This window comes from Somniosus microcephalus, chromosome 13, assembly GCF_052327205.1.
Source record: "Somniosus microcephalus isolate GS21.2 chromosome 13, FLI_Smic_1.0, whole genome shotgun sequence".
In the NCBI taxonomy this organism is placed as follows: domain Eukaryota; kingdom Metazoa; phylum Chordata; class Chondrichthyes; order Squaliformes; family Somniosidae; genus Somniosus; species Somniosus microcephalus.
Genome location: NC_140999.1, coordinates 152,922,033 through 152,994,121, shown reverse-complemented (window position 1 = coordinate 152,994,121; position 72,089 = coordinate 152,922,033). Strand labels below are relative to the sequence as shown.

The 72,089-nt window shown below is 48.0% G+C and overlaps 1 protein-coding gene across 1 annotated transcript; it reads left to right on the top strand.

Moving 5' to 3' along the window:
• Nucleotides 1-26,161: 26,161 nt before the first annotated feature.
• Nucleotides 26,162-43,229, top strand: LOC147108675 (thyrotropin-releasing hormone receptor-like). Its single transcript, XM_086006052.1, has 3 exons — nucleotides 26,162-26,271; nucleotides 26,960-27,811; nucleotides 41,160-43,229. Exons 2-3 carry the CDS (start codon nucleotides 27,020-27,022, stop codon nucleotides 41,571-41,573), a joined length of 1,206 nt encoding a protein of 401 aa, XP_085862178.1. The 5' UTR covers nucleotides 26,162-26,271; nucleotides 26,960-27,019; the 3' UTR covers nucleotides 41,574-43,229.
• Nucleotides 43,230-72,089: the final 28,860 nt, after the last annotated feature.

Below are 72,089 nucleotides of genomic sequence, written 5' to 3'. Positions count from 1 at the left end.
GACGGTTCGGCCGCCGGTGGCGACCCCCCGGAGGAGGACGGGGACTCGGTGGTGGGGGCGGAGGTAGATTTAGAATCCATCGCCGATGAGGCGATGGATGACCTCGCGCCCCTCGCCGGGACCCCCCTCGCTCTTATTCCCATCAGGGAGCTCCGGGAATTTGTGGCCACGAGCCAGGGTCGCCGCAGGACCCAGCAGGCCCTCGACAGATGGTCGGGGCTGGCGCTGCTCATCGGGTCGGCCCGCGTCGCCTATAAGACCATGGGTGCGGACGCGGGCGTGAGCCCGTCCGAGCTGTGTCGGTTCCGAGCATTCTTCACCGGGCTGCTAAGGGAGTGGCGGTCGGCTAGCGGCCGCCCTCCCTTCCCCCGTTAGGTTTAAGTAGGGGTTGGTTGTGCTTCTGAAATGAAGATAACCATAGCCAGCCTCAACGTCAACGGCAGCAGGGAAGCTAGCCGCAGATTTAATAACTTTTCGGTCCTTCGGGACGGGAAGTATGCGGTGTGCTTCCTGCAAGAAACCCACACCGTTCCGGGAGACGAGGCCACGTGGCTCCTGGAGTGGCAAGGAGGGGTCAACATGAGTCACCTCTCCAATGTTTCCAGTGGGGTGGCTATCTTGTTGGCCCCGCATTTTCAGCCGGAGATCTTGGGGGTCAAGGAGCTCGTGCCGGGCCGTTTGCTCCAGGTCACTGTTCGCCTGGGGGGCGTGCCGTTCCATCTAGTGAACGTGTACGCCCCTCGGGCCGGTGCGCAGCAAGCGCGCTTCTTTGAAGAAGTGTCCACTCTTTTGGGCTCCATCGACGCGGGCGAGTGCGTCATCCTCGGGGGGGATTTTAATTGTACCCTCGAGGCGAGGGACCGCACGGGTGCCCAGCCGTGCCCGGCGTCGGTGGGGAAGTTGAGGGACCTGGTCGGGTCCCTCGACTTGGTGGACGTCTGGCGTAATCTCCATCCCGACTCCAGCGCCTTCACCTTTGTGAGGTCTGGGGGAGGAGCGTCCAGGATCGACCGCCTCTACATTTCCCGGGCATACGTCTCCTGCGTTCCGACGGCTTCCGTGCGGCCGGTGCCGTGCACGGACCACCACCTGGTGTGGGCGGAGCTTGTGCCGCCGCGCGCCGGGGGGGGTCCGCGTACTGGCACTTTAACAACCTGCTGCTGGAGGACGCGCGGTTCCGGGATTCGTTCGGTCGGTTCTGGGCCGGCTGGAGAAGGAAGCAGGGGGGCTTCCCCTCCTTGAGGCTATGGTGGGATGTGGGCAAGGCTCACATCCGTCTCTTCTGTCAGGAGTACGCAAAGGGGTCGACCAAGAGGCGGGAGGCCCGGGTCGGGCAGTTGGAGAAGGAGGTGCTCGACCTGGAGTCCCGTGTCGGTCAAGTCACCGAGGACCCGGCCCTGCGGCTGGCGTACGAAGAGAAGAAGGGTGCGCTGGAGGACCTGCAGCTCGTCGGGTCCCGAGGCGCGTACGTGAGGTCGCGGATCCAGTTCCTGCGGGACCTGGACCGCGGCTCCCCCTTCTTCTACTCGCTGGAAAAAAGACGGGGGGTCCGTAAGCAGCTTTTGGAGCTGCTGGCCGACGACGGATCTCTGGTCTCGGATCCGGAGGGAATCCGCGCGGAGACCCGCGCCTATTACGGGGCTCTGTTCTCTCCGGATCCGTCCAGCGAGGACGCGCGCAGAGTTTTGTGGGAGCACCTGGAGGGCGCCGAAAAATTGGACGCTCCTCTGAGTTTGGAGGAGCTGTCCGGTGCCCTCCGCCAGCTCTCTAGGGGGAAGTCCCCGGGGCTGGACGGGCTGACCGTGGAGTTCCACAGGGCGTTCTGGGGCGTCCTGGGGGGCGACTACGTGCGGGTCCTGGGGGAATGTTTGGCGACCGGGGAGATGCCCCTCTCGTGGCGCAGGGCGGTGATCGTCCTGCTGCCGAAGAGGGGTGATCTCCGCCTTCTTAAGAACTGGCGACCAGTCTCCCTCCTCAGCACGGATTCCAAAATCTTTGCCAGGGCCATGTCCGTTCGCCTTGGCACCGTGCTGGCCCACATGATCCATCCCGACCAGTCCTACACGGTCCCGGGCCGGACCATTCACGATAACATCCATCTGGTCCGGGACCTGGTCCACCATTCCCAGAGGGCTGGTCTGTCAGTCGCCTTCCTTTCCCTGGATCAGGAGAAGGCGTTCGACAGGGTGGATCACGAGTATCTTTTCGGGACTCTGCGCGCTTTCGGGTTCGGGACGCATTTCGTCGCCCGGATCCGACTTCTGTACGCTGCCGCGGAGTGTCTGATTAAAGTTAACGGGTCCTTGGCGGCGCCCCTTCGCTTCGGGAGGGGGGTGCGTCAGGGATGCCCCATGTCCGGCCAGTTATATGCCATTTGCGTGGAGCCTTTCCTGCGCCTCTTGCGGAAGAGGTTGGCGGGATTGGCTCTGCAAGGGCCGGGCGTGGAGGTGGTCCTCTCGGCTTACGCCGATGACGTGCTCCTCATGGTCACGGATCCCGTTGACTTGCGGAGGATGCGGGAATGCCAGCAGATTTACTCGGACGCATCCTCCGCCAGGATCAACTGGGGGAAATGTTCTGGACTCCTGGTGGGTCAGTGGCAGGTGGACTCTCTGCCGAAGGAGTTCAGGCCCTTCGCCTGGAGTACAACACACCTCCGCTACTTGGGAGTCTACCTCAGCCCGGCCGAGGACGCCTGGCCGGCGAACTGGCACGAGCTGGAGGCCAAAGTCACCGCTCGCTTAGGACGCTGGACAGGATTGCTCCGAGTGTTGTCCTACAGGGGTCGGGCGTTGGTCATAAACCAACTGGTGGCCGCCATGGTGTGGTACCGGTTGGTTACTCTGATCCCCCCCCCTGCGTTTGTCGCCAAGATACAGAAGAAGCTCATCGACTTCTTCTGGAACAACAGGATACACTGGGTCGCTGCCGCGGTTCTGAGTCTCCCGCTTAGGGAGGGCGGTCAGGCGTTGGTGTGCCTCCGCACCCAGGCTGCGACTTTCCGTCTTCAGACGCTGCAGAGATACCTGTACGTCGAGAATCCTCCAAGATGGTGTGCGCTGGCGACGTATTTTTTCCGCCAGCTGCACGGCCTCAATTACGACACGCAGCTCCTGTTTTTGGAGGCGAGCGGCAGGCGTGAGAGCCTGCGGGAGCTGCCTGTCTTTTACCAGGAACTACTATGGGTTTGGAATTACGTCGCCTCCAGGCGGAGCTCCCCCCCGTCAGGAGCGGCGGCTGTCCTCCGGGAGCCGCTGTTCAGGAATCCGCACCTCCACGTCCGCGAGTTCGGGTGGCTGGCGGAGCGCAGGGCTGTGCCTGGCAGGGTGACTAGAGTCGGGGACCTACTCGATGGCGGAGGAGCGGGCTGGATGGCGCCAGAGGAGCTGGCGCGACGCATGTCATGGGACGACGTCCGGCTCGCGGTCAATGCCATCGGGGCGGTGAAAGCGATGTTGCCCCCCGACGCCACAAGGTGTGTCGAGGCGGCTCGGGCACGTGGGGAGATCCCGTCCGAGCTTACTCCCGTTCGGGCTGAATTCCTTATCGGTGCCTTGCCCCGAAACTCCCCTCGGGGATCGGTGCTTCACAACTTGAGCCGTCTCGAGGAAATACCCTCCGTGCTTTTTCATTCTGCGTGGAGGGGTTTCTTGTACGGGCTGCTCTTGCACACCTTCCACTTTGCCATCTTCGCCTGCCGTCCGGACACGCCGTGGCGTGCCGTTTTACCTCAGGACGGAGACGGAGGTCCCCAATGGGGGGCTCTCTATGCGGGAGTCCTCCCTTGTTCTATCGGGGACTTGGCCTGGAGGGTGTTGCACAGAGCAGTTCCGTGCAATAGATTTTTAAATAGGTTTACGGACTCCCAGACCGCCTGTTTGTTTTGCGGTCTGGAGGAGTCCGTAATTCATGTTTATGTTGAATGCGAGAGGTTGCAGCCCCTCTTCCATTATTTAAGGGGGCTGCTCCTCAAGTTTTGGTTGCACTTCAGTCCCACGCTCCTGATCTACGGTCACCCGGTGCGGAGGGGAGCGGGCAGGTCGGAGGACCTCCTCGTGGGTCTGCTCCTGGGCCTGGCAAAGGTAACCATCAATTGGTCCAGGCAGCGGGCGGTTGAGGGGGTCGTCCGGCCAGATTGCCTCCCGCGCTTCCGCGGCCATGTTCGCGCCCGGGTGGCCCTGGAGATGGAGCACGCGGTCTCCGCCGGCACGCTCGAGCAATTTCGTGACCGGTGGGCGCCGCGGGGACTGGAGTGCATAATCGGTCCAAATGACCAAATTTTAATTTGATTTCTGAATTGGTTTATTTAAAAAGTTACTAGATTTTTAGTTGCACTTGTTTGTTTTTGATTTAACACAAGAGGAACCAGTGAAGGTGCCATCTAGGGGTTACTGAAGGAACTGACCAGCACCCTCACACTCATTACAGACCTTGCTCTCTGTGGAGCAGGTTGTGCTGCAGCAGCAGAGTGGAGAGTGGTGGTCGCCTTGACCAGGGAGTGGAGGGGAAGGAGAGACCCCAGGCCACCACTACCATCAACCATCTACCAACATCATCTACTGAGGTGCCTGGGGAGAGAGGAGGAGAGGAAAAAAGGAGGCCAGCATTTACAACAGGAGAGGCCTTTCCATCACTGCCTCCCCAAATTGGCCTCCATTCCAGGAGAGGGAGAGAGGGGAGAGGAGCGGCACTCAACATCAACTGCTTGGAAGGAGGGTAGGAGCAACTTCTTTTCTATTTGAACTTCTGCAGGGGGGTGTCATTCGGTGCATTCCCCAAAGACTTTGTATTGTGGGTGGGGGGAGGAAAGAAGACCAGGCCGGAAGACCAAGGTGCCTGGCCTGGGTTAGCTGGAGCTGCCCAGGTGAAGCCTTTTCAGTACATCGCGAAGACCTGGTGTGGGGCTGAGCCTGGGCTTTTCTCCAGCTTTCCCAGGCAAAGACATCTTCTCCCCCTGCCTGAAGACCACCCGCAGAGACTTTATTTATTTTTCCATCGGGGAGTGCACCCCCTGCCGACACCCACCCACCCACCTACCATCCTGAGTGGCGCCCCTGCCTTTGCGGCCTCCCTCCTTCCCACCCCCCCTCCCTCTCTTTGTCTCTCTCTCTGTCTCTCAGGAGGCACCTCTGTTTCAAAACTTCTTACTAATTGCCACTTGAGCAGAGGGGTGAAGGCCCCTCTCCCAATTCCAATTAACAAGCGGAGGGGCGGGCCTTTAGTTTAACAGCTACCTCTGCTCAAGGGAAGACTTTAATTTTCCGGAGGCCTTTTAACGCCTTCAGGCCTGTGACTTGGGGTGAGTGTAGCTTTTTCTTAAAAAAAAAGAACCACCCCATAATGGCGAGTACATCTTCGCCGGTGGCGGGGTCAGCCAGGTCGTATGCGAGAGTGGCAGCCACAGCCACAGCCGCTCCCGCTTCTTCTGCTGCCCCGTCACCTTTTAAACTTATTACCAAAAAGCTTGGGGTGAAGAGCTACACCCACCCCAACATGACAATTGAGGCGTGCGTTAAGGCCATGGCTGGGGTTGTCGGCCCTTCAGCCAACCTCGCCACCTCAAAAATGTACGGGAAGGCTGTGTTCTTCCTGGGGTCGGAGCGTGCGGTGTCCCTGGCCATCGCCGAGGGGCTCGCCGTGGGCGGGACCTTCCTGTCGGTGGATCCTCTTGAGGCCACCACGCGGAGGATCGTGATCTCCAACGTTCCACCCTACATTTCTGGCGAGCTCCTCCTCCCCCACCTGCACCAACTTGGGGAGGTGAGGTCGGGGATTGCGCCTATCCCGCTCGGCTGCCGGGAAGCCAGCCTTCGGCATGTTTTCTCCTTCCGGCGCCAGGTCTACATCCAGCTGGCGCGGGAGGAGGACACCGACGGGGCATTTGTCGTCCTCCATGAGGGGACCGCTTACCGCGCCTTTTGGACATTGGACGGTGTGCGGTGCCATGCCTGCAAGGAGGTGGGGCACATTAGAAAGAACTGCCTCACCTCCAAGGCCGCCAGATCGTCTGGCGTGGCCGAGGCTGGCGCCGCCACCGCTCCTCTCCCCGGGTCTGGCTGCGCCCCCCAAACAACTGATGCGCGGTTGTCGTCGGAGGCCGATGCCATCAAGGCCTCCGGCGGGGGGGAGGGAGTGCGCCCGGCCGGAAAGAAGGCGCGGTGCAAATCCAAACATCTCAGGGTGGGTCCCCCCGTGGAGGGCGAGCCCCTGGACTTAGAGCCCCTGACACCCGCGCTCATTGTGGAGTTGGTCGGGGCAGGCGAGGGTGGGAGGGGCCTCGTGCCCAAGCCTGTGGCCGCCGCCGCCGAGGCGGAAACGTTAATACCTGCGGCCGGGCTCGGGCCCGAGGGACCTGACGAACCTGCCCCGCTGGAGGGAGCAGAGGAGGGGGCCTCTCCAGGCATGGAGGTCTCCCTCGCTCCCTCCGTGTTAAAATGAAGGCGCGACCCCCTGGATGAGGAGGAGGACCGGGAGGAGGAAGGTCCCTCCGAACAGGGGGAGTCGTCGCCCGCTGTCACCATCTCCGGCGTTCGGCAGGGGTCGCCTGTCCCTCGGGAGGCTGAGGCAGATGTGTCTGTCCAGCACGCGCCTCCCGGGGATGGGGACGAGGCCCTGCCCGTGGGGGGGGTCGCGGTACAACCCGCGGTGGAAGTAGATTATCTCTCGGTGCCGTTACCCCTCGACGGGTCGGGCGGCCTGGGGTCTGGGTCGGGCGAGTTTGATGAAAGTGAGCTCGACCAAAGCGACCCGGACATTTCCCAGGGGCTGCTCGACCTGGTCGAGGTTTTAGCCGAGGTCACCCCATCTGCTGGGTCGGAGGCCGGTGGCAGGGAAGGGGAGGGCCCTCTGACTGTGTCTCCAGCGCCGGACGTCTTGGAGGAGTTGGGTTTTGTTTTTTCCCCGATTCCTCTGGCGTCTGAGGCGTCTGAGGCGGAGGGGGGCTTCGAACCGCCGCCGTCTTCTGGCCCGGCGCCCCCAGAGGAGCCCAGGGAGGATTCCTCTGCCACCGATCCTGAGGGTGGGGTCCGGGCAGAGGCGGGGCCGGCTGTTGCGGCCGAGCCGTTTGCTGCGCACTGCGCGACGGACGGGTCGGCCGCCGGCGACGACCCCCCGGAGGAGGATGGGGACTCGGTGATGGGCATGGAGGACGAGTTGGATTCCATCGCCGACGGGGCGATGGATGACCTCGTGCCCCTCGCCGAGTCCCCCCTCATTCCCGTCAGGGAACTCCGGGATTTTGTGGCCGTGTGCCAGGGTCGTCCCAACAAAACCCAGCTGGCCCTCGCCAGGTGGTCGGAGCTGGCGCTGCTCATCGGGTCGGTCCGCGCCGCCGTCAAGGCCTTGGGCGCGGACGCGGACGTGGGCCCGTTCGAGCTGCGTTGGCTCAGGTCGTTCCTCACTGGGCTGCTGAGGGAGTGGCGGTCGACTAGCGGCTGCGCTCCCTCCCCCCGTTAGTTGTAGGTAGAGGTTGCACTATGCTTCTGAGATGAAGATAACCATAGCCAGCCTCAACATCAACGGCAGCAGGGAGGCTCGCCGCAGATTTAATAACCTTTCGGTCCTTCGGGACGGGAAGTATGCGGTGTGCTTCCTGCAAGAAACCCACACCGTTCCGGGAGACGAGGCCACGTGGCTCCTGGAGTGGCAAGGAGACGTCAGCATGAGTCACCTCTCCAGCGTTTCCAGCGGGGTGGCTATCTTGCTGGCCCCGCATTTTCAGCCGGAGATCTTGGGGGTCAAGGAGCTCGTGCCGGGCCGCTTGCTCCAGGTCACTGTTCGCCTGGGGGGCGTGCCGCTCCATCTAGTGAACGTGTACGCCCCTCAGGCCGGTGCGCAGCAGGCGCGCTTCTTTGAAGAAGTGTCCACTCTTTTGGGCTCCATCGACGCGGGCGAGTGCGTTATCCTCGGGGGGGATTTTAATTGTACCTTGCCCGGCAGCGACGGAGAAGTTGAGGGACCTGGTCGGGTCCCTCGACTTGGTGGACGTCTGGCGAAATCTCCATCCCGACTCCAGCGCCTTCACTTGCGTGAGGTCTGGGAGAGGAGCGTCCAGGATCGACTGCCTCTACATTTCTCGGGCATACGTCTCCTGCGTTCCGGCGGCTTCCATGCGGCCGGTGCCGTGCACGGACCACCACCTGGTGTGGGCGGAGCTCGTTCCGCCGCGCGCACGGGGGGGGTCCGCGTATTGGCACTTTAACAACCTGCTGCTGGAGGACGCATGGTTCCGGGATTCGTTCGGTCGGTTCTGGGCCGGCTGGAGAAGGAAGCAGGGGGGCTTCCCCTCCTTGAGGCTATGGTGGGATGTGGGCAAGGCTCACATCCGTCTCTTCTGCCAGGAGTACGCGAAGGGGTCGGCCAAGAGGCGGGAGGCCCGGGTCGGGCAGTTGGAGAAGGAGGTGCTCGACCTGGAGTCCCGTCTCGGTCAAGTCGTCGAGGACCCGGCCCTGTGGCTGGTGTACGAAGAGAAGAAGGGCGCGCTGAAGGACCTGCAGCTCGTCGGGTCCCAAGGCGCGTACGTGAGGTCGCGGATCCAGTTCCTGCGGGACCTGGACCGCGGCTCCCCCTTCTTCTACTCGCTGGAAAAAAGACGGGGGGTCCGTAAGCAGCTCTTGGGGCTGCTGGCCGACGACGGATCTCTGGTCTTGGATCCGGAGGGAATCAGCGCGGAGGCCCGCGCCTATTACAGGGCTCTGTTCTCTCCGGATCCGTCCAGCGAGACTGCGCGCAGAGTTTTGTGGGAGGCCCTGCCGAAGGTCGGCCTGGAGGGCGCCGAAAAATTGGACGCTCCTCTGAGTCTGGAGGAGCTGACCGGCGCCCTCCGCCAGCTCTCCGGGGGAAAGTCCCCGGGGCTGGACGGGCTGACCGTGGAGTTCCACAGGGCATTCTGGGATGTCTTGGGGGGGCGACTACGCGCGGGTCCTGGGGGAAAGTTTGGCGACCGGGGAGATGCCCCTCTCTTGGTGCAGGGCGGTTATTGTCCTGCTGCCTAAGAAGGGCGATCTCCGCCTTCTTAAGAACTGGCGCCCGGTCTCCCTCCTCAGCACGGACTATAAAATTTTTGCCAGGGCTATGTCTGCTCGCCTAGGCGCCGTGCTGGCCCACATGATCCACCCCGACCAGTCCTACACGGTCCTGGGCCGGACCATCCACGATAACATCCATCTGGTCCGGGACCTGGTCCACCATTCCCAGAGGGCTGGTCTATCGGTCGCCTTCCTTTCCCTGGATCAGGAGAAGGCGTTCGACAGGGTGGATCACGAGTATCTCTTCGGGACTCTGCGCGCATTCGGGTTCGGGACGCATTTTGTCGCCCGGATCCGACTTCTGTACGCTGCCGCAGAGTGTCTGATGAAAGTTAACGAGTCCTTGATGGCGCCCCTTCGCTTCGGGAGGGGGGTGCGTCAGGGATGCCCCATGTCCGGCCAGTTATACGCCGTTTGCATAGAGCCTTTCCTGCACCTCTTGCGGAAGAGGTTGACGGGACTGGCTCTGCAAGGGCCGGGCGTGGGGGTGGTCCTCTCGGCTTACGCCGATGACGTGCTCCTCACGGTCACGGATCCCGCTGACTTGCGGAGGATGCGGGAATGCCAGCAGATTTACTCGGACGCATCCTCCGCCAAGATCAACTGGGAGAAATGTTCTGGACTCCTGGTGGGTCAGTGGCAGGTGGACTCCCTGCCGGAGGTGTTCAGGCCCTTCGCCTGGAGCACCACGCACCTCCTCTACTTGGGAGTCTACCTCAGCCCTGCCGAGGACGCCTGGCCGGCGAACTGGCAAGAGTTGGAGGCCAAAGTCACCACTCGCTTAGGACGCTGGACAGGATTGCTCCGAGTGTTGTCCTACAGGGGTCGAGCGATGGTCATAAACCAACTGGTGGCCGCCATGTTGTGGTACCGGTTCGTCACTTTGATCCCTCCCCCTGCGTTTGTCGCCAAGATACAGAGGAAGCTCGTCGACTTCTTCTGGGACAAAAGGAAGCACTGGGTCTCTGCCGCGGTTTTGAGTCTCCCGCTTAGGGAGGGCGGTCAGGCGTTGGTGTGCCTCCGCACCCAGGCTGCGACTTTCCGTCTTCGGACGCTGCAGAGATACCTGTACGTCGAGAATCCTCCGAGATGGTGTGCGCTGGCGACGTACTTTTTCCGCCAGCTGCACGGCCTCAATTGCGACATGCAGCTCCTGTTTTTGGAAGTGGGCGGCAGGCGTGTCAGCCTGCGGGAGCTGCCTGCCTTCTACCAGGAACTGCTATGGGTTTGGAACTACGTCGCCTCCAGGCGGAGCTCTCCCCCGTCAGGAATGGCGGCTGTCCTTCGGGAGCCGCTGTTCAGGAATCCGCACCTCCACGTCCACGAGTTCGGGTGGCTGGCGGAATGCAGGGCTGTGCCTGCAAGGTGACTAGAGTCGGGGACCTGCTCGATGGCGGAGGAGCGGGCTGGATGGCGCCGGAGGAGTTGGCGCGGCGCATGTCTTGGGACAACGTCCGGCTCGCGGTCGATGCCATAGAGTCGGTGAAAGCGACGCTGCACCCCGGCGCCACGAGGTGTATCGAGGTGGCTCAAGCGCATGGGGCGATCCCGTCCGAGCTTTCCCCCGTTCGGACGGAATTCCTTATCGGCGCCCTGCCCCGAAAACCCCCTCGGGAACCGGCGCCTCACAACTTGAGCCGTCTCGAGGAGATGCCCTCCTTGCCTTTTCATTCCGCACAGAGGGCTTTCCTGTACGGGCTGCTCCTGCACACTTTCCACTTTGTCATCTTTGCCTGCCGTCCGGACACGCCGTGGCGTGCCGTTTTGCCTTCCGGCGGAGGCGGAGGTCCCCAATGGAGGGCTCTCTATGTGGGAGTCCTCCCTTGTTCTATTGGGGACTTGGCCTGGAGGGTGTTGCACGGAGCAGTCCCGTGCAATATATTGTTAAATAGGTTCACGGACTCCCAGACCGCCTGTTTGTTCTGCAGTCTGGAGGAGTCCGTTTTTCATGTTTATGTTGAATGTGAGAGGTTGCAGCCCCACTTCCATTATTTGAAGGTGCTGCTACTCGATTTTTGGTTGCACTTCAGTCCCACGCTCTTGATCTACGGTCACCCGGTGCAGAGGGGAGCGGGCAGGTTGGAGGACCTCCTCGTGGGTCTGCTCCTGGGCCTGGCGAAAAAAGCCATCAATTGGTCCAGGCAGCGGGCGGTCGAGGGGGTCATCCAGCCAGATTGCCTCCCTCTCTTCCGCGGCCATGTTCGCGCCCGGGTGGCCCTGGAGATGGAGCACGCGGTGACCGCCGGCGCGCTCGAGCACTTCCGTGACTGGTGGTCGCCGCAGGGACTGGAGTGCACAATTGGATTGGACAACCAAATTTTAATTTGATTTGTTAAGGTTTATTTAAAGATTTTTTAGAGGTTTAGTTACAGTTTACTTGTTCAATTTATTTGGCCCTACCAAAAGAGGAGAAACAAGTAACAATTAACAAAGGGAAACCAACCAGTGAAGGTGCCATCTAGGGGTTACTGAAGGAACTGACCGGCACCCTCACAAATCAATGGAATTTTTTGAGGATGTAACTGGTAGAATAGATAAGGGAGAACCAGTGGATGTGGTGTATTTGGACTTTCAGAAGGCTTTCGATAAGGTCCCGCATAAGAGATTAGCGTGCAAAGTTAAAGCACATGGGATTGGGGGTAAGGTACTGACTTGGATAGAGAACTGGTTGGCAGAGAGGAAGCAAAGAGTTGGAATAAACGGGTCTTTTTCCGAGTGGCAGGCAGTGACTAGTGGGGTACCGCAGGGATTGGTGCTAGGACCCCAGCTGTTCACAATATATATTAATGATGTAGACGAGGGAACTAGATGTAATATCTCCAATTTTGCAGACGACACAAAGCTGGGTGGGTGTGTGTACTGTGAGGAGGATGCAGAGAAACTCCAGTGTGATTTGGACAGGTTGGGTGATTGGGCAGATGCATGGCAGATGCAGTATAATGTGAATAAATGTGAGGTTATCCACTTGGTGGCAAAAACAGGAAGACAGATTATTATCTGAATGGCAATAGATTGGGAAAAGGGAAAGTGCAACAAGACCTGGGTATCCTTGTGCACCAGTCACTGAAGGTAAGCATGCAGGTGCAGCAGGCGGTTAAGAAGGCAAATGGTATGTTGGCCTTCATAGCGAGAGGATTCGAGTACAGAAGCAAGGATATCTTGCTGCAGTTGTACAGGGCCTTGGTGAGACCACACCTTGAGTATTGTGTGCAGTTTTGGTCACCTTGTCTGAGGAAGGATATTCTTGCCATGGAGGGAGTGCAGCGAAGATTCACCAGACTGATACCTGGGATGGCAGGAATGACGTATGAAGAGAGATTGGTATTATGTCCGTGTGTAATTGAGACATGGACTGCAGGAGTTGGTTACAACAGGTGTTTACTGAGTGGAGACAAAACTGGAACTACTATGCAAAGTTACTACACAGGCTTATATACAGGGGTGGTCACTACTGGTACAGCAGTATACAGGGGCTGCAGAATATAGTTATTTCTGCAAAGTACATACACTACAATTCCTCCCCTTTTAGCTAAACAGTACATAACATTCGATTAATAATTAAATAACATATTTACAATTACGGTTGCTAGATACATTAGCTGAAGTTAAGCAATTATAAGTTCAGTCTTTGAGGAGGCTTCCTGATTCTGTCTGAATAACGCCTCTTTGGGGTATCAGGTTCTTCTGGCAAAGTTGATTCGGGATCAACGTCGTTGTTTGGTTCGTCTGCTTCCAATATCACCGATTCTGAGGTAGATGCAATTGGTACTTCGGTTTCATCACCAGGTGTATCGGATCATGGTGTGGAATTGACGTTTTCCAGTGACTCTAGAATCTGGTCAACATGGCATCTTACAATGCTCTCTCCAACATCCACGGTATACATTAGAGGTCCTTGCCATGTGCAGATCGTTCCTGGCTGCCATTTCTCTGTGCGATAGTCCCGGGCCAAAACTGGTTGACCTATCTTAAAACTCCTGGTCGGCCTTTCATTCATATTCTGAAACTGACTGTTCTCCACATCTCTTCTGATGTTTGGCTTAACCAAATCCAAGTGGCATCGTAGTCTTCGATTGAAGAACATCATGGCTGGAGTTTGGTTGGTAACCGCATGTGTCGCATTCCGGTAGGCAAACAAGAAGTTATCCACCTTGTGTTGTAGGGGTATGTCTTCATTACACATTGCCTTGATAGCCTTCTTGAATGTTTGAACGAACCTCTCAGCCAATCCATTGGTGGCTGGATGATATGGGGCGGATGTGTAATGCTTAACACCATTGTTCTTTAAGAACCTCTGGAACTCTTCAGACACAAACTGTGGTCCATTGTCGGAGCAAATCTGTTCAGGCAGCCCATTTCTGGCGAATATGGTTTGTAAGAGTGTGATAGTTTTTTCTGTGGTGGTTGAGGACATTTTTATTACCTCTGGCCACTTTGAATGTGCATCCACTGCAATTAAAAACATCGAGTCCATAAATGGACCAGCAAAATCAATGTGCACCCTTTGCCATGGAGATGAGGACCACTCCCATGGATGTAGAGGGGCTTGTGGTGGGGCGTTTTGGATCTTCTGGCATTCGGTACAGCTCTTGGTCATCTCTTCGATTTCTCTATCAATTCCTGGCCACCACACAAACGCTCTGGCTAAGTTCTTCATTTTTACCCCTCCCAGATGACCCTCATGAAGCTCATTGAGCACTCTATCCTTCAATTTGGGTGGAATTACTACTCTGGATCCACACATCAAGGTTCCTCTGCACCCTGACAGCTGTTCTCTTCTCGGCGAGAATGCTGGCAACAGTGGTTCGCCATGTGCTGGCCATCCCTTCACCGTTAAATCATAGACCCTGGAGAGTGTTGGGTCATTTCGTGTTTCCTTTTCTATGTTTGCATTTGTCACAGGTAGACATTCGACTATGGTCGAGTGGAATATCTCCACAGGATCCACTGCAGGTGCTTCTTCCACCGTCGGCAACGGTAGGCACGATAATCCATCAGCATTCCCATGCTGTTTAGTTCCTTTGTACTCGATGTCATATTGGTGTGCCCCTAGGAAAAGGGACCACCTCTGTAGCCGTTGTGCTGTCATTATCGGGACGCCCTTCTGAGGGTTGAAAATGGAGACAAGAGGTTGATGATCAGTTAGTAAATTAAATTTCTGACCATGCAGGTAGTGATTGAACTTCTTCACCCCCCACACCAGGCTGAGGGCCTCTCTGTCAATCTGGGCGTAGTTACGCTCGGCTGAAGTTAACGAGCGTGACGCAAAAGCTATCGGCCTCTCTGAACCATCAAGGAGTTTATGTGACAGAACCGCTCCAATGCCGTAGGGAGACGCATCACACGCCAGTCTTATCGGTAGTGATGGGTTGTAGTGAGCCAATACTTCTCTTGAAGTGATTAGGTCTTTTCTCTTCTGAAAAGCCCGCTTACATTCATCGCTCCATTTCCATGCTACTCCAGTTTGTAGTAGGGCGTTCAGTGGGTGCAGAATTGTGGACAAATTCGGCAAAAACATATGGTAGTAATTCACCAATCCTAGGAAAGACCTCAGTTGCGACACATTTTCAGGCGCTGGAGCCTTAACTACCGCTTCAATTTTGTCAGGGGACTTATGTAACCCCTCTTCATCAATCATGTGGCAACAATACGATATCTGTTTCTTAAAAAACTCGCACTTGGGGCGATTGGCTCGTAGCCCGTGTTCTCTTAGTCTAGCGAGCCCCTGCTCTAGGTTGGCAAGGTGTTCACTGTCATTTTCACCTGTCACTAGGATGTCGTCTAAGTAACACTGAGTCACCGGAACCCCTTGCAGGACTTGTTCCATCGCTCTTTGCCATATCGCCGGAGCTGATGCTACTCCGAATACCAGTCGATTATACTGGTAAAGACCTTTGTGAGTGTTTATCGTGAGATACTTCCTAGAGGATTCTTCAACCTCCATCTGCAAATATGCTTGTGCTAGGTCAATTTTTGTAAAACGCTTCCCTCCAGATGGTGAGGCGAAAATATCTTCTATCCTCGGAAGAGGATACTGTACTGTGTGAAGGACTGGGTTCACCGTCACCTTGAAGTCCCCACAGATGCGAACCTTCCTTGGCTCCTCAGACTTATTGTTTAATGTTTTTTTCATGACAGGGACGATGGGTGTTGCCCACTCGCTCCAGTCTACCTTAGATAACATGCCTGCATTCTCCAGATTCTCCAGCTCTGCCTCGACGGCTGGGCGAATTGCATACGGTACCGGTCTTGCTTTGAAAAACTTGGGAATTGCATTCTCTTCTATTTTTATCGAGGTGGTTATGCCTTTAAGAGTTCCCAGTTGTTGTTGAAATACCTCTTTAGCGTTAGCTAAGATTTTTGACAATCGTCCAGGTGTGACGTCATCATCCTTTTTACCAGCCACAGTCAGTGCCTGAATGGAGTGCCAGTCTAAACTTATCTTTCTGATCCATTCACGTCCCAATAACGGTGGTCCACCATCTTGCAGTATGTACAGATACAATTTCTGTATTTCTTTGCCGTTGTATTTGACAGGCACCCTTATTTTCCCTCTGGGGTATACTTTGTGCCCCATATACATCTTCAAGACAATGGATGTCTCTTTCAAGGGTATGTGTGAGAATAGCCACTCGTAGTCTCGTCGATTCATGATGGTCAGGGCTGATCCTGTATCCAATTCCATTTTGACTTGGGACCCTGCTATCGTGAGGGTGACCCAAATGGTTCGGTGATCCTCTTTTGCGATTACGTTGTGAAGTTTGAGACAGCTTAGGCTCTTGTTCCCGGATTCACTATCGCTCTTCTGGTCTTCGGAACTACTGTCCGTCATCTTTTGTACTTTCCTGTACTGTTCCTTAGTAGCCTTTTTGTTGTCGTTAGTCTTCTTTCCAGACCTGCAAACTCGTGCAATGTGTCCCATCTTTCCGCATTGCCTGCATATTTTGTCCTTGGACCAGCAGTCCTTCTGGTCATGGGTTGTTCTGCCGCAGCGATAACATTTTTCAAATCCCCGTGTCATTTCATGGGTGCCGTATTCCTGTGGCTTTTGCTGTATTTCCGCAGCTCCCCTTGCTGCTGCTTCGTACGATACTGCCAAGCTGAAAGCCTTATCCAGCGTCAGCTCTTTCTCTGCGAGTAACCTCTTCTGGGTTCCTTCACTCAGGAGTCCACAGACAAATTTGTCCTGTAGAGTATCTGTCAGTCCTGCTCCGAACTGGCAGTGCTTTGATAGCTTGCGTAGTTCCGTAAGGTACTCAGCATTGCTCTCATCTTTATGCTGATTTCTCCTGTGGAATTTAAATCTTTCTGCTATCAGCAGCGGTGTAGGATTTAGGTGTTCCTGTAGGATATCAACAATTTCGTTAAAACTCTTCACCATCGGTTTGGCTGGAGTGATCAGGTTCCGCAATAGGCCGTACGTTCTTGCGCCCATTAAGTTTAGTAGTACCGATGCCTTTTTCTCATCGGCTACTTCGTTTGCCTTGCAATATACTTCGACTCTTTCCACATACGTGGTCCAGCCTTCTATTGCATTATCGAAGGCAGTGATATTGCCAGTCTCCGGCATCTTGGAAATCTAAGATGGCGCCTCCCGCGTTTTGCCTTCTTCCCCGATTGAACAAAATGGCGCCTCCCGTGCTTTCTGTCGTCTCCGCTGCTGCTAGCGCTGTTGCTGGCATTTTTATGCCTTGATGGCGACGCCCTATGGTCTTCGCGCACTTCCCCCCCGCGCTGCTGCTAACGCCGCTCTCCGCGGTCCCCATGGCAAACTGCAGCTCCTCGCGACTTTCTGCGCTTCTAATTTCTTTTATTTTCCCGTCGTCAGAGCAAACCCTATGGGACACTTTCCTCCCTCTTCTCGGGTCTGTACGCTGCCTGGCTTCGTAGCACCGGCCGCGCCCTGTGTGCTCCACCCTCTCTCTCTCTCTCCTCTTCCCGACAACGCTGCTCGGCCCCATTGAAAAGCCACCCGATCGAGCTGTAGCCCGCCGCAGCCCAGGAAGGATCAGTGTACTACCTGCCACCAGCCCGATTAGCTGGAACACCATAGACAGGATAACCAAGCCCCGCTCTTGACAGCCTCTCCTGCAAATCTTCTACTCCGATGAATCAGAGGCGGTTGCCCATGGTTGATGCCCGTTTCTTCTGTTTGTTTTTTTTTCTTTCTTCCTTCTGGCCTCGACCTCTAACAACTTCGCTTCAGGGATGGATCCCCATGAGGTGGTGCAGAACTGAAGGTAAGTTCGGATCTGCTCGTCGCCAGTATTATGTCCGTGTGTAATTGAGACACGGACTGCAGGAGTTGGTTACAACAGGTGTTTACTGAGTGGAGACAAAACTGGAACTACTATGCAAAATTACTACACAGGCTTATATACAGGGTTGGTCACTACTGGTACTGCAGTATACAGGGGCTGCAGAATATAGTTCCTTCTGCAAAGTACATACACTACAATTGGGTCGATTAGACTTATATTCGCTAGAGTTTAGAAGAATGAGAGGGGATCTCATTGAAACTTATAAAATTCTAACATGACTAGACAGACTAGATGTAGGATGGATGTTCCCGATGGCGGGTGTATCCAGAACCAGGAGTCACAGTCTGAGGATAAGGGGTAAGCCATTTAGGACTGAGATGAGAAGGAATTTCTTCACCCAGAGAGTGGTGAACCTGTGGAATTCTCTACCACAGAAGGCAGTTGAGGCCAACTTATTAAATATATTCAAGATGGAGTTAGATATATTTCTTAAGGCTAAAGGGATCAAGGGATATGGGGAGATAGCAGGGACAGGGTACTGAATTTGGATGATCAGCCATGATCTCATTAAATGGCAGAGCAGGCATGAGGGGCCGAATGGCCTACTCCTGCTCCTATCTTCTATGTTTCTATGTTTCTTTGTTCTCCACCTTGGTGGGACTGCTTTCATCTGGTTCCACTCTTAACTAAGCAATCTTTGAACATGGTTATTATTAATATTGCATAGTGTGATTTCAAAGTATTTGTCTACATAATTGTAATTGCACTTTAAAAGTAACCCCTATGCTGTGAAGTTATTCGGGACATCTTGAGAATGTGAAAGGTGCTATATAAATGTACGTTCTTTCTTCTTTATTTACATGTCTTTGGGTGCTGTTTAGGTCTGGAGTCATATCTTCTCTTGTAGACCTAACATTATGCTAATGCTATGTGTTATATGTAACATGTACTGTATCTCCAGAGTAATGTGTGATGTATTCTATATGAAAAGTGAATTAATTGATCAATAGCTATGTGTTTATATTGAAAAGTAGTGAAGTTATGCTAAACCTGTATCGAAACTTGGTTGGACCACAGTTAGAGTACTGCGTACAGTTCTGGTCGCCATATTATAAAAATGATAGCGACGCACTGGAGAGGGTGCAAAGAAGATTTACAAGGATGATACCAGAAATGCGAGGGTATACATATCAGGAAAGGATGAACAGGCTGGGTCTCTTTTCTCTTGAAAGAAGAAGGCTGAGGGGTGACCTAATAGAGGTCTTTAAAATTATGAAAGGTTTTGATAGAGTGGATACAGAGAGAGTGTTTCCACTTGTGGGGACGAGCATAACTGGAGGCCATCAATATAAGATAGTCACCAAGAAACCCAATAGGGAATTCAGAAGAAAATTCTTTACCCAGAGAGTGGTGAGAATGTGGAACTCGCTACCACAGGGAGTGGTTAAAGTGAATAGTATAGATGCATTTAAGGGGAGGCTAGACAAGCATATGAGGGAGAAGGGAATAGAGGGTTATGCTGATAGATTTAGATGATGAAAGACGGGAGGATGCTCGTGTGGAGCATAAACGCCGGCATGGAGTGGTTAGGCTGAATGGCCTGTTTCTGTGCCGTATATCCTGTGTAATCCTATGTATATTAATAAACTGCTCTTAGTCCTTACCACAAATGTGCCCTGCACTCTGTCTGAACACTGAAAAATATTAAAGTGAGCATGAATATTATCTGTGTGATGCAGGCTTGCCCTGCCACACACATTCTGTTAAAATGTAAAGTAAGAACACTCCAAGTTGTCAGGTGCCTCAGCACTGAGACAGCCTGCTGCCATTAACACTCTGAACGTCCTGCACTGTTACGATATTTAAAACAAATGATATATTATCAGCATTAAATTAGTTCTGAATAAAACCTAATGATCAGGATGAATCGGTCTGCAAGAAATGTCTTTATTCAGCCCTTCAGACTATTGACCAGAGTCTTAAGAGTCTATGGAAATGAAAAACATGAGGTGATATCCACTGTAATTTGATGAGTATTTACTGTTTTTTGTTGCTAGAAGTACCAGCTAGCTGAAAAGTTTCAGGAAATGGAATAGCAAAAAAGGATTGATTAAAGACTCAAAGTAGAATTGCAGCTTTTGGTAAATTAATTTATGATAGAAACCCAGATGAAGAAGCATTTCTATCCAATGCTTCTAGTATGTATCAAAGGAATACAGATGCAGTAACATTATAGTTAGTAACAATGTGATCCTTTTTCCATAATGTGACCCTTGTCAGAGAGAGAAAGCTGTGTTCCCTCCAGGTAGGCATCAATATCCATTAGCAAATTAGATTCTGCCATGTAAAGGCATGAATATGTGCAGTGAAAAGCCCAATTGCTGATTTCAAAAATATCATTCTCCAAATACCTTTTTATACATTTCTAAATATATTTTTAATCTTTGGATTGGATTTCTCCAAAGATATACTCATCCATAAACAGCACTTTATATGTCAGTTTGTGGATCTGTCCTTCTAAAGTTGAATATATTCAATACAAATTAATACTACAATGATTTCTTTTAATATTTCCAGATGGATCATTAGTTCTTACAGTGCTATTTTGACACATTTGAATCAGGTTTAATCAGAGCTGCACGCTCCCAATTACTTAATTTAAATGATACAAACAAGAATTAATCTATGTGTTGGCATCAGTTCAGATTTGTATTCTAGTTCAACTTGATTTACTTCATGCAATGTGTGACTTAATAAGGTAACAAGAAAACAGCTGAGTTTCACAATCAATCACAACAGGCTGTAATAATTAACACACAACAGTGGAACATTGAACCCTTTTACTAAACAAAACAATCCATTACCTTTCAAGATCCTGTTGTAGCGTTACGTAGATCTTCTTGCTTGCCTTTACTTGAACAGTTATTTTTGATTTTCGTCTCTCATTTACTTACATGGGTCTCTTCTGATCCTTTATATTAAATTCTCATTGCCTATGTCCTGTCATGTCGACAAATAGTCTGCTCTAAAACTTCGCATTAATGTTCATTGTTAAAATTAATGCTTTTCTTAAAGGAGGAGGCCGAGCCCACCTCTATACCCTATCCCCCGTCGGAGAAAGTGTGCTGGTCATCACAGGCAGGGGGAGAGTTATGGCCATGGTGACTGGCAAGTCTGGAGGAGATACCGTGTGTGGTTTCTTCACACCATATTCTCTTTTTCCCTTCATACTTCTATCTCACGCTACACATTCTGAATCACAAATTGCAAATGCTTTCACCAGCCACTCATCTCTCTTTGCTCTCCCTTCACACTAAAAGCTAAACGCTGTCCCTCTCTTTCATTTCAAGTGCTGAGGATGTGGAGATACTTCTGCCACTTCAGGAAGAAGAGGCCAATCTTCCTGAAGATGCACCATCACTTCATCTCACCCTCGCAAGCACCAGCACAGAAACTGGCACGACACATATTTTAGAGGCTAGGCTATAGGACGGGTCTTCAAGTGGTAATCACTGGCCACAACTGTGCATGAGCTAGGACAGGGGGATCGGACGCTACATGGTTCTGCTCGCCGGAGGGTGAGATCCCATACTAGCTCTGCTGTAGAGGACGCAAATGCTGATTTCGAGGGCCCAGGTAACCAAAGAAGGCTGATGGGCATGCACCAGGAAATGTTAGGTGCACTGAGCAGCCTGCCAGCAAGCTTGTGCACAATGGCTCAGAGCAAAGAGCAGTCCAGCTCCAACTTGTGTCAAGGCTTTGCACAGAGCATGGAGACCAACATGGAGAATCCATGAACATGACGGTGGCACCAATTGTGATGGAGCCTTTGCTGACAGCTGCCATGGAAGCTCAGACAGCTTCCATCTTGGTTTTGGGGGCTAGTGTTGGCAGAGGCTTCCATGGCATCACATCACCCCTGCACTCTGTTCTCGCACAGAACTGTAGGAGTGCTAAGGCGCCGTCTTAGGGATGTGGCCTTGGATCCATGAGAGAAGCACCTGCTACCTTCTCTCAGGACAACAGAATGCCTGCTCCACCGCTACCCCATCCTCCAGTGCCCTTGTTAGTGCGACACAGCCAGCTGGGCCAGACTGCTCCGGCCCATGCCAGGATGCTGCAATTTGGACTTGGGCCATCAAGGACCAGAGCTGCTTGATGTCACCCACAATGGCTATCTGAAGCTAAGCAGCCTTCCACCTCCCAAGCTGTAGTCACTGGGCAAACACTTGGTAGGAGCACTAGGATAGGTAAATGAGCACAGAAGACAAGCACTAAGGGCTTGCACAAGGGTGATTCATAAGTATTTCTGTTAACTATTAGATACGGATGGAATTGAGTTGTTCCATCCATTTGTTTTTTCTTCTGAATATGGTGTTGGTGCTTATATTTGTAGTGAAGTGAGGGCAAGACCCATAAGGCTGGACTGAAGGAAGGCAATTAGATGGCAGTGATACGAATTATGGGACTGTTGGTGTATTGGGTGTGGGTGAGATGGTTCCTGCTACTGCTCCTTGTGCACTTCTTGTTGCCCAGATGGTGGTAAGGGCTGGCCTTTCATAATGGCAAAGTTATGGAGCATGCAGCAGATTACTGCAAATCTGGATCCCGGCTCAGAGTTGTACTACAAAGCTCCTGGTAAATGGTCCAGGCAGTGGAAGTGATGCTCGAGCATGCCAATTGTCTGTTCGATTATATTTCTGGTGTCGGCATGGCTCCTGTTGTAGGCCAGGCCTGCAACTGTGCCCAGGTTCCTGACAGGAGTCATGAGCAAAGTCTGAAGGAGATACCCCTTGTTGCCCAGTAACCAGCCTGTAACCTAATGGCCTGGTTAGAACAAAGGCAGCACAGAGGACTGGCAAAGGATGAATGAGTTACGACTGATGCCAGGGAACCAGGCACTGGGCATGATGTGCTGCCCATGGTTGCAAACCAGCTGGATGTTGAGGGAGTGGAATCCCTTTCAATTGATAAAGATGCCAGGCTGGTGATGGGGAGCACGCAAGGCAATGTGAGTGCAATCTGTGACACCTTGGACACTGTGGAAGCCTGCAATGTGGGCGCAACCTAGTGATCTCTCGTCCTGCTTTGCCCTGTCTATGGGGAAAGTAGTGTAGCTGTTCCTCCTGGCATAGATAGCCTCGATGACCTCCCTGATACAGCGGTGGACTGCATACTGTAAGATGTCTCTGATGTCATCTGCTGCAGCCTGATAGGAGCCTGGTAAAAAAAATTATATTGTGTAGTAAATTTTATTATCAATGACACTTAATTTTGAAACAAATATTTTCTTTTTTGAAAGCCTGTGTCTAAACTCTTATCTCTGTTAAACATTTTGTTTACTGTAAGCAGATCCAAACAACCGAACATCTCCTTCTATAATTCCCTGTACTGACAGCTCTGCAACTTTCCTACTGCAAATATGCTATTGATGAAGAATAATAACCCACAGAGAAACAATTCCCCTTTGATCCACATAATTAATTTAAACTAAAAAAGATTAGATTCACATTTTAATTCAACAGTTCAGTGGTTACACTGTACACCGAGGAGCTTATTAGCTTCTGTTGTTCCACCACTGGTACTTTTGTTATGACTTGAATTAAAAATTAAGGACAATGTAGTCTTAATGTCGACAAGTGGAAAGCAAACCTATAAAAGTCTAATGCTGATTCTATTGTTCCAGTGAGATTATTGCTAACATAAATGTTTACGTAACTTACTGTCCTTATGTTTTATTTTGGGATGCAGATTATGGAGCTGGAGAGAGGACAATTAGGAATGGGCAATAAATGCTAGCCTTGCCAGCGACGCCCACATCCCAGGAACAAATAAAAAAAAATTAGGAATATAAATCATGGAGCAGGAAGTGGAGCCAAGAAAGAGCACAATTATGTGAAAATAATACAGCTTTACATAACACAGCCTTCTTAATGTTATTTATGTTAGTTTGCTTAACTAAAGGTCTAAACTAAGAAGAAGTTTATTAGAATTCATTAGTTCTCCAATATTCTTTTTTTTTGGTGAAAATTTAGTGTTATTTGCTTAGGTGGCATAAAAAGAACTTGAGTTGTTAAGTCTCAAAGCTTTTTTTCTGTTATTAAGGATTGAAACTAATATATAAATAAACAGCCAAATTGCTGCGGAGTTGAGGGCAGCGTACTGGCCCACGGATTCCAGGGGATCACCGTGTGTGTAAGCTTACCTGGGATCACATAGGGCAGTGCTCCAATCTGGATTCTGGTCCCGCCACCATTGATGTCTGACGAACCCACACTATTTTCCCTTGATTGGTCTTGTTAAGCCCGCCCTGCGAAAAAATTTTGACAGATGAATTGTCAGCGTTTGACAGCTTTGAGAACTGTCAAACACTGACAATCTCTGTTCTAAGGTGTGTCCTCGCACAAAGGCTCACCAAGACCTTTCTCCTCAGGAGAAAGCAGATGGCTACTGTGAATGCAGCAGCCATTCTGTCATCTCTGCTGTTGAAATAAGGCGCCTCCGGATCCTCAATGGTTGAAGCCTGCGGAAAGAAGCAAAGGTAAGGAAACTTTTTCCAAAACTGTACACTCACCTCTCATACTTAACTGTCCACACTTGTGCCCATCACTCACCTCTACAGATGACATATCGACCCCTCTCAACCCTGCGGAACCACTGCTCGCCTTGCTGACCCTGGCGAGGTTCGCAGCCATCGGGAAGCCCGCAATTGCAGACGTAAAATGGGGAAAAGCCTCAAAACTGTCTGTTAACTACCTGTTACCAGGCAGTTAATTGGCTCTAATCCACTTCCCGCCTCGAGGAGATGGTTCCCTGCGCGACTCGGGGACCCGCCTCCTGGGAAGATGGCACGGAGGCGGGTTGGGAGCGGGGTTGGTACCCGCTCCCAGTTTCTGCCATTTTCCCGGCAGTCCTGCCTCCAAACCCACCTCCTCAGGGCTGGTAAAATTCAACCCAAGGTCTCTCATTCACCCCCAGTTTCTCAATCACCCCAGTCTGGATTTACATTCTTAGAATTAGAAAGGAATTTGGGAGAAAATTATCAATAGACCAGAAGCAATCACACTACACTGCAGGCTTAACTTTATTCAAGCAGAGATTTACATTCGGATAATATTCAACTGAACTTTTGGGAGTTTGCTAATCCCTCAGCCAGGTTCACTGCAAAGGGCAAATATATTTACAGCAATCCAAATCAGACTACAATGAATGCATCGCATATTGCTATATGGTATATTAATGCAACACAAGTAGATCACTTTTTCATACATATTTAAACAAAAAGCATCAGATGAAGTTTTTTTTTATCATGACAGGTGTCACCTTACACTGTGCAAACAGATTCCTGCACGTGTTTGCACCAGCCGTAAAATTTTCCTGCGTAATTGCTGGGCAGTTAGTTGGAACTTGGAACTTGACAGATCGCAAGTTTGGGATTTAGCGCGAGCCCACGTGGAAATCCTGAACTTGCTGTCCATTTCAAAGGCAGTATGATGGCGTACTCTGAGAGTACGCCGTCATACCAACTGCAAATTCTGCCCCTATCTGTTTTATGAGGAAAGTACATATGAGGCATTGCTGGTAAAGGGAACTGATTGACAGCAACTTCAGGAATAAATGAAAACATGGTTAGTTCATTCAAAATAATGACATAATGAAAATAATGCATGCAATACTGCAAATTCTGTTTTTTTAATGTAAAAATCTACATTGACTTCAAATGAATAACATTGAAAACGTGTTTGCATGTCCATCCACTATGTCCTTTGTGCAAAACTACTCCTCAGTACTGCACATAAACACTTATGATGCAACATGCTCTACTGTTGTGCTTCTCTACATGCCATTGGTTTTGCTATTGATCTATACATAATGCAAAATGAAAGTATTAAATACAAACATGGACAGGATGTTTGACTATAACTGAGAACCTAATTTCATCTTCATGGCTTGTTCAATTTCCCTCTAACCCTATTTCACTTCCACACTACACTTAGTCCTATTTTTCTAACTGCAGTACTACGGAAGATGGACTCATTTTTACTGTAATAGTATTACTCCTCTCATCAATGACAACCCAACAATGACACTTTTCATGTACTAACCATTACCTTAAACTGACCCTGGATTTGTCTCTACTCTTTATCTAGCATTAGAATGCTGAATTTGTGAATCAAAATGCAAAGTGTTATTGTTTAGGTAAGGGGTTAGCAGATTGTATCCAGTAACCATGGCAGCTTTGCTGCACAGAGCCCTGCTAAGCTTTCTGCTGCTTGTGCAGTGTGACCAGCCCTAGACAGCAGAGCATTAGAGTCCAGGGTAATATAGAACCAAGTGGGAAGTATCTCAGCCTCCAGTTACAGAGCTACCCTTCCAAGTTGCTCGCCTTCCTCTGTGAATATAATGGATTTCGATTGTTTTGTCCCAAGAACGTTAATATTGAAGAATTATCTGTGTTGTTCAAGCGTGAAACTCCCCCCCCCCCCCCCCCCACATCCCCGCAGCCCACACCCCATGCGTGCGGCTGCTTGGGTCTGTTGGCTTAATCTTTTGTTACACTACAATATTTTCTCAGCTCGGGAATCACAAGTGAGTTTTCTTTCGAATCAATGATCAGCAATGTCCAGTTGAGCTGTATACTGTAAACAAACTTAAAACAAAGTGAGGTATTAATTCCTCAACGCTATCTAGTTAGTAATGCTCAGTAGGTCTTCTTTGTGGCAAAGAAGGTTTTGCTATCGAAATGTTCCTGTGTCTGTGGATGTGTGAAGTCAGGAGGCGTTAGGACCTGGGGTTGCAGCCGCCCCCGCTCCTCAGTCGCTGCAGCTGCTCGTTGGCTAGCTCCTCACTCTCCCTCTAGCATTGAGGCAGGAGCAAAGGAGAGATGACAGTCTCTTGTCACTCTAGTCCAACAAGATCATCGCAAACCATCGACTACCAAGGCAACTGAATAAATCAACAGATGAAAATCAGCTTCTCACGAAGTAAGTGATGCTTTCAATGGAAATCACCATTTTGGCATTAAAAATAACACAATTAAAATGGTTTAAGGTACAAACAACTCCAGTGAATCCTTTGATTTGTTACTGATTAGTTTACTGGTATTATGAAATGCGTTGATGTTCACACATATTGGAAACTGGAGAAATTCTCGGAATTGAGCAGAATTCCACGAAAAAAAATCTAGATTAAAAGCTGGAAGATGCATATAAATAAATACTCTGTATTTTGAAAATAGAAAAGGTCTGAGCAAATGAACTAAGGCGTTTAACAAAGTAACTTTAAACAATAGTGTCTTTTTTTCAAACGAACTAGTTAGTAATGGTTAATGGGACTTCATGGTAAAGAAGATTTCTGCATGAAACGTCCCTCTGACTGGGAATTTGTTAAAAAGAAAACATTGGCCTCTAGCTGCTTAGTTTCACACATCGCTTTCCTTCGAATTTGTCGCAAAATGTTTGGACGATACGAAATTAATGAAAACGAAAGATTTTGCAGCGAAGAAAACTGTCAGCGAATGAAAAGGAAAGTATCAGGCAACAAATAGCAGAAGGCTGGAGTCTGTCTACATTCAGAGCTAAACTTTGAGCCGAAGCGTTTTTTTGTTGAAAAGTTGATCGAAATTGTCTAATATTCTTCGTTAAGTTGTGTTTGTTGCTATTTTTCAAACAGGGCTCAGTAGCGCAATGAATCCTCAACCCTAACGGACCTCAGAGCAAGATATCAGTGACCATGGAGAACATAACAAGTGTGATGGAGTTATTAAACAATTCAATGAACCAGACTGAAGAGATGAAGAGGATGCCGCAGAATCCTCTCGAGTACCAGGTAGTCACTATACTTTTGGCCCTGTTGATCTGTGGGGTGGGGATAGCTGGGAACGTCATGGTTGTGCTGGTGGTGCTGAAGACCAAACACATGAGAACGCCCACCAACTGCTACCTGGTGAGTCTGGCCATCGCAGACCTGATTGTCCTCTTGGCGGCTGGCCTGCCCAATATCACAGAGAGCGTGGCCGCCTCTTGGGTCTATGGATACGTCGGCTGCCTTTGCATCACATACCTTCAATACTTAGGCATCAACGCGTCCTCGTGTTCCATCACCGCTTTCACCATAGAGCGGTACATCGCAATCTGCCACCCCATCAAAGCCCAGTTCATCTGCACCGTGTCCCGAGCCAAGAAAATAATCGCATTTGTATGGGCCTTCACATCTGTGTACTGTGTAATGTGGTTCTTTTTACTGGATATCAAGCAGATACCACACGTTAATGGCATCGAGGTGGTTTGTGACTATAAGGTGTCCAGAAACCATTACTTGCCCATCTACTTTCTGGACTTCACTATCTTCTACGTGATTCCTTTATTCGTGGCCACAGTTCTCTATGGGCTCATTGCTCGGATACTATTCCTGAATCCGATCCCCAGCACCCCCCAGGATACAGCCAATAACTCCATCCACAAGGGACGCACCATCAAGATGTCCTGTCGCCGCAACAAGGGCGCGCAATCTTCAAGAAAGCAGGTAACAATCGCGATTCAAAAACGTTCCCTGAATTGTCATAAAAACAGAAAATGCTGGAAATACTCAGCAGGTCAGGCAGCATCTGTAGAGAGAGAAACAGAGTTAACGTTTCAGGTCGATGACCCTTCGTCAATGAATTGTCATCTTCTGTCCACTGGCCCGCTATACTTCCATTATCTTTAATTGTTTGGTGCCAGACCATTCTACTTCACCTGTTTGCATACATGTTATGTCTGGGAATATTAGAAAGATGTAATACATGAGAATTATGGAGCTAATAACGGAGTAACCAAGAGGTTTGAATAAACAGTGTTTCCCCACATTGCAGGCTCTACACAGCTGATAAACTGGAGCATGGATAGGCAGTCAAATAGGTTCTGAAATCATTCATAATCTGCAACAAGCCAGGTTTGCTTCCTGCAATAGCAGTATATTAATGCTGAAATGGACAACTAATAGTCATCATTTGAGGCTTGAATATATATTTTTGCCGACACAATCTTACAAAAGTTATCTTTTTCGATGAAACATTCTTTTTACAATAGATATTGTCGAAGTACCTGAAAATACCGGACTATTAAATCAGATTTGATGTTTATACAACTTTTTGCTGGTGATCACAAAGGCACACCCCTCTTTAGTACTCTGAAATAAACAAATACCTTTTATTTTTACGCAATGCAAGTTTATATTTTATAAAATTTGAAATGCTGGAAAGCAGAATTCCCCAAGGTTACAGTAGGTGGCGATATGAGTCCTGTCTAAAAATGCAAACGAAAAAACACTTTCGCTTCTCTCTATATTCTTTGTAATCTAACCTCATAGATAATCACTGCAACCCTGCATTTTAAATTCAGTTGCTGTTAATTTAACTCCAGTAGCTAAAATGCTACGGTTTAATTACAGCAAAAAAACTGAATGAAGATATAAACTAGTGACTACTTTTAAAATTCATCTTGGAGTGCAACAGGACACGCGTACTTGCTTTTGGAAGCAGCGCCGAGTTATACTGAAATAAAAACAGAAAATGCTGGAAATACTGGGCAGGCCAGGCAGCATCTGTGAAGTGAGAAACAAAGTTAACGTTTCAGCCTCAGAACTGAAAAAAGTTCGAGATGTAACAGGTTTTAAGCAAGTGCCAGGGCAGGGAAAGAGGGGAGGTCTGTGATAGGATGGAAGGCAGGAGAGGATGATCGTACAAAGCAAATTATACGTGCAACTGCGCACGCTTTAGTCAGGGAACAGTGGCACTGCATCAGCTCTTCCTAAACTTTAATTTCAAATAAAACAAGGACTTCAATTAATATTGAGCTGAAGTAATGTGCGACCTCTCGATACCAGCTTGCTCACTGCGATTCACGTATTCCTGTGAAGCAGGAACATTTTACAGCAACACACAGCATTTAGTATGTTGCAGTATCCAAGTAACAGGATTTCTGAATCAAATAGTAGGAAATAGAAAGTTGTCACAGGAATATCAGTGAACGAATAGTTATTTAGGACCATATTGAAAGACCTATAATGCTCACAGATTGCTTCAATATTACTTGGCACATTGCTATATATACTACTTGGTTTCATTGCTATAAAAATGTATATTTGTCGATGAAGTTTTACATACAGTAAATAATTTGGTCTCTGGTTTATTTGTGTCTTTAATCCAATTTAGAAATCCTTTCAGCCAAGCTCCCTTGATTATCCATAGAGTTAATTTATTGGGTAGCTGAGCCATAAAGATCAGGAAAGTTCCACATTTCATCCCAGATCTATGCTGAGTTATCCTATTTCAGGCAGTAGGACATGCTACAACTGGCCTTAACACCCATTGATGAGTGGGGGTAAAAGTAGCTGTGTCCCTGCTCCTGATTAGTATTTACTGTCCATTGTTGGAAGTCACGTGTGTGAGCATCAGATAAGAATGCTAGCAATTAGCCTGCTGACACTCATTGTCAATGTTTACTCATGAATAATGACTATTTGGGCAAGATATTGAAGGCCACTTAGTGTCCGTGGATTGCTACCCCAGTAGTCACAATGCTGTCAGAAGATGAAGGAAAGAAAAAAAAAGATTTAAAAGAAATTTTCCATTACATTTTGATTCAGTACTTCAAGTTTTGTTCACTGATTTTCAACAAGATATCAAGTTCGGATAGGCATTTAAGTCTGCCACATTCTTTTATTGGTGAGGTATCATTTTCTGATGCATAGCCCTGATGGGCTTTTATACAACCCCCTTGAAATAAAGGCCAACATTCCATTAGCCTTTTTGATTACTTTTTGTACTTGTGTGCTAGCTTTTAGTGATTTGTGTATTTGAACATCAAAATCTCTTTGCTCCTTCACAGCTCCTAGACTCTTGCCATTAAGAAAATATTCCAATTTGTCTTTCTCAGATCCAAAGTGGATTCCCTCAAATTCCCCACCTTGAACTCCATCTGCCACTCACTTAGTCTGTCTATGTCACTTTACAAATTCCTTCTCCCATCTACACAACTTACTGTGTTTCCTAATTTAGTGTCACCTGCAAACTTGGATATACAACTCTATTCCTTCATCCAAGTCATTGATATATATGGTGAAAAGCTGAGGCCCAAGTACAGACATCTGGGGAACAACACTTGTCACATCCTGCAAATCAGAGAATGTTGCCTTTTCTCTAGTTTTGTCTCCTACCTCCCAACCAATTACCAACCCTTGTCACAAGGTTACCTCCAATTCCATGCACTTTCATTTTTGCTAATAATCTATTGTGCAGATCTTACCAAATGCCTTCTGGAAGTTAATATATATAACATCCATAGACACTCCCTATCGACCATGCTAATGACTTCCTCAAAAATTTCAACTAGACTAGTCAGTAATAATCTATCCTTCACAAACCCATGCTGACTCTTTTTGATCAGCTAATAATCAGATCTTTGAAGGTGGCGGGACATATTGAGAAAGTAGTTAGCAAAGTATATAGGATCTTGGGCTTCATAAATAGAGGTATTGAGTACAAAAGCAGGGAAGTTATGCTGAACCTTTATAAAGCTCTGGTTAGGCCATAACTAGAGTATTGCGTCCAGTTCTGGTCACCACACTTTAGGAAGGATGTGAAGGCCCTTGAGAGGGTGCAGAGGAGATTTACCAGAATGGTTCCAGGGATGAGGGATTTTAGCTACAAGGTTAGGTTGGAGAAGCTGGGGTTGTTCTCCTTGGAGCAAAGGAGGTTGAGGGGAGATTTGATAGAGGTGTACAAGATTATGACAGGTTTGGATAAGGTAGACAGAGAAAGGCTGTTCCCATTAGCTGATGGTATAAGGGCTAAGTGACACTGATTTAAGGTTTTGGGCAAGAGATACAGGGGGGATGTGAGGAAGAACTTTTTTATGCAGCAATTGGTAATGACCTGGAACTCGCTGCCGAGGAGGGTGGTGGAAGCGGAGATGATCAATGATTTCAAAAGGAAGTTGGATAGGCACTTGAGGGAAATAAACTTGCAGGGTTATAGGGAGAGAGCAGGGGAATGGGACTGACTGGATTGCTCTACATGGGCCGGCATGGACTCGATGGGCTGAGTGTCCTCCTTCTGTGCTGTAATGACTCTATGACTATGACTCTATAATAGAAACATAGAAACTAGGAGCAGGAGTAGGCCATTCGGCCCTTCGAGCCTGCTCCGCCATTCAACGAGATCATGGCTGATCATCCAAACCCTAGCACCCGGTCCCTACACCGACAGCCATCCCACCCAAGCCCTATCCCTGTAACCCCACATATTTAATCCCCCCTAACACTAAGGGCCAATTTTTATCATGGCCAATCAACCTAACCCGCACATCTTTGGACTGTGGGAGGAAACCGGAGCACCCGGAGGAAACCCACGCAAACACGGGGAGAATGTGCAAACTCCACACAGACAGTCACCCGAGGCCGGATTTGAACCCGGGTCCCTGGCACTGTGAGGCAACAGTGCTAACCACTATGCCACCGTGCTTGTCCAAGTGCTCAGTCAACCTGTCTCTGATGATAGATACCAGTAAATTCCCCACAGTTGATGTTAAACTGACAGGTCTGAAGTGACAGGTCTGAAGTTACCTGGTTTCTCCCTCTCTCACTTCTTAAATAATGGGGTGACATTTGCAACTTTCTAATCCAAAGGTGCAATTCTTGTATCTAGAGAGTTTTGAAAAATTATGTCTAATGTATCTTCAATTTCCTCACCTATTTTGTTTTAATACTCTGGGGTGGAAACCATCAGGTCCTGGAGATTTGTTTCTCTTAAGCACCATTATTTTCCTCATTTACATTTTTCACTCATGTTAAATCCACTAAGGTCCATCGTTGACTGATTTTTAGCTTCTCTTGTACCCCTGGTATTTTGTCCTCTTCCTTCACTGTGGAAATGGATGCAAAGTACTCATTTAACAAATCTGCCTTAGTCAACTTGTACAAGAAATGAAAACAGTGTCAAGAGGAGACAAAAATGAAATGAAAAGCCTGTAAGTTGATAAGTCTTTAGAAAGAAACTTAAATATAAGTTAAAGGCTGTAAACTAAAGGGACAAAACTGGTCAAATAAAAAAAGGTATGAGTCATAAATGAATTGATAACAGATCCAAATTGTGAACCGTCACTTTCCAATGAACAATGATGTGTTAATCACTAACATTAATCTAAAGAAGCCATGTACAAAAGACTATTCACCACCTAACAACATTAAATTCATAATAACAACAGAAAATGCTGGAAAAACTCAGCAGGTCAGGCAACATCCGTGGAGAGAAATTTGAGTTGACGTTTCGGGTTTGACCCTTCTTCAAAACTGGAGAGAAAAGGAACTCTCCAGTTTTGAAGAAGGGTCAAACCCGAAACGTCAACTCAAATTTCTCTCCACGGATGTTGCCTGACCTGCTGAGTTTTTCCAGCATTTTCTGTTGTTATTTCGGATTTCCAACATCTGCAACATTAAATTCATAGTCAATAACAAGAAGTATTAATGCCAAGACCTGTGGAACCAACATTATCTGCACTTCTCTAACTAACTTTCCAATTATCTACCACAATTTGGGCTGAATTTTTCCAGCGCTCAGTGGGCGGGTTCGGAGGCGGGTTCACTGTCAAAAAATCTAAATGATTGACAGTGGGGCGGTATCCCGCTCTAAACCCGCCTTCTTGTGAGTTTCCCTAGTGCCGGTTCTGCTTGTGCATTGCAGACACGGCGGCGGGTCATTCAATTGTGCGCGATGAGAGGGTGTTTAAACCATTTTAGCAGGCACAAAGTATTTTCCCAAGTTTTCCATGAGGTTCCCGTTGTTCGGGGATCACGTCAGGTAATTATGTTGGGTTCTGAACAACTCTCCATTTCTTTCAATAGGTGGCAGCTGCAAAAGTGGTTTAAAACCTGCCATTTTACAGCTGGTCAGTTTCCACTATCAGAAGCTTCAGGCTTGAGTATTTGGAACAGACTTTTAAGCTTTATGCATTTGGGAAGTGTTTGCAGTAAACTTTCTATTCATGTCACCTCCTTGCAACATCATAGCTAACCCTTGATAGATTGGTTCTGTCATCTGAACTTCACCTGCCATATGAATCATCACAATGGGCACGATTTATGCTCTGTCACCTTGGTCCTCCGAATCTGATGATGATCAGCCGCAGCAGCAGCAGAACCAGCCACATCAGCAGCAGCAGCAACAACAAGAGTGCGAACCTTCTCCTCAACCACCTGATGCTGCACAGGTCATAGGGCATCAGTGCAGGGCTGCATCGCGTCGGAGGCCATACCCCCAACACAGGGTATACAGGCAGAGGATGAGCTTCCTCAACATGACGCAGCAGCAGTGCTAAAGGAGGCTCAGGCCCAGGTCATTGCCGACATTTGCACTTTACTGGAGCAAGACCTGCAGACCAGAGGAAGGGGTGGACACTCCTTACCAGTGGCTGTCAAACTCACCCTTGCCCTCAACCTCTTTGCCTCAGGCTCCTTCCAGGCATCTGCAGCAGACCTTTGTGGCATCTCGCAGTCGGCCGCCCATAGATGCATCGCACAGGTAATCAATGCCCTTTTTAACAAGTCCGCAAATTATATTAATTTTGCCACTGATGAAGCCAGTGTCAATGAACATGCGCTTGGCTTTGCTGCTCTAGCTGGCTTCCCACGGGTGCAGGGAGTCATCGACTGCACACATGTGGCCATCAGGGCACCCCATCACAACCCAGTAGCATTTGTTAACCGCACGGGCTTCCACTCCCTCAACGTTCAGCTGGTCTTGGCAGCTGGCTGCTTGGAGACAAGGGCTATCCCCTGAAGACGTGGCCCATGACACCTTTGAGGAGGCCAACAAATGAGCCTGAGGGATGTTATAATCAAAGCCACATCTGCACGAGAAGTGTCATCGAGCAGACAATGGACTTGCTTAAAATGCGCTTCCGATGCCTCGACAGATCTGGAGGAGCCCTTCAGTACGTACCAGCTAGGGGCTCGCGAATAGCTGTCGTCTGCTGCACCCTGCACAACATAGCGCAGTAGTGCAGATTACTACTGGATGAGGAAGACACCGTTGAGCGCAGAGCCTCATCGGAGGACGAGGAGGAGGAGGACAAGGCAGCTCACCATGAGGCTGGTAATGAGGATGAGGAACACCTGGACAAGCCGGCGGTCCCATTGTGACCAGTACACAAACACGTTGCTGCCCGTCTCACCAGGGATACCCTTATCATTGGCAGATTTCAGTAACTTCATGCAGCTTATACATGTGGCTGCCACCCACGTACGCAGGTTTGCATCACCCAACACTAACACCATGCAGCAGTCAAACAATGATTTGTCCCTTGTTTTGACTCACCACCATTGCTGGGTCTGAAATGAACCTTGACCCTTCACTCTGCCACTTCCATTTCATCACACAAATTTGCCAAACGACCTCCAAGTGTGACAATTAGATGATTTATTAACAGCACTTCATAGAATACTAACATGACATTGATAAAGAAAGACACACCGAGTGACTACCTTTGTGACTATTTGTGTGGGATCTTTCTTTTCTGGGCACTTCTACGTCGTGGTACCCCTGCGGCTTCAGCAGAGGTAGAGGCAGCCTCCTCATCTCCGTGCTGTGTCTGCTTAGATGCCTTTGGTGGTCATCCTCTGGGTTTTGGACTCACTGATGGCTCAACCAAAGTCTGCTCCTCCTGCGACTGTGCATGCACAGACTCAGCCATCACTGTCCGGGGAGGCATCTGGGGCTCTGACCGAGGGGTTGGCAAGCGGGTGAAAGTCAGAGCAGTTGGAGCGGAGCCCCCACTTCCATGTCCCCTCCCACCATCATCCCCCTCGTGGGCCACCTGCACTTCCCTGCTAGCAAGTAGATGGAGAGCACCTTGCTGCACTTCAGTAGGGCCATGAGGGCCCACCTCTATACTGACATCCCTCCTACAAAGGACGTCTATGAGCCTCTGGTTTCTCTCCTCCATAGACCCCATCTCTCTTCCATTTTCCCCCATCTCTCTTCCATAGGTGAGCATCTATTTTGAAGAGAAACCGTGTTCTCATGCGACTGGCGCTGTGTCTCCTATCCATGGAGGAAGCTATAGTTGCCAATGAGTGCGCCACAGTGTTGCTCATGCTGGAGATGGACTCCTCCATTCGCTGCACACTCGCAGTCACCGCGGTCGCAAAACCAGTCAGAGCCTCCTGAACTTGATCCTGCAGCTCCAGAATCGCCCTCTTCCTGAATGGCTCCCGAGGCTCAGCGTCTGCATGCAGCTGAGCAGACGAGGACTCTCCACTGCTGTCAATGTCTCCACCATCTGCTGCTGCTCAGTTGTGATCTGTGAGACACCAGGTGACAACACTACTCTATCTCGCGACATATCCACTGAGGTGTGCGACTCTGCGCTGGTGCTGGGCTGCATTGTCTGAGGTGACGCTGCGCCCTCAGAGGCAGGAGGCTCCTCTGAGGAGTCTTCTTGCTGTTGCTCCTGGACATTGGGGGGTGCTCTTGATGGATCTGTGGGAGAGTGAAGACATCAGTTCGATATACAGGATGTCTACTGCAGACGTATACCATTACCCACATGATGAGCATTTAATTCATCTTGCCTTGACATCACACCCCATAAGAGGCAATGATGAAAGGCATGCAATTGTATGGAAATTCATTCTGTCACCAACTTCTTCTACTGAGCCCCTCTCTCCGTCCCCCACTTCCGGAACGTCCACCACTCCAGCAATCTAGATCATTGAACCTCTTGCAGCACTGCACCCAGGTGCGAACCACCACTGACAGCCCTGTAACCTCCTGCGATATCTGCAGCCATGCTGCCTTTGTCTGCTGGGGAGGCCGGTTCCTGCTGTCCGCAGGGAAGAGAACCTCCCTACGTGCTCTCACTCCCTCCACAAGATGATGGACAGACTCATCTGTGAGGCGAGGTGCTGCTCATTGATGCTGCAAGCTCAGAGTGCAGGGACCCAAACACTGACAGCACTGAATGCTATCAATTTGCAACTGGGGCCATGACCCCTTTAAATAAACCAGCAATAATCGTGTCATCTGGTGACATCACCAGACTCACACCCTTTAATAGGGCCAAGAAATGCGCAAGGTGGGCCTAACAAGGCCCATTAGGGCAAGATTCGATTTATCGACGGGATCCATGCACCAGTGGGGTTGCCCCCCGCCGTCGACCTCACCCACCTTGAAGCCGCCCAGGTAGGCGAAATTGTGGCCTGAGATACTGATACAGGTACTGAAACTAGTACAAATAATGAAAGCTAAACAGATTGGGTTGCCAAGCTAGATATTCATATCAATACAAATACAAATACTAATATTAATACTAGGATAGATTCAGATACTAGCACATACTGTGATATGCAAACACTGACTGGAATAGATAGGTAGGCAAAATCGCAGCCAAATTTGTGTGGGATAAAGATTTGTATGAGACATCACTTCATTGTACAATTAACTGACACTAACCTCTTGCACGACATGAATCAATATCGCAATCTTCTGTATGGCATCAATTGGTGTCACAGTCCAAGAAAGATTAAATTCCCAATTTATGTTAGAAGTATTACATGTCCTGTACCTGTGATGTTGCTGTACCATACAGGGAAGGCCAAAATTTGGGAACTCTCGATTATTTGTAATTTTCATATTCACCTGGGAGAGTCCTCCTCTATAAAGGAGATTCCACTCTACTTAATTTAGGAATGATTATTAACTTGCAAAATATATATATTATATAAATATATTTAAGTGCTTATCCTGATTAATGTTATGGTTAAAGTCTAAGGAAATGCCAAATGAAACAAAACCTCTTACAATATTGCTTACATTATCCAGAAAATGAATTAATCAATAGGCAACCATGTATGCATCCAATGAAATTGCTTGTTCCTGGTAGTGACCACCATAAGTATTGTGAATGTAGTATATTATTTGTTTTCTTTCTTTTCCTCGCTGCTAATTGATTATTTTCCACTTTCCAATCTCACCCATCATACTGCATAAAATCTTTCTCCCTGCCCTCAATAAATCTCTTCTAATTCAGAATGCATTAAAAAAAATCTGCCCAATCAAATTGCACCACATAAACTTTTCCTCAAGTTAAGCCTCCATGATAGTTTGTCCTGTCATTGATATAAGGGCTAGAGAGAGTGCTGTTCACATTTGCAGATGATACTAAAACAGAAGGCATAGTAAATTATGCCAAGGACCAAAGGAAGCTGCAATGGGATGTTGATAAGCTGGTGAAATGGGCAAAAATAAAGCAGATGGAATTCAATACCAGTAAATATGAGGTGATACATTTTCGTAAAACAATATGAAATATACTTTGAATAGGGGAAGGCTGGATAATATGGAGGAGCAGAGGGATTGGAGGGTTCTGGTTCACAAGACATTAACAGCAGCACCTCAAATGCATAAGGCTGAAAAAAAACTTAATAGAATACTGGGCTTTATGGCAAGAGTTACAGAATATAAAAGTCAAGGTGTAATGGTGAATCTATATAAAATCTTAGTAAGAGCACAGTTGGAGTACTGTGGCAGTTTTGGGCTCTACACTATAGGAAAGATGTTGAGGCAATATAAAGGGAGCAGCGTAGAGTTGCTAGGAGGATGCCTGGTATGAGGAAATACAAATATAAATACAAAGAAACTGAAAAATACGAGTTGTTTTCATTAGAACAGAGGAGATTATGGGTTTTATTTTACATCTTCACCAGTATCCAAGCAAAATAATCATTCTTTAAAAAAATAAGATGTGGTCCAGATTTGCTTCAAGTAAAAAAATGCGCCTCTCATCAGTCTCTCAATATTTTAAAGAGTAGTTCAGCAGGAATGATAAATCTAGCTCAATCAGTGATTGACAACTGTTTGTTATAAATGCACAAATAAAGAATAGTATTAGCCATTTATACAATCCTTTTGTCTAATACAGTGTAATTTTATGCTACAATATCAATAGTGTAGCTTAATTCAATTTATTCCCTGTGTTTTATTTTGGCAAAGTTGAAATGTCACAATGACAGGTTTTTCAGATTACTCAGAATAGATGCTCAAATCATTTATACATTAAAAATATAATTACAAAACAAGCTTTTATATAATTTGATAAATATTAATGTTAGGATAATTCAACATGATAATGCCACGGATCATTTTTAAGTGTTTGTTAGCAGTAGCTATGTGCTTGAAACAGCCTTTATAACACTTTGCTTTGTAAGTACGTACTGTATATCCATTTGTATTTAGTGAGCCATCTACAAAGCAAATGTAACGTGAAAATTCCATACTAATAGTTTTGCCTTCCTTCAGGCCTTAATTAAATCAAAAAGTTCATACCAACCTAAATATCTCAGTTAGTTAAATGTTGTAGATCATTGAAAATGGAATGATCAGCTGTGCAATATCTTGCAGTAACAAGATACGGGGTAATGTTTTGGGCGGTAATGCAAAATGGGTGCTAGCAAATTGCCAGCCCGTTTTACACTCTGCCCAATTTTCTTTTCCAGTGAAGTTGAAATTCCATTCGCTCGAGACAAATCTCTAATCCCCTGCCACCCCCCCCCCTCCTCCACATATCATAAAACATGCAGGAAAAAAGAGGATAGTTTCATCCAATTCAATAGAAGAGTCTGCTGTCATTTTGGTGAATCAAGCTTTTCTTTCCATCATGTTGTCATGTCTGTGGAAAATTTAAATCTTTTTGCCTCATTCAAGTTAACCAAAAGCTCCCAGGTCTTTTTAAAAATATACTTTACTTGTGTGGCTTTTTCCAAGTGTTCTATTCCTTCTATTTATTCCTTCATACACTGGCCTTTGATGACTAACTCTGGATTATAGCCTATGATTCAAATAATCCAAATGTCAGATTGCCTGCCCACTGATGCTCTGAAAAAACTGGGCATTGTTCAGATCGTGCTAATTATTTGCTGCAAAAATAGTGAACCTGCTGTAGATCATAGACTATGCACACACTCCCCATCCCAATTACTCAGAGTTTCAGCTGTGGCTCAGTGGGTAGCACTCTCGCTTCTGAGTCAGAAGGTTGTGGGTTTGTCCCACTCCAGAGACTTGAGCACAAGAATCTAGGCTGACACTCCAGTGCAGTACTGAGGGAGTGCTGCACTGTCGGAGGTGCCATTTTTTGGATGAGATGTTAAATCGAGGACCAGTCCGCCCTCCCAGGTGCATGCAAAAGATCCCATGCCACTATTTCATAGAAGAGCACGGAAGTTCTTTCCAGTGTCCTGGACAATATTTATCCCTCAATCGACTTCACTAAAATAGATTATCGGATCATTATCACGTTGCTGTTTATGGGACACTAGAGTAAATTGGCTGCCGCGTTTCCTATGTTACAACAGTGACTACACTTCAAAAATGCTTCATTGGCTGTAAAGCACTTGGGGACACCCTGAGGTTGTGAAAGGTGCTACATAAATACAAGTTCTTTCTTTCTTACTTTGTTTCCTATTTATGATGATGCACTATTACCATTCCCAGTATTGATGCTTCGGATATACCTACCTAAAATGTTTTTAATCCAGTCACTAATTTTATGGTTTTGAGATTTGGAAACATTTGACTTTCTCTTTCTAAGTAATTTCCTGCTTCATTCAACATACTGCAAATATAACTCACTCAATGTAGAATATTAGTATTTTTCTTTCACATTTCCAGTAATTGTTATCTCCTTTTTTTCTTGTGAGATTTAGCAGCAAGGTTAAGCATTTTTCCTTGTGTTATCATGGACAGCAAATGTTTTCTGAGTTTTACATGGTTTATGTTCCTGACTCCCGACTTTTACATATACTCCTGGAGATTAATAGCTGCCCACTTTCTTCTTGTGATCTGGACAGCAATTTCCTTTAAGTACCTTAACGTTTCAAATCTTACACTGACTTTTCTTAAATAACTGGACTCTCCTTTCTTTTGCTACATGCACTGAGAGAGGCCTGATTACTTAACCACTTATTTTCCCTGCTAAGTCAACAGACATTCTGGGAAGTAGTATTTACCATACAATAATGACTATGAATAATTAAAAGAATACACTGTTCTGTCTTCCCAAATAATTTATAATTAATAATGGTATGGTTCTGAGATATTATCAAGAAGTGTATTAGGCTTGTGGCAAACTGTTTATAGTCCTCAGTGTCAGCCTTGCTCACTGGTAGCACTCTTGCCTCTGTGTCAAAAGGTTATGGGTTGAATTCCCACTCCATAACCCAAGCACATCACTAAGCTGACAGTGTGGTAGTACTGCATTGTTGGAGAAACTGTCTTTCATATGAGACATTAAACTGAGGCTCTGTTTGCCTGTTCAGGTGGTCATAAAAGATGCCATAGCACTATTTTTGAAGAAGAGCAGGGAGTTCTCCCAGTGTCCTGGCCAAAATTCATCCCTCAAACAACATTACCAAAACAGATTAACTGGTCACGCATCTCATTGCTGTTTTGGGGGCCTTGCTGTACACAAATTGGCTGCCACGTTTGCCTACAAAATAACAGTGGCAGTGAAGCGTTTTGAGACGTCCCGAGGCTTTGAAAGCTACTCTATCAATGCAAGTTCTTTTTTTAATTTCTTCTTACTTTGCATGTACTTATTTCTGGTACATAATTTGCATTGACCAAAATGTTTAATAATGCAAGCACCATAATTTTTTTCTTTCTTTCTTGGAAGGAAGGGCAAGAGTCCATCCAACAAAAATATTTCCTGTCTATGGAAAACGGTATATATTCTGGATGTTGATTTACCAGAAAACCCTCAGAGAAATCAGGTTTACCCATTCAAGACCTAATAACATTCCGTTTGCTAATCTTTTCTCTGTTTTATGCATTGCTTTCCAGGTCACAAAAATGTTGGCAGTGGTGGTTATCCTTTTTGCCCTCCTCTGGATGCCCTACAGAACCTTGGTGGTTGTCAACTCTTTCATGAATACACCCTACTTGAACACCTGGTTTCTGTTGTTCTGCAGGATGAGCATATACCTGAACAGCGCCATCAACCCTGTCATTTACAACCTAATGTCTCAGAAATTTCGTGCTGCCTTCAAAAAACTTTGCAAATGCAAACAGACACGGGCAGAGAAACCTACTGCCTACAACGTGCCTGTTTACTACAGTGTGATGAAAGATATGTCACATGAAAGTCCTGATCATGATCTAACAGAACAAGAGGATATTAATGGCTACCCAATTTCTAACAAGAAGATAAATTTTAATAATTCTTGTTGTGATGCTAACACATTTAGTGTTGCCTGAAGCAGTAATGATCATCTTAGAAAACTAATACGAGAATATTAAATGCCTATTTGCTAAGCATATGGTTTAAATGAACCATTATTCCCCTTTGCTTATATGCTGTAAAATACTCTTAGAGGGAATGTTAATTCCTTGACATTTTTAAAGTGAACAAATATATTAAAGGTTTTAAAGAGACAGTTTTGCTTTTCAGTTTCAGGCATCAATCATGTTTTAAATTATAATAAATAAAACTTTGATTTTTTTTGGAAATGAAGGCTGCCATATTAAAAGCAATTGGCTTGATAAGATGAGTGGAAAAGATTCCATGGTAAGTTATTTGTAGCAAAATTGTAAAAACGTTTTTATACTTGAGTTTACACTTGAGCTAACAATAACAGAGGAAACTTCCTGCACTCCTTACCCCTCCCACAGTTTGTTAGTAGTTGAGTCACTGAAACACGTATATTATCTTAGTAATTCTAATATGATTCAGCTCCTAATTACCGGAAGATTTTGATTTAGCATGTCATTGGATTAAGAACAAGAGAAAGTGCAGAATGCTCCTGAAGCTCTGCCATTTAGATGTCCGTTAAGGAGAGCTGCAGCTGATCATACAGGGACAAATCTGACACCACAATAGCCCTATTACTATGTATCTCCCCTGGGTGATAACAGAAATTTAAAAACTGGGTAATTTCAGGGCGGACCACCTAAAACAAACAAACAGACAATTTTTTTAATACTTGCTATTTTCTTTGAATCCTTATTTTTGGTAGCTTTATGACAACTATCAATAAAATAAAGTGCCATTTCTTCAACTTGTGTCTAAGTAATTAATAAACAATAGTATTTTTCAATAGTTATGTTTTTGCTTAACATAAACCAAGAATTTTACATTATTTAAATTCAAAATAAAAATGGATGCAACAGTGCAAAAAATACAGAAATGATAAAATATATTGTTTCAACATTTAGCTTTTTTTTATTGCACTCAGACTGCTAAATTCAATCCTGCTAATTCATAGAGTTACTTTCTGTTGTGAGTTTTTTAAAGCATTATGCTGATGTATGTAATATGCTTATGTTTATATAGAAACGTCCTCAAGCAAATGTTGCAGCTCTGCATAGTTATTAGGACTAAGACTTTGAGCGAACTTCACAATGCACTTTCTGTGAATGTTAATATGAAGCAAATATATTATAGGTTAATTTATTGAGCTTGTTATAAATTATTGTCATTCCTTTGTCAGCACTGTGTATAGTATGCAATCATGTTTAAAATGCAAGCGGATCAAATGGCATACAACAAAATATTCCTACAGCTTTTAAGTAGTTTTGTGAATTTGGTTGAGGCTAGAATGCTAACAAGCTTCATAGTCATGTCTATAATTATTTATGCTGTAAGTGTGAACCAGCAATTAAATGTTGTTTGGGAGTCTTAGATATATGTTTACTTTATTTGTATTGTATACTGATTTAATGTATACCTCGATAGAAAATATTTTCCACTGGAATAGATTTGCGATCTTTTATTTATATATAGTACACATTGAATGATTCCATAAGCTGTTGTATATGTCTTGAATTGTAAAGTAGTAAGACTGTATGTAATGTTCAGTGAATGTTCTTGTACTTATGCATTTGTCTATTAAAGTGATAAATACAATGGCGATATCTCTGCTTGACATCAGAAAATCTGTCATTATAGGAGTTTGTCATTTCTTAAAGCCCATTGCTACTACTCGCCTTAATTTCTCATCAATTAGCTTTCAGTTCATAATATTTTTAATTGTTATTGTCGTTTTAGTTTTCATTAAAAAAGTTACATTTAAATCATAACATAAACCTGAACCTTTTCAGAAAAATGAACAAAGCAAGATAAACTTTTGTAGTTTTTGAGTTTGGAAAAATAACATTCAGTGATAATTGGTTGTAGATCTCTTCACAGAATTAGACACACAGGAGGTGAAATTGGTCATCGCCAATAAGGAGACAATGTGCTCATAGCGAATCGACAGAATGTTTTACAGTGCCCAATTTTATATTACATTGATGATAAATGGGCTGCCGATTTGCTATGAGGCTATTATGAGCTTCTGTCCAGAACAATGTCACCCCCCATAATCTTAATAAACTTTAATAATCTGCAATTCCTTCCGGGTCCACCAGCGTTCTGTTTGGTTTGTAAGTGACGGCACCTCCATCCATCCCTTCCAACTCAAATGATGGCCAGGAGATGGAGCCAGGGGCAGGGTTACTCTAGAATGGGAGTTACCTATCCTTAGGCTCCAGTGGGACCCAGCGTATCAATGGAAGCTGGTACACTGTGTGATTGGAGGTTTACTGGCCTCTACAAGGGTAGTGGGTCCAGGCTGAGCACCAAAGAATTTTTTTGTAAATTTTTGCGGATCGGCTGGCTTGTTCAAGCAGCTGAGGGGACTGTGGCAGGGGTTGGGAGGAGAGGCCATGTCCCACCCATGGACAGGAGCTTGTGCCGAACTGTCCCATGTTAATTAACTGCACACTTAGGAAAGAAATTCATACCTTTAGTTTGCATTCTTTGATAAAATATTCACTTAGAAAATTATGCTACATAATTTCCCCCTTACTAAAAACCCATTCTGAATGATTAATGACTAAAGGTTGTGAGGTAACACCCTTGCAGAATTTAATTAATAACTACTTTTGCAAGGTTTTTGAGATACATGAAAAAATACAGGCATAGGTCTGTTGTTAGGCCATATTTGAAAGAATAATGAACATTTTAGTTTCTGTTCAGTGGTTTTTGTTACAGATGTGTGAAGACCAAAAATGTTGATCCCTGAAGCTTTAAATGCAAATTTGGTTAGAGCTGTCATGGCTGAGGCTTTCATTGTGGAGCTTATGCAATATCTCAGTATATTAGGATAATTGGACCTTGGCAGAGCAGCAGTGCTATTTAAAAGAACCAGTCTCTTCTAACCTCAGAGAATTACTGGATTTAGACTGACAAGAATAAATTTAGAGAGATTGCTCACTGTTATCCTCATTATGCTTAATGTAGCCAGCTCAGGAAAGCGTTCAGTAGTTTCCACTGAAGACCAAGCAAAAATATTTAAAAATAAAAATAAACAAAAAATAATGAAAATTAGTTTCAGACTAAAGTTAATTTAAGAATTCCAGTGTGTCGAAAACCTACTGGTGCCACCGCAGGCCGCAGTTAACGGCCGCCCAAATTCATAGCGCAGGCAGCATTGGTATTTTGGTGCTGCCTGTTGTTTAACATTAGCACAGTGAAAAATCTACCATGTAAGGCTGCTTTTCCAGCGCTACTCTCAGCAGGAGGCCCAAAATTGCATGGCTGTAATATCCCTGGAGCAAGAACAGTGTCATCTTAAAGTTAGCCTATCATTTTAGAAAGCAGTGTTGGCCCCTTAAAGGGGACCTGTCTTCTAAAATGAAAAAAAAAATCATTTAAAAATAGGTAGTTTTTAGCCCTTAGAGCTCAACTGCCTTCTGAAAAAAAATAAACATTAAAAATAATTCCCAAATCGCAGTCTTCAGCTCTTTAAGCTGAATTGCCTTCTGCACCTAAAAAAGGTAAAAGTGCTTCAGCATTAACACAAATGGCTCAACAAGCCAGGGAAGGGGCATCCAGAGTCTTGCATGCAGTACTTCAGCTTTGTGCAGGTGTTCAACACTGTAAGAGAGGTCCTCTACCCATAGGGGCCAGGAGGCCCTCCAGAAATAGCGATGTGGGACCAGATCACCGAGGCCGTCACTGCCAGCAATGTTGCCGCTACCACCTGGCTCCAGTGCCCAAAGAAACTTCATGACCTCAGACCAATGGTCAAGGTCAGTGAATGCATCTTCAAAGGCCATCTTCTACCAACTGCACCACTAGTCTCACACGCTGCTCAATGCACAACTCTAATCACTCACCTACCAACAATCTCTATCAAACACGAGGCACATCTCCCGTTCTGAGATTTACCTCACCCCCTTGGAGGAGATGGTGCTGACCATTCTTGGCAGGAGCATGGCTGAGCCCTTGATCAGCGGCGGGGCTGAAAGGATACAAGATGCTGGTATCCTTATACGTTATCCTCCTTCTGGCATGCACTTCTTGCTATCCTGCCCTCCCCTGAGCACAACTCCACCCTTGTGCCTTCATCATTTCACACCCAAGAAATGCAGCCTGCCCAGCCAATGGTTGACCAAAAAGAGGGAGAGGAGAGTGACGAAGAAGATTGATTTGACACTCCCAGCCACCAGCTCCTCAATGTCATCCTGCAAGGCCATTTGCAGTGTCCCCCAAGTCAGCAACCTTCCACCAGATATGCTGTAGCCACTGGGGTAGCACTGCATGACATCAGTAGGATAGGCAAAGGCACACATAAGACAGTCACTAAGGGAATGCTTAAGAGTGATTAGTTGATTTCCTGATGTCATATTGGATGGATAGACGTATAAAGTTGGATTGGAAAGTTTGCTTTGTGGTGGCATTTATTTCAACATTGTGGCCAAGAGGATGCTGTGATGGTCAGTAACAGAGGGAAGGTAAGAATTAGGACAAATGTTGAAAGGGGAATTGGGGTTGTGGTCACTGGTATCCCAGCCAGAAAGGGGCTGTCTGGGTTGCATCCTTCCTTCCGCTTCCTCTTCTTCTACATCTTCCTCCTCTGCATCTTCCTCCTCTGTGGCTTCCTCTTCTGTGTCTTCCTTTTCTGCATCTTCCTTTTCTGTGTCTTCCTCTTCTGTATCTTCCTCTTCTGTGACTTCCTCTTCCCTCTGTGAGCAAATGCTGGAAAACTGAAATAAAAGCAGAAAATGCTGGAAATACTCAGCAGGTCAGGCAGCATCTCAACCCAAGAGGTGAACTCTGTTTCTCTGTGCTGCCTGACCTGCTGAGTATTTTCAGCATTTCCCAGAGGTCTTCCTTTACCATCCGAGGCCTTGCAAGCATCCAGTAGCACACCCTGCACACTTTAAAACCTTTTAACATCCATTGCACCAAACCACTACTTCAATAAAATATAAAAAATCCAGTCCAAAAGCTTAAATCCAAACTTACCTGAAAGATGTGTGTGTCACTTTAAGTAGCGCAGACAGCGTCTCTTTAGGTCTGCTGCATGCTTGCTTTTCTGAGCGAGCTTAGGACCCAGCACTAAAGTCAGCATAAAGTTTTCAGAGCGTGGCGTCAAGTCGGCTGATGTCACGCACTTCTGTTTTGCATTTTTAGGGCCAGTGCTGCTAACGACAGTGGTATGGCCCTCGCCAAAATGGCCGCCACCGAGTCCCACGTCAGAGGCGGGCGGAAGTGAGGCGGCCACTTTTTTTTCAACAAACGTGTCTTAACGGAGAGTGGTAAGTACCCAAATTTCTGGGCCTTAAAATGTATATAAGAAGTAAGAGGGCAATAGGAAAACAGAGTATAGACAGCAGCAAGACGAATTATTTAAGGGGTGTTATGAATAGAAATATTATAGAACCTGCAGATGAATTCATATTAGTCTCTCCAGATACACCATCCACATAATTTTATTTTATTAATTCTGCTTCCCTTTACATCCCTAATTGGAAAGAACAGCAGGCTACTCAAATAAATGTAATACTTGATGTGTCCTAATGGACAATTAATTAATGCCACAATGAGGCCCTGTACTTTCAGGAAATCAATCACCTGGTAAAACTCGAATATGTTCAGTGGATGTTCATTGTAATTACAAGTTTTGTTGCTATGCAATTGTCAACAATGACATCAAAAGATAGGGCCTGATATTCCTGGGGAAAGTAGGTATGAGTAATGAATTTTAGGATAAAGCAACAATGGATTATTCATTCATGTTTAACACTGTTCTGAGCATTCCTACCCCTCAAAAATAGGAATAGGCTAACAAAGAGTGTGGAAAAAGGTCATTAATGATGAATTTGTGTCAGGGGGAATCTGTTTTATCAACAGTGACTTTTTCAATCACATTAGCAATCTGAGGATTATATATTCATTGTTTCACTAAATGTCACAGAGGGTAGGGGAGATACAAAGTCGTGCCTGGTATCTATTTAATGCGTTTACTTATGAGTAAAGCAATACCACTAAAATACATCAAGTACAGTAACATAAAAACAATAAAAAAATAACAATTTGTAGTTCCAAAGTTACGACTAGAGAAAATGTCTTCATGGTTACGATGGTATGGTCTACAAAACACCCATTTTCCTCAAAATCTGCTGTCTGCAGCTAGGTTTTAACACAGGTTTTGGCTGAATGACTTCCCCTCGCTAAATTGCAAAATTATGCAGCACACAGCAGATGAAGGTGCCTCAGAAACTCCCTCGAGCTGTACAGTAGAACTGCACCTGATATGCCCAGACAGGGTAAGCACTGTTTCAGATGCTGATTGTGCGTTTGTAAGGGGTTTTCTCTCTGAGATCGCAGAGGTTTCTCTCGCCAGAGGCCTCTCTCTCTCTTTTGCACAGTAAAACCTTGAGTGGTTCGACCCACTTGCCCCTTAGGTTCTAGACACTGGACTTAGGTGCAGGAACTACAATGCAGAGAAGACTCTTATAGACCAAGTATAATGAAACAAAATGAAATTTTATTGCATAAGGAAAAACAAATCAAATGCAAGCAAATAAGAGGGTACATGGGAGGGAAAAACAAATCATAACAATACAGTACTAGCTAAAATAGATACAGACATTTTACAACAGTCATCATGAAATGGGGAAACACACGGAACATCGAGGGACAACAACTCATGTTAATTATACACAAACTGACCACCCCCTTTAACCTATCTAGATCCGATTATGAAGGGCCAGAAACATGCTCACCAATCCAACTAGGAATTGCAAGGTTTTGAAACAGGTCTGCGTTTTGATCCTTTCAGGCGTCCTGCCTCCTCGTGGTCAGCGCTGCGGGCTGCGAGCTGCGACACGCCTTCTCTTCCTCGAGGTGAAGGTCACGGACAGGCTGGATCTCAGCGGGCCTGGATGTCGGCGGGACAGAGACCATCTGCTTGACCACGGTTGGAAGCCTCTAGCCGGCTTTCATATAGGTTTCTTCTGTAGTTTTGTCTCATCAAACGGCCCGGGGTTTGTCGACGATCTCCCGACAGTTACCCCGGGGCGGGATGTCGACTCGAACCGTCTTCTTCTTCTTCAATCACCACGATGGCTACGATGGCTAATCTGGGCGCTCAATTCTTCAACCAGCAGTCCTGTCTTTTCCCGGGATTCCCAATTATACTTCTCAGAAGAAGCCTCTATCTCCCGCCAAATCAAGGTTAGTCTTTGTTTAACTTTTGGCGGGCTTATAGCACAGCGGGATAGTTATTATATTTAAACTGCTTTTGGGATGGCCGGTGATGGCCATCTCTGGTCTGGAATGACCTGGTAATGTTTTAATGTCTTCTTGATGTCTTAAACGGGTCCTTGATGCTTTCCTCATGAATATGAAACTGTTCCCCTTTGTCTGGGTAAACATTTAGATGGCCTTTATCTACAGGCTGATCTTGACTGGATCTGCATCCAATCTATATGTATGTGTATGTGTCTGGTTTCGTTCTCTCAGAAACGGCTTCCAGAACTTACTGTGGGTTGAATCCACAAAGGCTGTCTGGGGACTGCAGGAACCATTTTAAAGTGTTCAAAAGTCAGTCACGGGGTCTGGCAGCCATTTTATGTGTCCCTTTTCTGGGCTTCTTTTAAAACAGTCTTTGAAAAATCACGCCCTCTTCTGCCAGAGGACCCTTATAATACAATATTAATTTTGCGAATTCTACTGTCCCCCCTGATGATACTATAACTTGCTTGAAGTATCATAATTCTGGGTGAGCAAAATTTTCTGACTTTCCATAATTAAACCATCCCCTGTAATTACCTATCTATGACCCCACGCCACATGTATTTCCCATTTCAGAAAACCTACAGTGTACACTGAGCATCTATAGATGGCAATACATTGGATTTAAAATCTGACACACTCATTTCCAGGCATGGAGGGGGCCTAATACCCCTACACTACCTGGTTCATACACATTATCATTTATTAACAACAACTCATTAATGAATTTCAATAATAAAAATGAAGTACACACAAAGAATACTCAAGAACAAACATAAACATAGAGGAGGGAGGGAAACTTTAACTTTATACATAGCAGCAAAAATCTAAACGGGTGTCTCTTCTTCTACCCGCACATAATGCTCTCTCCATTCTCCTCTGTTCTCATACTTCTGTGAATGTCTGACCTTTTTACAGTGTATAAACAGTAAATAAACCACAAAAAAACCTGACACACTACAAGGATGTGAGAGGCTATCCTAATCCAAGAAGGGACTTCTATATTAGTGAACAGGTCCCACCACGGTGGGGTTACTATATCCAGTATACTTGCCCCTATCTCTAAAGTCTTCTGCTCCAGTGTGTAAAAATGTTTCTGTGAAACGACAACTGCTTTTAATATCTTGGTGAGGTGTTCAGGGAGAGGGGGAATGATATATCCAAAATGTGCAACGAATCGTTGCAGATCAGTGAAATTCTCTTTAACAGTGATGTGAACAGTTGAAGGTTCAGGAATGGGGACAATTCACTCTTGGGCCACTTGAACTTCTGCCTTGGGCTTGAAGCAGAAACTGCTGTCACTCACCGGACACCAGCCGTGCTGTCCATGTTGGTAGTGGGGCACTGCAGTGGTGACACAGTATGTCCCACCTCCTATATATGCCACCTGCGGGGCACATGGCCTTGTGCTATTGCCTCCATGGTGCAATTTATAGGCTTCGCGCCAGCAGTTCTGAACCCGCACTGTGGTTTCGAATAGGCATTCAAGTGCTGGGGACACAGGATGATGTGTGCTCCCCGGCTCCGGCACCCCGAGAGGTCGGTACCCATCATTGCATGCTCCCATCGAATGACGTACGGTGGGACCGCTGTGTAGCGAATGTGTGCACCCCCTTGAATGACTCCAATGTTCTCCACCCTGTATGCCGGGGCGGGTTTAGCTGTCTTTCCCATCACCGGCATTCTTACCACTATACCCATAATGGTGTGATTAGACCGTCCACAGTCCACTGGGACTGGGTAGGCTGCTGAAGCTAGTCTGAGCTGGCATGGACTTAATGCATTCTCAAAAGGGTGGAGGGCTGCGAGGTGCTTGTTGCTGATCCAGGAGGGGACTAAACCTTGTTTTAAATCCTCCAGATTACTGCGGCCCTCGCCCAGTAACCACGCCCCGTACAGCACGCAAGCTTCGTTCTGCGCAGCCTGATCAGACGCATTCCGATCCTCCCTAATGAGAGAATTTACCGTTTTGGCGTGTTTCTCCAGCTCAGCAATAATTTATTTTAAGTGTAGTGTCATGGCCTGGTCCTCATGTAACTCAGAACCCACTACCTTATTCTCATCCGTCAGTATCTTTCTTAACTGTGTTTTCAAACCATTGATCTGGGTCTGCAGCTCCACGTCATCCAGAGTGTTGATGACGGAAGTCCCTGTGTTAAAAGCTGTAAAAATATCATTTACTGTACCCCTTCTTTGCCTCCCTACCCTGTCCAAGACCTCATGTGGTGTGGTGTACAATTCGGCTCTGTCTACATCAGCAAAGTCGAATTCATAAAACTGCCTGAACATGTTTGTTAACAGGACCTGATACAATTGCTAAGTTTCCTTGGGGCACCACTCTGGCAATCGTACCTCGGTGAGGTTTAAAATCACAGAGGCCACCGCGTAGTGCACCCCTTGGTACAGCACCTGACTTGTGGGCACTAATACCAATCCGTTCCCGGGTCCCTTGGTAGTGGTGGGGCACCTTTCCTTGCGGGCTTTGGCTACCGGAATCATGGGCAGGGGCTTGCGGGGGCGGGTGATGAGCTCAGTGGCGTTTACTGGGATCTGGGAGTATGGGACTCCGCACGCCCGTGTGCTGATGTCCCACCTCATTCCTTTCCCAGCATCCTGCCACTGCCTTTGGAAAAAGATGGAGATGGCTGTGGGGCAGGCGCGTTCTGAACCCCACATACAGATGTAGATCCCCTCATCTGGTTCCCACCATTTGTCCCAACAGACACTCAATCCCCCATGAGTCCCCGTAATAGTCTGATGGGTATTGTTACCCAGTCTCTCCCACTCGACCGTGGAGTTCTTCATGGTTTTGCTCAACTTGCGCAGCCACCACCATTGGTCCAAAGGAACATGTCCAAAACATTGCAAGCAAATCCTTTTCCCGACGGTGACGCTGACTCTGGGTGCGATGACCCTCACTCGGGGGCACATCAAAGAAGGTTCTCGGTACGCAAACCCGGACTGGCTGGAGTATTCCGTAGAGTTCGACCCCAGCCATCCTGGCCACCTCCCTTCGTGGAAATAGGTGGCTGTCTCCTCAACGCCCCGCGCGCCCGACCCATCGGCCGCGATGGTGGCTGTGTTCCCCGAGCACCCGTAGATCGTGAAGTCCTTGGTGCGGCCCCGATAGGCCCAGCTACACCCGATCACCGCGAACGCAACGAGAATTCCTCTCGTCATCTTTTTGGTTCCTGTAACAAAATTAAACGATATAGCCAGGCTCCCGAGAGATTCTGGCTTAGGTGAAGGCATGATCGGATCTTTCGACCTCGATCCAAAACAACACACATACTGGGCAGATTCCAAAACTACTTATAACACTAATCACTTTAATATTTACACACCTTAAACTTAATTAAATTTAACTAACTTATGTACAGCGCCGCCTGTCCCCGGGCGGCTTACCTAATCCCTGATTGTGCTGCAGCTCGCTGCTCCTTGTGGCGGGGCTGCACTGACCTGTGGCTTGGGTTCCCCGCAGCCTTTTGCTGTCACTTGGGGACTGCGGTTTGCCTGGGATTTCCCAAGTCGGCGTTTACTGAAATTAGGGGAATCGGGCAAAGGTTTTACCGGCTGAGGCATTCGAGCCGACCTGCGAAGAGGTACTTTGGGCGTGGCTTCCTTAGCGAACGGACCTTCGGTTGGGACTTTAGCCCTCACAACCCGTTGCACCTCCACGGCTGCCAGCTTCGGCTCCCTTCCCTCAGGCTCCGCCCCTTTGGGATTTGGGTCTGTGGCAGATGACTCCTCCTCACCTGTCCCAACAGGTGGAGGATCTCCGCACCCAATTTCTACCTCCCCTAAGCTTGAGTCGAGGGCGGGATCTCCGTCCTCCGACTCCACCTCCTCCAGAATCATGTCGAGGGCGGGGCCTTGCTGTTCGGGCTCCCCCTCGTCCGAGTCCCAGGCCAGTGGGGAAACCTCCCAAGTGGGCGGGACAGCTTCTCCCTCCAGGCAGGCTGCGGTTCCAGCCTGTGTGGTCTGTGACTTATTGCAAGCCTCAGGCTGAGGATTTTCACCCCCAGACCTGGCCTGAGTTGTTGGCTCTTTTGCTCCCGGTTTAAACAGTTTGCACTGATTGATGTGAAACTATTTAGTGCGCCGGGGCAACTTCACTGCATAAACCATGGGGCTGGCTTTGTCTACAATGCTGTAGGGCCCCATGTACAGTGGTTCTAAACTCCCTACTCGGGCATAGTTTCTCACCATGGCCTGATCTCCAATTTCCCATTCCTGTGCCTTATGGGGTTCGAGCAGCAGTCGGTTGCCCTGATGCTCTTTTCCCATGTTCCCAGCCGTTTGCCCATAAACCTGTTTTAGGCGCTCCAAAAGGGTCCGGGCAAACTTGTCCCGATTCACCTCTCGGAGCTGACCCTCAGTGAGCACCGGGGCTAGTACATGGGTGGGGGTTCGCATGACTCTTCCAGTCATTAATTCGTGCGGGGAATACCCCATACTTTTAGACTGGCTAGCCCGGATCCCCATAAGGACTAGAGGCAAGGCTTCCGCCCATTTCTGGGGCGAGCCCATCGTCTCTTTCCTCAACTTTTCTTTTAAGGTGCGGTTCATGCGTTCCACAATCCCGGATGACTGAGGATTGTGGGCCACGTGCCACTTCCCTTCGATGCCTAGGAGCATGAGGGTGTTCTGCATCACTTGGCCGTTGAAATGACTCCCTCGGTCGGACTCCACGAATCGTGGTAGTCCCCACCGCGAGAACACCTCCCGGACCAAGATCCTGGCAGTACTAAGTGCCGTGGCTGTTCTACATGGGAAGGCTTCTACCCACTTGGTGAACACATCCACCAGGACAAGGCAATACTTATAGCCTCCCTGGGCGGTGGGCAGGGGCCCGATGTAGTCGACCTGTATCGACTGCCATGGTCCCTCTACTCTCCTGATGTGCCCCATGGGCACCTTCCTTTTCTGGGGGTCTGGGTTGTTTGCAGCGCACACAAGACAATTAGCGCAGAACTCGCGGACATCGTCCCGAAGTCCCGGCCACCATCCCGCCTGTTCTACCCGTTGCCAGGTGACCTCAGGCCCGGGGTGTCCTGCTCCTGGACCCTCATGGGCCAGTTGAAGGAATTCCCTCCGGTGCTGCTGCGGCATGACCCACTGTTCCCCTTGGAACAGCATGCCTTCCTTGATGGAGAGGGCTGCTGTACCGTATGGACCCTCTACTTCTTTGCCCTCAGTAATGGCACTGAGGACTGTTTTTAGGGCGGGATCTAGGGTTTGGACGGTCTTGCGGTCTGGGGGCAGTGTTACCCCTGTGGCCCCCTGAGTCCCATCCCTGCCCTGGATTACTGCCACGGGTTTGGACCCATAGGGATCCCAGAAAGTGCCGGTGCGGGCACCTTCACTGGCTAGTACATCTGCTTGCTGGTTACCTTGGTTGCGGGGTTCTGTGGAGGAATGGGCCTTCACCTTGTGGATAAAGACTTCCCCTTCCTCCCCCACTGCGGCCAGCATCTTTTCTAACAAGGGCTTTACGGTTAAGGGTCGCCCGTCTGCAGAGGTATATCCGCGGCGGGACCAGATGGCTAGGTACTCCGTACACGAGTTGCATGTGAACATGCTGTCCGAGCAAATCGTGTATGGGGTGGGGAAGATTTCGGGGTGTGTAACGACGTACACTACCGCGGACAGTTCAGCCTGCTGGGCGCTCATAGTGCTGGGGAGTTTAATCGCCAGGGCAATGTCTGCCGTGGGGTCATAAACTCCACACCCCGTGAGTCGTTCGCCAGCGGATACCGTGCTGGAACCGTCTACGGAGATCTCGCGGCCTGTGGGATGTATCCCAGCCTGTAATCTTACGTTCACTTTCCATACCCCCTCTACAGAACACCGATGGGCTGTTCCGGGATATACAATGTTGGCCGCGAGCTTGGGCTCGCAGAGACCCTTTACCTTCGGCTCCATCTGTGAAAGGAGGAGGGTCCAGTGTGCAATGCGGGCACTGCTTACTGTCCCATCCTTAATCCTTCCACCCAGAAGCATCCGAGTGGGTGTGTGATGGGTGAGGAGAGTGATGGGAGAGGTGCCTGTGAAGATCAGAGACCTTTTCACAGCCCAATGCGTGGCCAAGAGATGCCGCTTGCAATTGGAGAAACTCCTCTCCACATCGGTGAGCACCCTAGAGGAATAAACCACCGGCCTCAGCTTGCCGTGTCGCTCTTGAAGCAGTACAGCGCTCAAGCTATCCCCGCTAGCCGCTACCTCCAGGAAGAACTCCTCCACCCCATCTATGGCCCCCAGAGCTGGCGCGATCTGCAAGTCCCTCTTGAGTTTTTCGAATGCTGCCTGGCAACCCTCGTCCCAGGACCACTCCACTCCCTTGTGTAGGAGTCGAAGCAGCGGGGCTGCTGTGGCTGCATAGTCCTCAATAAAGTCCCTGCAGTACCCGGTCAGTCCCAGAAAGGACCTCACACCTGTTACGGTGGTGGGGATCGGTAGATCTTGTACCGATTCCCGTCTGGCCTTATCTATGGCTCTTTCACCGGCGCGGATGGTCAGACCCAGGAATTTTACTTCCTGCTGGCCGATCCGTGCCTTCTTTGGGTTCACTTTGAAACCCTTTCTGCCTAACAGCTCCAATAACTTGGCCAATAGTGGGCCATGCTCCTCTCTGGAATCTGTGAACAGGAGCAGGTCATCCACATACTGCACTAGCTGATTGGGCTGGCTGAACTCTTTTAAACTCCCTGCCATGCATTGATGGAAAATGCTGGGGCTGTTGTGGAAACCCTGTGGCAAGCAGTTCCAGGTGTACTGTTGCCCTCTAAAGGTAAAGGCAAACTTGTACTGATCCTCCCTCCTTAAAGGGATGGACCAAAACCCGTTGGAAATATCCAGCACCGTGAACGTGGTCGCGGAGGCTGGAATACTCCCTATCAGGTCAGCAACTGCTGCTACCGTCGGCGCGCAGGCTGGGATGTTGCTATTGAGGACTCTGTAGTCCACCATGGCTTTCCAGGAATCGTCTGGCTTCCTCACCGGCCATAAAGGAGAGTTTACATGGGTGACTATCGGCCTCAACACGCCCTGCTGCACCAATGAAGACATTGCTGCCTCCATGTCGGGCTCCGCTTCCCGGGGGAAGTTATACTGTTTTTGGGGTCGGGCCATGGGGTCTCCGTCTACTCTGGCCTCAAACCCGGTGACCCTCCCGCAATCGTGTTTGTGAGTGGCAAACGTAGTCAAGTGGTCTGACATGAATGCCTGCAGATCTTGTGGGACGCCTGCGATCATGAGCTCGAGGTCGTAGCCCTCTTTTGGCTTCACGGTGCACAGGGTCCCTCTTTCTCCTTTCCCTGGGATGATGACTACTTCGCCCTGTTTACCCTTACCCGCTCCCCAAAGACAATGATTTCTTAGGTCCACGAGAATCCCGTGTTCTGCCAAGAAATTGGACCCGAGGATCCCCTTTCCACCCTCCACCTCCCACTTCATCAGTATACACTTCCACTTGGTGCGGAGTGGTCCTAAATGAACGGAGAGGGGGATGGAAAATGCACCAGCCTGTTCCTTGCCTGTGAAGCCCGACAGAATATATGGAACCCCGGTGGACAGAGGTGAGGTGGCAGGGTCATCTGTGTGGGTCACGGTGCATGATGCCCCCGTATCCAGCAAATAGATCCCTTTTACCTCCTCCACCTCCATCTCCACGAGGGGTCGCCTCCATACATCATATCACAGCGCACACAGGTAGACGGGCTGCGCCAGCTCTAGTCATTTGGGCACAGGAGTCGGGGTTTCGGGAACGACAAGACCAGTGGTGACGGCTGTCTTTCCCTGCGCGATCATAAGAGATCGCATTGTCTCTAAAATTGATTCTAACGCAGCGGGATCCATAGCCGCACCGGCTCCCTTTGCTGGGACAGGAGCTGTGGCTTGTGTTTGGGCTGGTGCTGGGGCGGCGGTCTGGGCTTGGGTTTGGGCTGCGGGAGATTTCCCTTTATTATCCTTCCACGGATTTTTACAGTCGTTGCGCCAATGTCCATCCTTCCCACACCCGTAACAATTGAGCTTGGCTTGAGCAGGGCGGTTCCCCTCCTGACACCACTCCTTCTTGCTTGGGGCTGCGGGTTTTGCCTCATGCACCTTTCCCTTAGAGGGAGGTGTCTCCTGACCTCTACAATTCTTGTATGCCACGGTGAGCTGGCGGAGCACCGTTTCCTCCGTGACACCGGGACCTTGGGGGTCAAACCAAGATTTGGCTAAGGCCTGTATCTGTGGCAAGCTGTTGGCAACCAAGCAACGGAGCCAATGAACCCGCTGCTCGGCATTCATTGCAACCCGTTCAGGCATGCCCGGATAACTGCGCCGATACACTGGCCACAGCCTTTCTGCGAAAACCCGTGGGGGTTCTCCAGTTAGCTGCACAGTCCCTTCCACCCGTTGGAACGAATTACTGTCGTCTACTCCCATAACTTCCAAGACCTCATCCCTGAGATCCGTATACCCTTTTCATCCCCTCTTACTCTCGTCTGAGAGGCATTGAAGGATTGTGCTATCCAGGGAGAAGAGCAGCACCTTTGCCTGTTCAAGATCGTCACAATCATTGATGGCGGCTGTCTCCTCTATCTCCCTGAAATGAACTGACAGATCTCCCTTTACTGTGAGTCTTGGGAGGTGGCTCACCATGGATCTCAGTTGTTGGGCACCATAGGGCACCACGAGCTGGTTCAGGTGAGGTCCGTCCGTGCCATCGTCGGCGTTGGGACCGAACCTCTGTTGCCGAGTAGGACATATTGGTGCCGGCTCCGGCTGTGCTACCAGGGGCTGTTCCTCCTCCTGTACCATCTCGGCTACCCTTTCTTCCACCACCCCCTTTTCGGGCCAAGCCTCACTATAGCTCGGCGGGGCTGAGGGTTCAGTGGCTGGTGCTGCAACTACTCTGCAAGGAATCGGATGTTTGGGCTCCTGCAAAAAGTCAATTTGACTTGCTTTTGGGCTTACGAGGCATACCATGCCTTTTGCTTTAACCAGGGCCGTTCTTTGGTCCTCTATGGTCTTTTGGCAGGGGCCATGGTCTGCGCTCTCGAACCCGTGTTCAAGGGACAGCTTGTAATCTGCCTTGACTTCCACTACTCTCTCCTCCTGCGCTCTTAGCTGTTGTGCGAGGCGGGCGTTTTTCTGCCGTATTCTCGCTTCATTGATCTTTGCCTCAGTAACCTGGCATTCCAGATACTCTATTCTAGCCTGATGTTGGCTGGCTACAACTTGGCGTTCCTGATTCAGCGCGTGAAGCGCTGTGATGAGTTTTTCCCCACCCATGGCCTTTTCCTCTATCTCTGTTGCCTGGGTTGTGATCTTGGCTGCCTGTGCTGCAACGACTCGGTCCAAAATCTGGACCTGTTTCTTGTAGCACATCAGCCACACTGCCTTTTCCACTTACTTCTTATGCTCTTTGCTCTCTGTCCACCTGATGGCTGCGTCTACCGGACACCCATCCAGTAAGAGATCGGAAATCCACTGCTTAGTGAGATTTACCTTACCAAGGACATAATCTGCTATCCTCTCATCCATAACATTTCGACCAGTCAAACCTGGGTCTAATACATTGCAATCCTGCTGCCAGTGTCCTGCCACAGTCGCCATTTTCTGTAAGGGGTTTTCTCTCTGAGGTCGCAGAGGTTTCTCTCACCAGAGGCCTCTCTCTCTCTTTTGCACAGTAAAACCTTGAGTGGTTCGACCCACTCGCCCCTTAGGTTCTAGACACTGGACTTAGGTGCAGGAACTACAATGCAGAGAAGACTCTTATAGACTAAGTTTAATGAAACAAAATGAAATTTTATTGCATAAGGAAAAACAAATCAAATGCAAGCAAATAAGAGGGTACATGGGAGGGAAAAACAAATCATAACAATACAGTACTAGCTAAAATAGATACAGGCATTTTACAACAGTCATCATGAAATGGGGAAACACACGGAACATCGAGGGACAACAACTCATGTTAATTATACACAAACTGACCACCCCCTTTAACCTATCTAGATCCGATTATGAAGGGCCAGAAACATGCTCACCAATCCAACTAGGAATTGCAAGGTTTTGAAACAGGTCTGCGTTTTGATCCTTTCAGGCATCCTGTCTCCTCATGGTCAGCGCTGCGGGCTGCGAGCTGCGACACGCCTTCTCTTCCTCGAGGTGAAGGTCACGGACAGGCTGGATCTCAGCGGGCCTGGATGTCGGCGGGACAGAGACCATCTGCTTGACCACGGTTGGAAGCCTCTAGCCGGCTTTCATATAGGTTTCTTCTGTAGTTTTGTCTCATCAAACGGCCCAGGGTTTGTCGACGATCTCCCGACGGTTACCCCGGGGCGGGATGTCGACTCGAACCGTCTTCTTCTTCTTCAATCGCCACGATGGCTACCGATGGCTAATCTGGGCGCTCAATTCTTCAACCAGCAGTCCTGTCTTTTCCCGGGATTCCCAATTATACTTCTCAGAAGAAGCCTCTATCTCCCGCCAAATCAAGGTTAGTCTTTGTTTAACTTTTGGCGGGCTTATAGCACAGCGGGGTAGTTATTATATTTAAACTGCTTTCGGGATGGCCGGTGATGGCCATCTCTGGTCTGGAATGACCTGGTAATGTTTTAATGTCTTCTTGATGTCTTAAACGGGTCCTTGATGCTTTCCTCATGAATATGAAACTGTTCCCCTTTGTCTGGGTAAACATTTAGATGGCCTTTATCTACAGGCCGTCTTGACTGGATCTGCATCCAATCTATGTGTATGTGTCTGGTTTCGTTCTCTCAGAAACGGCTTCCAGAACTTACTGTGGGTTGAATCCACAAAGGCTGTCTGGGGACTGCAGGAACCATTTTAAAGTGTTCAAAAGTCAGTCACGGGGTCTGGCAGCCATTTTATGTGTCCCTTTTCTGGGCTTCTTTTAAAACAGTCTTTGAAAAATCACGGCCTCTTCTGCCAGAGGACCCTTATAATACAGTATTAATTTTGCGAATTCTACATGTTCCACCAGAATTCCAATGGGAGCAAGAACCTTATTGCACTTCCTGCCTCAGTTTGGGGGTTCCTGAAAGGTGTTTACTGTCAGGGCAGTAAAGGGTAGCCCTGGGCCTCCAGCTGCCATCCATCCAGTCTGCCAGATCCTTCAAATAGGCTGGCATGTTTATTTGTACAAAATGAAGGCATTGTGGCTGGTGCCAGGGTATCTGGCAGTCACCTGAAATATTGTGCTCTTGTGATTGGAGATCACCTGAATGGTAATGGTATAGTAGGCTTTACAATTCACGTGTGCGACAGGGTTGTTGCAATATGTCCAAATGGCTATATTAGTTCCACAATGAGGCCCTGCACTTTAGGGAAACCAACCACCTGGTGAAAGTGCTGTGCCCTCTTGAGCTGTTACCTCTTTGCCTTGGAGAAAGTGATATAAATGTTGCCTCTAACAAACAAGGTTTCAGCTTGATGCACTGATGGACTGGCAAAGGTCACTAGTAGTGGCTGGAAAGGGTCCAGTGGAATAAAAGTTCAATGCGGTCATGACTTTCATCACATTGGGGCGGGTTGTCCCTGTGTTGAATGTTGTCTGAAGGCCACTCCAGTAGATGGCACAACTCGGTGACAGCTACCCGGCAAAGCATTGAAAATTAAGGGAGGTCTCTTCAGACTTACCCAATTAGTTGCTTCTGGGTCAGATAAGACAGGGCGGGAAATTCAACTTCTGCTGAAACAGTAGTGAAGTCAGGGGAATGGCCGTGCTGCCCATCCAAAGTTGGTGTCAGGCCTCATTTAAATGCCGCCGGTGAGCTGCGGGCTACAAAAGGGGTGATCAGCTGCCAGCTGTGGGAGGGTGGGAAACTATGGCCACGATTTTGCTGGTGCTCAGAGGGCGGGCTCGGAGGCGGGCCCGCTGTCAAAATTGAAATGCTTGACAGCGGGTTGGGAGACCGCTCCGAACCCGCCTCCATGTAAGTTTCCAAAGTGTCGGGTCTGAAATTTCAGAACAGACCCAAAACCAAGCGGCGGGAGAGGCATTTAAGATGGTTAAATACTTGTTATTACTATTTTGCCACCCTATTTCTATTTTACCTTTTTTAATGAGGTTCGCATCATTCGGAGATCACATCAGCTAAGTAGATCGGGTTCTCTATGTCTCCCCATTGCTGTGAAGAGGTGACAGCTGCAAAAGTGGTATGAAAGATACCATTTTACAGCTGGTCACTTTCCAATGTCAGAAGTTTGAGCCTTCAGGACTTGGAAGACACTTTTGAGCTTTATGCAGTTTGGAAGTGTTTGGAGTAAACTCTCTATCCACTGTCACCTCCTTGGAGCAAGCTCTCTCACCATTGACGGATCACTTCTGTCATCTCAACTTCAGCTGCCATCTATTCCAGCAACATCGGTGCCCTTGAAAAAATCTCACCTCGGTCCTCTGAATCCCTCCACGATCAGCCCCAACACCAACATCACCAGGCACACCAACACCACCAACAACAATACCAACTTTTTCCGCAATCACCTGATGCTGCACAGGACACAGGGCATCAGCACCCGACAACATTGCTGCCCGGGAGGCCAGCGATGGCATCACCATGGCCAGATTTACTTCACTTGATGCTGTAAACCCTGGCTGCCACATGATGCACCAGGTTGACACCACCCCACACCGGCACCATAAAGCATCCCTACAATGTCCAAGCCATTCGTTTCACACTCATCATAATTGGGGTGGGGGAGTGGTAGAAATTATGTCTCAACATTCACTGGAACTCACTAAAACACTTCCAAAGTTGAGCACAGATCTGTCCAATAAAGTAAAGTGTTGCAAATAAAGATTTCAATGTTTGACAACACATTAACAGAAACTTTACATGTGCATTGGATAAAACACCCAAGTGCCTACCCTTGTGTGTTGTTAGTTGGTATGATTGCACTAGGATGAGGGCAAGTGTGAGGGTTGGCTACTGAGGTGGGGAAGTGATAATGTAGATAGAGAGGGATGGGTGGAGGTGCAAGGTAAGTTGGTGTGAGTAAAGATGTGCAGGAGTAGGGTAGGGAAGGCAGAGTGATGGGGATGTGATGAGTGGCACAGCAGGATGAGGTTGAGTGTGGCTTGGCAGTAATGTTTCGTGATCTACTGAGATCATTGAAAGGTTTATGCCACTGCAGCCTGGTCCTCCTGACGACATCCCTGTTTGTGCCCTCCTGTGCAATGTGCAACCAGGCTGCGTTGATCTCCTGGGGAGGTCTCCTCTGCCCATGGGAAGGGAAGAGAACCTCCCTGCATGCTGTGACTCCCTCTATAAGCATATGGAGGGAGTCATGGGAGAGCCTGGGTGCAGCTGTGCACCTTTGTGCAGTGCTTGTCAGTGTTTACAGCACCTCAATGCTGTAGAACACTGACAGTGGAACTGTCAAAATCAATTTGAGCATGGCCCCGTTAAGGAAACTGACTGAGGACGCCTCTTAACAAGACCTATTAACGTAAAATCACTCGGAGAGTGCGGGCTGCAATAGGCAGTGGGCTCGGACTGCGACACCAGCCGCCCCAGACCCACCTCGGTCGGCCTATGTCTGGGTGGTGAAGGAAGTGTAGATCCTGGATGGGATCTCAAATGGGCTGGAGTTTTTTGGTGGGCCCAGGAGGAGCACTCCACTTGGCCCCATAAAAATAAAAAATAAAAATCTCCTGGTCTGTTTTCTGAGCGGCCTCCAGCAGTCCATTTAAGGGCTGTTGATTAGGCAGTTTAATGCCTGGTAACAATAAGAGGAGTATGCACAGCGCGCGCTCCACCCGTTTGTACCTGAAAATTGCAAGTAGGAACCTACTACAAGCGCAGTACCCCAATTTCCATATTTAGGCAGCCTTACACCCGAAACAGGTGGGCGCGCTGCTCACCTATTAATAGGCCCACCTGAAAATTGCATCATGCAGACCTTGGGCGTCAATGGGAGAGTTGAGCTAAACCCCCCCTTCCCAATTTTGACCTGCATGTCGCCCATTTTTGAGGTGCGAAATGAACGGCTGGCAATTGAAAATCGCCCCCGTAATTGCTGGGCCAACTGCGTTGGGTGCTGGGTGCCTGAGGTGCAAGCACACCTGCTTTTCTTTCCTCGATTTGTCCTTTATATCCAGGAGAGCCTTTGGCTGGTCCAGTGAGATGGCCATGCTGAGCACAGCTGTGGTTGGCGACTGATGGCAGCAAGAATGGAGCTGCTCAAGGTGTGCACCAAAGGTGACCCGAATTGCAAAAACAGTAGCAAAGAGCCAAACAATTGCACGAACAATACTACAAGGCAATTGGCAAAAGAACCAGAGGATTTTTCTTTTATGCACGAATTGTTGTGATCCGGAATGCAGGTGGAAGCAGATTCAATACTAACTTTCAAAAGGGAATTGGATAATTACTTGAAGGAGAACAATTTACAGGCCTATGGGGAAAGAGCAGGGGAATGGGACTAATTGGATAGCTCTTTCAAAAGAACCAGCACAGGTACAATGGGCTGAATGGCCTCCTTCTGTGCTGCATCATTCTATGATTCTATAACTTCAGTACGGCAGTTGCCAAACTGTGAGCAAAATCTTAGTAGCAAAAATGAGGCAGGCCAGAATTAAAGATTGCTGTTTTAAAGAAAACCTCTATCAGCACTCATTTTAAATAGACACTCAGCAAAAGACCATGTGGATTTTGTTGTGGGTCTGATTAACATGAATTTAGCGCATCATTTTAGTGGGTCTAATGAGCCTCACACATGCTTGAAGCACAGCCTCAGAAAAACAACTTTATTCTTCTGCAGAATTGAGGGTTGAACTTTAAGTGCACTCGGGCTCACCAGTCCGATTCTGTGGTGTTCCTGTGTTCCAGCAGGCAAGCGCTCCTTAAGCACAACATTGGAGGATCAGTGACAGGATGAATAATTGATGTTTGGATTGCCACAAAAAATATTTTCATATCCCATGTATCGTCTTTCCCTTTGAGCTAAATTGAAAACAATGCATGACATTAATTGCAGTAAATGGAATATTGTAATTCCCAGACAGCAGGAAAAATCTCTCGAGCAAAAGTAAGCCAGTGTCAGCTTTAAGGATTGTTCTTTTGCAACAAATGGCTCGATGGCCCCTCAGCGCTCATTTTAAACAGATGTTCAGTACTATTTTGTGGCATTTACATAACCATTGACCAGCTTCATTAACAACATTTTGTATTAAAAATACATTATATATAGTTAAAGAAAATGTGTCATTCTCTGTTTTGTTGTCTTAGGGCTGATTTTAACTTTCGGTGAAGTAAATGGAAAGGAAACATAGAAACATAGGAGCAGGAGTAGGTCATTCGGCCCTTCGAGCCTGCTCCGCCTTTCAATATGATCATGGCTGATCCTTTGTCTCAATACCATATTCCCGCTCTCTCCCCATACCCCTTGATGCCTTTTGTGTCTAGCGGGCGAGGTGTGTAACGGGTGGTTGATCCACTACCGCCGGGTTTGTGACGCCACTGAAAGTTAAAAATAGCCCTATACTTATACCTACTTTAGTTTGATCTACTCTAGTGTTTTTTGCAGAGAGGTCAAAGATACAACTATTGTAGTTCTGATGAAGGGTCATTGACCTGAAGCGTTAACTCTGTTTCTTTCTCTCTACAGATGCTGCCTGACCTGCTGAGTATTTCCAACATTTTCTGTTTTTATATCAGATTTCCAGCATCCGCAGTACTTTGCTTTTGTACAACTATTCTTGCTGTTTTAGGAATAGACGAAAGATATGTTTCTGTCGAATGTGAATCTAAAGATTATTTTCAGACGAATTTAAAGTGGCATGCACCAGAGGGATTTTAATCCTCATTATGTTGAATGTAGGAGTCGTAAATATTTGGGATATCAAATGCGAGAACAAGCAGTTTGAGAATGCTTCCTTGTCTTTTTAAATGCACAGATTCTTTGAAAATGCAAAGTTAAAATTGCAGGAGCTCGCTGGAAGATTCTTGTTGTGTATGTAATATGTGTGCTACTTTGAACCTATGGACAGGACTGCACTACTTGTTGGGCGTAGTGATACGCAGTACCACTCCTGGCCATAGGGGTATAAATAGTACTGTGGGTACTGATCCCCCTCAGTTCCCGCCTGTGGGCATGAAGTAAAGACCTACGTATAGTCCCTACCTCCAACCAGTAAAGACCTGTTTTATTGTTACTGATTAAGTCTGAGTATTAATTACTTGAACAACTCACAGATTTAACACTGGCGACGAGTCTGATTCGGACCCTGTGGCAGTCACTCCACGGCAGCTTCGTCCACAGCCAGGACGTTGCAGAGAGGTTTCCACCCTCTCCACCCCACTGGAAGACATCCTGACCTCGGAGCCTCCATCGGCGACCGTCAGCTTCTTCTCCAGCTTGGTGGTGGGTAAGCCGTTGTCTGAGCCGGGCAGCGACGCGACAGGCAGTCGACCGCGTTGGCCGCACGAACGGGGCTGGGGGAGCTGGAGGAATAGGGCGCGAGAGCCGCTTCGAGCGGGAGGCGTTTCAACAGAGCGATCGCATCTCCTGATAAGAGCCGAGAGCCGCTTCGCGATCCAGCGATCGCATCCGCTGATAAGGGCCGCACTCGGGTGATCGCGGCGAAGATAAGGGCCGCACTCGGGGGCTGAAGGGAGACGGCGTTGGGGGACGGGTGAAGACCGCCAAGCGCGGGAAAACCGCCATTTTGTGGGCGGAGGACGACGGCAAGAGCGGGAAGCCGCCATCTTGGATAGCAGTAAAAAAAAAAATCTGACAAATTGCAAATCTACAATGCCTAAACACGGGAATATTAGCACCTTTGATAGTGACCTCGAAGATTGGGCCATATATGTTGAAAGAGTAAAAAATTATTGTAAGGCCAATAAAATTCGTGACCAAGATAAAGCTCTAACATTATTAAATTTAATGGGTGCGAAGACATACGGGCAATTGAAACACCTGTTATCACCAGATGAACCGGCGGATAAGACGTTCGATGAGATTGTTACTGTCCTGAAAGATCATCTAAACCCCACGCCGCTGATGCTAGCGGAACGATTTAAATTTTATGACAGAAGGCAGCTACAGCATGAAAGCAATGCTGATTATTTGCTGGAATTGCGTAAATTAGCGAAATATTGCCAGTTTGGAACGGGACTGACAGAGGCACTTCGAGACAAATTTGTGTGTGGTTTATTTAAACAGGATACACAAAAGCGACTGCTCGAGGAGAATGAGCTGACGCTTGAGAAGGCGGTCACTATGGCAGCAGCACACGAAGCCGCAGCGAGAGGCACAGCAGTAATGCAGCTACGGTCACCGGAGCTCAGTGCACACAAATTGGGTGTGAGTTCTGGCAAATGTTATCGTTGTGGAAAGACAACGTATGATCAGAACCAGTGTTGGTTTAAAAACCAAGAATGTAGAACTTGTGGTAGGCTTGGACATATAGCTAGAGTATGCAGGTCAGGGAAGAAGACCAGCAACAAGAAGTCACCGCAAGGAAAATGCGCAAAGGTACACAAGGTGACCGAACAGGAGTCCGATTCAGACGCTAGCAGTAATGAACTGGCTAGCTTAAGCTGTAATGAACTGGCTAGCTTAGGAGTACTCAACGCTGGTAAGGGTGCAGACCTCCAGACAATTTGGGTCACTCTTCAGATAGAAGGAGTCCAAGTAAAACTGGAATTGGACACTGGATCGGCATTGACGGTCATAAATAAGAAAGATTACGGAAAGTTATTCCAACATATTCCCCTACAGGATACGGGGATTATATTGAAAACATACACGGGGCAAAGAGTGTACCCCATCGGGAAAATAGAGGTTGCAGTGGTCCACAAGGGCGAAGACAGTCAAATAATGGACTTATATGTGATATCTGAAGGAGGTTCTCCACTACTAGGACGGGAGTGGATTAGGAAAATGAATATGGACTGGCATTTCCTACAAACAATAACGAGTGAGAACTCGGTGAAGATAGTCGGCCCAGACTCTGGAACGGATGATGGTAAGCCCAACTCAGGTGCAAAAGACAAAGTTTCAGCACAGAATTCCACTGAGCAACAACAACATAGTTTAACTGTGGATTCTGAGTCTGGCAAGTCTACTGATGTGCCCATTTCTGAGGGACATCGGGCTCGAACTCAACTCCATTTCAAACTACAACAGCAATTACAACAAATGCTTCGCCGTTTTGAGCAAGAGTTGAATGCAACGAAAGAGTTCTTTGATATAGAGTTGGAGAATCTGGAAAGACAACAGAAGCAGCTGATGGAGAAAATGGAGCAGGAGCACACAAAACGTCTGATGTCAGAGGAGTTAACAGTCAGCCAACTCCTGCATATGCTGAAGGACAGGACTCTGAAATGGGAAAAACTTGAACACGAACTTCAATATTCAAACGAAAGGGGTTCGGAGCTCTCAAAGGTTATTGGAAGAGCTGAGGTGGCAACACAGACTGAGATGACTGCAACAGAGCAGCCCTTGGATGCCAAAAGTACGCTGACTCACGTCAACGTAGAACAACAGACCGCTGAAACAGCTGCTCCGGTAGAGGGATTGAATAGTCCGATCAATCAATCTCCAAAAGAAGTTGAAGTAGTAAAATCTCAAATGAGGTCATTAGTAAACGACTTGCTGAAAGCCCAGAAAAAGCTGGATGAAGAGGTATGCATGAAGAAGTCTCTTCAGGAAAGATGTCTGGACTTGGAACAAAAGCTGGCTAACGCCCAGCTGGGTATGGAGGAAATAGAAGACCCTCTCGCTGGCCTAGATCAGGACGACACCGAATATTACTATGTCCTGTCCTGCCCAACTTGTAACTTCGACTCCCACCATACAGAAATCATGGAGGAGCACCGAAAGTCTACGGAACATCGGGAGAAGGTGGCTCTACTACGGAAAAAGGAGGGAGAGAAGGAGGAACTGCACATGCAGCTGGCAGCTGACAGTGGAGCCCAGAGAGTCTCCAAGAAGCAGAAAAGGAAAAGTCGAAACAGAAGATGACCCATCTGAACCATTATTACCTCTACCAGATCACACACGTGGTCCCTCCGAACGGAGCCAATTCAGTTCGGAAGTTCAAACTGTTAAATCCATGGAAGGACTATTGAATGAGTCACTCCAGCAACGTGAACCGACTCCACCACAGAGATTGAATCTGTGAACTGTTTTCCGCAGAGACTGAATCTGTGATCTGTTTTGACATGAAGTTATCTATGTATCTATGTTATTCTGTTATGTAAACCTGAAGTTATATATGTATATATGTTATTACGTTATGTTAAATGGGGAGATGACTGTAAAGCTAGGAAGGGAGGAATGTTGTGTATGTAATATGTGTGCTACTTTGAACCTATGGACAGGACTGCACTACTTGTTGGGCGTAGTGATACGCAGTACCACTCCTGGCCATAGGGGTATAAATAGTACTGTGGGTACTGATCCCCCTCAGTTCCCGCCTGTGGGCATGAAGTAAAGACCTACGTATAGTCCCTACCTCCAACCAGTAAAGACCTGTTTTATTGTTACTGATTAAGTCTGAGTATTAATTACTTGAACAACTCACAGATTTAACAATTCTGCTTAAGTACAACTATGAATTTGTGTCAAGTTACAGTTGCGCTAATAGCTGGGAATTTCCCCAAGAATTCTCTGGATCGGCCACCATAACTTTGGCAGCAGATTGGCGGAAATCTCATTTATATGGAGTATGAGGGATTCTGTCCGATCTCCCCCGAAGTTATGACAGTTGATTGGGTGAAATTGCAGATGGCAAGGGCACATGTTCCAAGCCAGCGGCGGCCTCTTTAAATATGCAGATCAGGCTCCGATGACATCACTGGGGCCTGATCTGCCATTTTGAGATGAGGTCTGTGCGGAGGAGCAGTGGGGGCTTCCCACCAGGTCAAACCTGCCAGGAACAGGAACCAGGGCCAGAAGATTCCCAGCCAGGTAAGTTTTCAACATTTGTTCATAGTTTCCAAGAAGAGCAGGTGTGTTCCTCCATGCCCCACAAGAAAACTTTGGGCTTCTCCTGCCCCGCGCTTCCTCTCCCCTCCTCCGACTGGTCTTCCTCTCCTGGAGCACTTACCTTGTGCTGGGAATTGTACCTTTGGGTCCTTGATGGTGGCCTCCTGCCACCCAATTTTAATGGCTGGGCAGTCGCTTCCCACTGAGCTCCCAGCCTTTTTGGTCAGGAAGTCAGCAAGTGTCATACTAATGAAGCCTGGTAGTTAGCATCAGCCAAGCCTGCCTGCTGCTACTCCCAGGTGGGCATGGCACTTGGGACTTGTATTTATATTGTGCCTTTCATGTCCTCAGGACGTCCCAAAGCGCTTTATAGCCAATCAAGTACTGTTGAAGTGAAGTCACAGTTGTAAGGAAACATTAAGGTGCCACAAACAGCAATGAGATACATGACTAGTAATGTTGGTTGAGGGATCAATATTGGCCAGGACGCAAGGAGAACTTCTCTGTTCCTCTTCAAATGGTGCCACGGGATCATTTACATCCACCGGAGAGGGCAGATGGAGCCTTGGTTCAAAGTGTCATCTGAAAGACAGCAATTCTGATAGAGCAGCACTCCCTCAGTACTGCACTGAAGTGTCAGTCTGGATTACATGCCCATGTCTCTGTATTGGGGCATGAACCCACAACTTGAGTCAGAGACAAGACTAACATCACGGTGGTATTTTAACCCCCAAAATGGGCGGGCTTGGGTCGGGTGGAATGTTAAAATGTTAAAAATCTGAATCCCGAACCCAACCTGCCTCCAGCCCGCCCACTTCCGGTTTAAACTGAGGCAGGACGGGGAGCGGGCAACCAACCCTCTCGTAGGAGGGGGGTTGGCAATTTAAATATTCTAATGAGGCTGCGTGCCTCATATTTTAAATTTAACCCTGGCTGCCCGGGAAACCCGACGGCTAAAGGGAGCCGAGGACTGCTGGATCCAGGAGGTAAGTGCCTTTCCACTTTGTAGTGTATGTACCCGTCTACCTTTAAGAGAACTATTGTATGTAACCGTCCACCTTTAAGAGAACTACTTTAGGTGTTGCACTACTTTGTTGGCTTCTGTATACTGTAATACCGACGGTGACCACACCGGTATATAAGTGCTGTGTCAGGATTTATTGGGCAGATTCGCCCTGACCTTCGAATAGTAAAGTCCTGTTTTAAGTTACTCTGGTAGTCTGTGTATTAATTAACTAAACAACCCACAGACTTTACAGTGGCGACGAGTCCGATCGTACCCTGCGGCAACAATACTTCCGAAGCAGTTAACGAGCGTCAAGAAGAGGCAACCGCCCTCGTCATTCTGCTGGGAGAAAACTCGAGTCTGCAGAGCTGGAAAGGAGGAAGAATTCAGAGACAAAGACTTCCATCAGCAACAGGCACTGACTGTCCCTTCTGCCATGGTGAGGAGTGAGCCGATCAGCACGAGAAGCAAGCCGGCCACGGTGACTGTGAGTAAGGGAAAAGTAAAAAGAATAACCGGAGGATAAGGGTGGTGCACTCGACCATGGTCGAGGGGGAAAGGAGCCGGACAGAAGTCGGGCCCAGAGGCGCTGAGACTGGGGCAGCGTGGAGCAAGGAAGCCACGGTACAGACAGGCTGGGGACGCAACGGCGTCGTGAGACAGCTAGACCACGACCAGCGAAAAAGGCCGGGCAGCGACCGAAGCCACGAAGCGCTGCGACCGGGAGCGTAGGCGCGGGAAGATATAAAAACTCAGCCGCAGCCGGGGAGGGAAGCACCGGACTGCGAGAGGGCTGGGAGGCGCGATTGGGAGCCGAGCGAGCGGGAGAGGCAGAGCCGACCAAGGGAGACTGAGCGAGAGCCAGTCCAGCGGCTGAAACTGTTCGCCGTCAACGGAGTGTACCCAGCGCCGGTAGAGCCGAGCGAGCGGGAGAGAGACAGAGCCCGAGCAAGGGGAACTGAGCGACAGCCAGCCCAGCGGCTGAAACTGTTCGCCGTCAACGGGGTGTACCCAGCGCCGGTTGCCCTGCCGAGAAAAGGGAAAGCACTGAAGCCGACGCGCAGGCTGTGAACCTGAAAGCCAGCGGCCGTCGCCCGTGGGGAAAGTGTACCCCTCCCGCCAGGGGAAGAAACGCGGGAAGCCGCCATTAGGCGGAGAAGAAGACAGAAGCGGGGAACCGCCATTGAAGTGGGCGGGGAGAGAAGATAAGCGCGGGAAACCGCCATTTTCGCGGGAACCGCCATCTTGAAGAAAAAAAAAGAAAATTTAAAGAAATAATCCGTGGTGTTATCAGGAAGAGAGGAAGATGCCTAAGCGTGGTAACATCAACGATTTTAATTCCGAGGTAGAAGACTGGGCCACGTATGTGGAATGCATTGAGATCTATGGTGAGGCCAATAAAATAGAAGAAGATGACAAAGCTATAACCTTGCTAAACGCGATGGGCGTGAAGACATACGGGCTCTTGAAGCATCTACTAGCACCAGCTAAACCGGCGGATCAGACTTTCGATGATATTGTTGCTGTCCTGAAGGATCATTTTAACCCCGGACCACTGATGTTAGTGGAACGATCCAAATTTTATGCGAGAACGCAACGGAAAGAGGAAAGCAACGCGGAGTACCTGATTGAACTGCGTAGGCTAGCGAAACACTGTCAGTTTAGGGAAAATCTGGCAGAGACACTCAGAGACAAATTCGTGTGCGGAATGTCGAAGGAAGAAACACAAAAATGACTGCTCGAAGAGAACGATCTTACACTTGATAAGGCTGTCCTTATTGCTGCATCAAACGAAGCCGCAGCAAAAGGAACGGCGGAAATGCAGCTAAAGGCAGCGGCACTCAGTGTGCAGCAAATTACTTCGGGTACAACGAAATGCTATCGTTGTGGGAAGACAACACACGACCAGAACCAATGCTGGTTTAAAAACCAGGAATGTAGGAAATGTGGCAAGCTCGGTCACATAGCTAAGGTATGCCGGTCAGGAAAGAAGACCAACAATAATGAGTCACCACAAAAGAGGTACAGGAAGGTACATGAGGTGACTAGGAAGAGTCCGGAAGAACAGAATTCGGACTCACACTCCAACTGCAAGGAACTGGATAGTCTGAGAATTCACAATGTGAGTAATGAAGCTGACCGACAAGCTATCTGGATCACACTACAGATTGCAAAAGTCCAAGTGAAAATGGAAGTGGACACCGGATTGGCGTTGACGGTCATGAATAAGCATGATTATAAAAAGTTATTC

Bases quoted from the DNA above. Each gene is read 5' to 3' on its own strand.
- LOC147108675 (XM_086006052.1), top strand. From the start codon at position 27,020: ATGGAGAACATAACAAGTGTGATGGAGTTATTAAACAATTCAATGAAC. The intron at 27,812-41,159 runs GTAACAATCGCG...ATTGCTTTCCAG, and splicing joins CGCAATCTTCAAGAAAGCAG to GTCACAAAAATGTTGGCAGT.